This window comes from Colletotrichum siamense, assembly GCF_013390195.1.
Source record: "Colletotrichum siamense strain Cg363 chromosome Unknown KSG_Cg363_contig04, whole genome shotgun sequence".
Taxonomy (NCBI): domain Eukaryota; kingdom Fungi; phylum Ascomycota; class Sordariomycetes; order Glomerellales; family Glomerellaceae; genus Colletotrichum; species Colletotrichum siamense.
Window position 1 is genome coordinate 5,400,799 of NW_023501017.1, and position 55,454 is coordinate 5,456,252.

The 55,454-nt window shown below is 46.8% G+C and overlaps 12 protein-coding genes across 12 annotated transcripts; 7 read left to right on the plus strand and 5 right to left on the minus strand.

Annotated features, from left to right (window-relative positions):
- Positions 1–14,302: 14,302 nt before the first annotated feature.
- On the plus strand, positions 14,303–14,791 carry CGCS363_v007365 (uncharacterized protein; the record flags this gene model as incomplete). Its single annotated transcript, XM_036639214.1, has 1 exon — positions 14,303–14,791. The coding sequence occupies one exon, from the start codon at positions 14,303–14,305 to the stop codon at positions 14,789–14,791; it is 489 nt and encodes a 162-aa protein (XP_036496537.1).
- A 2,845-nt stretch (positions 14,792–17,636) lies between these two features.
- On the plus strand, positions 17,637–18,629 carry eglD-14 (putative endo-beta-1,4-glucanase D; the record flags this gene model as incomplete). Its single annotated transcript, XM_036639215.1, has 1 exon — positions 17,637–18,629. One exon carries the CDS (start codon positions 17,637–17,639, stop codon positions 18,627–18,629), a length of 993 nt encoding a protein of 330 aa, XP_036496148.1.
- A 534-nt stretch (positions 18,630–19,163) lies between these two features.
- Positions 19,164–21,204, minus strand: yciC (putative metal chaperone YciC; the record flags this gene model as incomplete). The annotated part of the gene is made up of 6 exons (XM_036639216.1): positions 19,164–19,943; positions 20,009–20,197; positions 20,257–20,467; positions 20,521–20,817; positions 20,878–20,963; positions 21,016–21,204. The coding sequence occupies 6 exons, from the start codon at positions 21,202–21,204 to the stop codon at positions 19,164–19,166; spliced, it is 1,752 nt and encodes a 583-aa protein (XP_036496535.1).
- A 3,636-nt stretch (positions 21,205–24,840) lies between these two features.
- Positions 24,841–26,662, plus strand: CGCS363_v007368 (uncharacterized protein; the record flags this gene model as incomplete). Its single annotated transcript, XM_036639217.1, has 3 exons — positions 24,841–24,872; positions 24,929–25,794; positions 25,854–26,662. 3 exons carry the CDS (start codon positions 24,841–24,843, stop codon positions 26,660–26,662), a joined length of 1,707 nt encoding a protein of 568 aa, XP_036496542.1.
- Positions 26,663–29,553: 2,891 nt separating this feature from the next.
- CGCS363_v007369 (uncharacterized protein) lies at positions 29,554–29,940 on the plus strand (the record flags this gene model as incomplete). The annotated part of the gene is made up of 1 exon (XM_036639218.1): positions 29,554–29,940. The coding sequence occupies one exon, from the start codon at positions 29,554–29,556 to the stop codon at positions 29,938–29,940; it is 387 nt and encodes a 128-aa protein (XP_036496543.1).
- Positions 29,941–30,135: 195 nt separating this feature from the next.
- CGCS363_v007370 (uncharacterized protein) lies at positions 30,136–30,831 on the minus strand (the record flags this gene model as incomplete). The annotated part of the gene is made up of 1 exon (XM_036639219.1): positions 30,136–30,831. The coding sequence occupies one exon, from the start codon at positions 30,829–30,831 to the stop codon at positions 30,136–30,138; it is 696 nt and encodes a 231-aa protein (XP_036495644.1).
- Positions 30,832–36,684: 5,853 nt separating this feature from the next.
- On the plus strand, positions 36,685–37,533 carry CGCS363_v007371 (uncharacterized protein; the record flags this gene model as incomplete). The annotated part of the gene is made up of 2 exons (XM_036639220.1): positions 36,685–37,063; positions 37,118–37,533. The coding sequence occupies 2 exons, from the start codon at positions 36,685–36,687 to the stop codon at positions 37,531–37,533; spliced, it is 795 nt and encodes a 264-aa protein (XP_036495643.1).
- A 4,479-nt stretch (positions 37,534–42,012) lies between these two features.
- Positions 42,013–42,582, minus strand: CGCS363_v007372 (uncharacterized protein; the record flags this gene model as incomplete). The annotated part of the gene is made up of 1 exon (XM_036639221.1): positions 42,013–42,582. The coding sequence occupies one exon, from the start codon at positions 42,580–42,582 to the stop codon at positions 42,013–42,015; it is 570 nt and encodes a 189-aa protein (XP_036495646.1).
- Positions 42,583–42,918: 336 nt separating this feature from the next.
- CGCS363_v007373 (uncharacterized protein) lies at positions 42,919–43,674 on the plus strand (the record flags this gene model as incomplete). Its single annotated transcript, XM_036639222.1, has 1 exon — positions 42,919–43,674. The coding sequence occupies one exon, from the start codon at positions 42,919–42,921 to the stop codon at positions 43,672–43,674; it is 756 nt and encodes a 251-aa protein (XP_036495645.1).
- Positions 43,675–44,229: 555 nt separating this feature from the next.
- Positions 44,230–45,885, minus strand: CYP52A5 (Cytochrome P450 52A5; the record flags this gene model as incomplete). Its single annotated transcript, XM_036639223.1, has 2 exons — positions 44,230–44,390; positions 44,451–45,885. The coding sequence occupies 2 exons, from the start codon at positions 45,883–45,885 to the stop codon at positions 44,230–44,232; spliced, it is 1,596 nt and encodes a 531-aa protein (XP_036495648.1).
- Positions 45,886–47,172: 1,287 nt separating this feature from the next.
- On the minus strand, positions 47,173–48,501 carry COG5 (Conserved oligomeric Golgi complex subunit 5; the record flags this gene model as incomplete). The annotated part of the gene is made up of 1 exon (XM_036639224.1): positions 47,173–48,501. One exon carries the CDS (start codon positions 48,499–48,501, stop codon positions 47,173–47,175), a length of 1,329 nt encoding a protein of 442 aa, XP_036495647.1.
- A 1,022-nt stretch (positions 48,502–49,523) lies between these two features.
- Positions 49,524–51,280, plus strand: CGCS363_v007376 (Uncharacterized protein; the record flags this gene model as incomplete). Its single annotated transcript, XM_036639225.1, has 2 exons — positions 49,524–50,198; positions 50,249–51,280. 2 exons carry the CDS (start codon positions 49,524–49,526, stop codon positions 51,278–51,280), a joined length of 1,707 nt encoding a protein of 568 aa, XP_036495650.1.
- Between the last annotated feature and the right edge of the window lie 4,174 nt (positions 51,281–55,454).

Sequence of the window (55,454 nt, forward strand, 5' to 3'; positions counted from 1 at the left end):
ATTAGAGTATTATGCTGCGCTTTAATATATATTAGCTTACTATAATAGTTATTTATTAAGTTAGTCTTAGAGTTAGTTATACTAGGATAAATAAGGAGAGTATTATATATATTATAAATAAGATAGGGAATACTATGTTAGACTTTTACCTCTTTATAAAAGTTAGCCTAAGTATTTGCTTATTTATAACCTTTACTAAAGATCTTATCTGCTTTCTTTAAGCGTATATTAAGGCTAAATAAAGACTAAGAGCTCTTAATACTATCTTCTACTTTCTGCTTATAGTATTAAGTTTAGTGCTACTATTTAATAAAAGTAGTATTTATAGTAAATAGAATAACTAAGCTGCTATAAATAAGCTTATATTTAGGGGGGAGGTTTATAGAGAAAAGAGAGGATATATTCTTAAGAGGGTTATTTATAGTATATAAATTTATAGTGCGTTTTGCTTATATAGATAAAGTAGTAAAAGGAAGGAGAAGCTAAATTACAAGGAATTATTATAATAGATTATTATAAGTATAAGGTATTATAATATTTAGTAATAGGTTTAGGTAATTATTAGTTTATTTATATATATAACTAAGCTATAAGTATTTATTATAGTAATAATAGAATATATATTTTCTTAATTCTCTAATAAGTCTTAAAAATAATAATACTACTTTAATTACTAGAGAGTGTTTTATTAATACTAGCTTTATTAAGTTAGCGTTTAAGAGATAGTAAGATTTCTAAAACCCCTATATATCTATAAGTAGAGTTATAGTAGTAATCCTCTAGCTTAAATATAATAGAAGAGGTTATTAATAAACCTAAATTATTACTCCTCTTAGTAATAAAAACTATTATAAAAAGTAGGAATAGTATATTACTATAGCTAATAAAGAGGGATATAAGGAAGAAGCCTATAAGTAATATTTTAGTTCTACTAAGAAAACAGAAAGTATAGAAGGTACTGCGAAAAGATATTATTATTAGTAAAAAGTAGTTATATTAGTATTATCTAGGTAATAAGTTTTAAGAAACCTATAAAGAGAGAGTATATTAATAAGAGTAGTATAAGCACTTTAAGAAATTAAAAAGTAGTAGAAGATAATAGATAATACTATATAAAAGTAATTATTTATAAAGCTTATAAGAGAGATATTATAGTCTATATATTTAGATCTATAATTCTAATTAGAGGTAATAAGGGTGTTATAGATAGTTACTAAATTATATCTTATTACTATATTTAAAAGTATATATTAGTCTCTAGATATAAAAGTTTCTATTAATATAGATAGGTATAAATCTTTATACTATTTATATAAAACGTATTATGCTTTAAAAGAAAGATATAGATTTAGTTAAGTAGCTTACTAGATATATAGGTTCTTAGGAGACTTAGATATAGACTTAAGAGTTAAAGGTTTATATTTATTATCTTAATATATATAATTATAGTGTATAATTATAGCAGATGATTTTCATAGATTTCTATATTAGGGATTATAATAGATTATTATAATAGATTATTATAATAGATTATTATAATAGATTATTATAATAGATTATTATACTAGCTATTTATAATAAACTCTAATAATATGTTATTATAAACAAAAGAATCTTAAGTATACCTAAACTTTATTATTTAATTCTAAGAAGCTTAATTCCTTAATACTATAAGCTAAATCTATTTTATTATATAATAAAGTTCACTTAGATATCTCTATATCCTCTTATTATAGATCTTTCTCCTCTTTATCTCTATTATTAACTTTACTTATAAACTTAATATCTTTTCTACTTAGAGGGAGGAAATTAAAAGTTGCAAATTTATTAAGTATACTAGTATTAAACTTTGCTTATATATTTAGGTATATATCTTAAATAGCTAGTATCTTTATTTAGATTAAGATTAAGGCTAGCTTCTTTTTATAGTATTACTAAACTATATTAAGTATCTCTATACTTTTAGCTAAGATTTAGCTAATATTAAACTAAATTCTAGTAGAACTAGGGAGGTCTATTTAGTTTATTTTTTTATTATACTAAGTTATACTAATAATATCCTAAATCTACTTCTATATTAGGATACTATATAGGTATTAGTAAGTATAAATATTATTAGTTATAATAATTCTTAGAAGTAATTTAGTAATACTATAGATAGTATTATAAATACTTTTATATATTAGCTAGAAACTAATATAGAGTAAAAAGTATCTTACTAAATAGTATAATAAATTAAGGATAAACTCTTAAGGTTTTAAAGCTTAGCTTTTCTAATATCTTTATTCTAAAACTCCTAAAGGATATAAATAAAGAAGATTTCCTTAGTAGTAAGGAAATCTTAAGCCTATAGAAACTTTACTTTAGGCTTTATAATACTTACTTTAGTAAAAACTTTAAGAGTACTCTCTAGAAACTTATAAAATATTAATAGCTTTTAGTATAATACTTTAAAGGTATTAATTTAGTTTAAGTAGAAAACTAAGAAACTTCTAACTATAGTACTTTATAAATAGTAAGTATATATATTTTAAATAAAAAGATAAGGAAATATATATAAAGTATTTATATATTAAAGTTTAGTATCTCTATTAATTTAGCTATTATCTTTATAATATACTTATTAAATAATATTATATTTACTATTATATCTTTTATAGAGTAACTATTTAGATTTATATTAATATTATATATAGATATCTAATTAGTAATATTAAGTATCTAAGAGAGTTAAGGTTTAAGGTTAAAAGTATTAGAAAATAGGACCTAAAGTTAATAAGTTTATATTAATAAGTATTATAGAAGATAAAAGGAGTCTAAGTAAAAGAGAAAATAATACTAAACTAAAGCTACTAAAAGCTAATTATATTATAGATATATCTAGCGTAGTAATTAAGCTAGAGGTTCCTTAAGACTAACCTATAAGTCTAAAAGAGGGAGATAATAAAGTTAGTAGGTATAATTTATATATCTCTATATTAAATTAAGATAGATATCTTCTCTTATCTATTTTAATTCTAGATTAAAATAAATTAAAATAATATAAAGAAAATAACTTACTATTTCTTATAAATTATAACTTTAAATAGTTTAAAAGTAGCTTTCTACTATTCTTTAGTTATAAACTTCTATTTATTAATCTTCTTTAGTATCTTTATATACTCTTAAGTTAATATAGTTTATAGTGCTTTATTCTAGTAAATAAGCTCCTTTTAGGTATCTAATATATTAGTAAGGTGCTTTTATACTTTAATAGTATAAGGATTAGTAGAATAGTTTATAGCTGCTTTTCTTTTCTTATTAGCTTTAGACCTAACTAAGTAACCTATAAAAAAGATTATTATAATAACTTTATAGATTATTATAATAATATTATAGGTATTAACTTAGTGTTTGCTTACTAAAAAATATCTTTAATTAGGTTCTTAAAGGGAAAAGGTTTATTATTAATACTTAGTTATATATAAATAGGTTATACTAATATTAATAATATTATTATTAGTAGGAAGTTTAGATTAAATATAGAGGAAAGATTATATTTAAATAATATAAAGAGGTTTACTAACTAGGAAAGTGTGATATAAAGAGGTAAGAATATTAGATAAAAGGAAGGAGCAAAAATAGATATAGAGTAAGTATAACCTAAAGAATAAAGAGGTTATTATAAAGAGAGAATAAACCTAAATAATAAATACTAAATATATTTTACTTTAACTTCTAATTTAAAATACTTCTAATATATAACTTTTATTTACTATTTTTAATTCTAAATATCTAATATTCTATATTCTTATAGGGTATATAAATATAGATAAATATTTTATAGTATTATCTAATTACTTAAATTAAAATTATTATATTATTAAGCTTTTAGAATAATAGTAATAAGACTGCTTATAAGACTACTTATAAGACTACTTATAAGATTACTAAGAAGAGATTAGCTTATAGAACTAGAAATTAAAAGTAGGCTTAATAATATAAACTAAGTAGTAAATAAGATAATTATAATTTATTTTAGCTATTATAATGCTAATATCTTTTAGCTTAAGCTTTAAAGGAAATTAGAACTTATTAGAAATCTTATAAATTACTAATTTTAAAGGCTCTATTCTAGAGACTTATTTATAAGATTATATAAGATATAAAACACTAATTTAGTATTAAACCTATTTATTTCTAGTTAAGTATAATTAAAGCTTTCTAGGAATCTACTAAGGATCTTTTAGTAATATTATTTTATAGTATGTTTTCTTCTTATTTAAAGATTTACTTCTAATTTCTTTTTAGTAATATAACTTATAGCTATTTATATAGGATAAATTATAATTAAAGATATTAATATTTAGTTTTTAAAAGAGATTATAAAGATATCCCTATTTATAGGAATATTATAGCTTAGCTAGGATTTTAATAGACTTAAATTCTATTTAGATTTTATTATTTTACTCTTTTACTTAGAATAATATATACTAACTTTTAAAATTTTCCTTAATAGAATAAATATTAAAATATATTTAGTTCTCTAAGTATTAAGTAAAAGTAAAAGATATTAACTATATTAAAAATAAAGATAGTAAATATAAGAAGATATAGAAAACTAAATAGAAAAAGTAAAGAGTAAATAAAAAGTAAAGAATAAAGAAGAAAGGATTAAATAAAGATAAAAAATATATTTAATTTATATTATTAAAGAGAATAGTTTTAAATAGAAAATCTTTTATCTAAATATTAGGAGGGGGGGGAAATATTAAAGAAGAAAATATTAAGGTATAAACTATTAGGAAGATAAATATTAAGGAGGATAATCTTAAGGAGGGAAATATTAGGGAGGGAAATACTATAAAGGGAAATATTAAGGAGGGAAATACTATAGAGGGAAATATTAGGGAGGGAAATATTAAGGAGGGAAATATTAAGGAGGGAAATACTAAAGAGGGAAATATTAAGGAGGGAAATATTAGGAAGAGAAATATTAGAGAGGGAAATACTAGAGAGGGAAATATTAGAGAGGGAAATACTAGAGAGGGAAATATTAGAGAGGGAAATATATATAAGGAAAATATTTAGGATATAAATTTAAAGTAGGGAAATATTTATAAGGGATATAAGTTTATATTATATTAGTAATAGAAATATTTAATAATAAAATATAAAAGATTAAAATATTAGCTATAATAGATTTTATATAAAAGATAACTATAGTGTAAGAAGTTATATAATAAAGAGATTTTATAATTTTAATATCTTAAGTTATAAAGAAATAAGAATATTAGTATGAGAACTCTTAAAAAGAAATATAAGATAGATAAGATAATCTAAAGAATATTAAGTATATAAGCATTTATTCTTAATAGGACTCTTATTTAAACTTATATTATAAGAATTTTAATAATAGAGAAATAACCTTTATTAAAGATATATCTACTTAAGTAGAGATAAGTTATAATCTAGCTATTATATTTTATAGTAATTAGGATGTAATAACTAAATTATAATAGTTATACTATAATAATTAGATTATAATAATTAGATTATAATAATTAGATTATAATAATTAGATTATAATAATTAGATTATAATAATCTAATTAGTATATATACTAAGTCTAATATATATTTATTTTTACTATATATAGGCTTTCTTATTAGGGCTAGTAATCTATTCTTAGCTATAAAATAGGTCTTAGTAGGGATTATAATAAGTAGTTAAACTTCTATTTATTTAAGCCTCTCTTTTAAGACTTTTAGGCTACTTTACTCCTCTCACTACTTATTATTAGTTTTCTAGATAGTAAGATTAAATATAAGAGACTATCTTACCTTCTACTACTAAGTAAGTTAATAGTTTATCTAACTATTCTATAAAGATATTATTACTTATATTTAAGAAATATATAATATAATACTTAGCTAGTCTAATATCTCTTAGTATTTAGGTATTTTATTAGTAGAGTCTTATTAGATTAGTAATCCTATATAGTAGTATATTATTAAAGTAGCTCCTACTATTAAAGTAATAGAGATTAATATATATATCTATAATCTTTATTAAGTAATCTAAAATTACTCTCTAGCTACTATATATAATATAGATAAGATTAGTCTTTTCTAGAGGAAGATCTTATTTTCTCTTCTTATTTCTCCTATTATACCTAAAAACTAGAAAGATAACGCCTAAATCTTATTAAAGCTTACTACTAATACTATAAGTAATAACTCTTTCTAAGTCTAAGTTATTAGTAAAAGTATAATACTTTATACTTTATATAGCTTTAATTTCTCTATATTTAACTTAGTATAGAGGAATAATAAGGAAGCTTAGTTTATAACTATAGTTATAATAAACTAACTTAAAGCTTTTTATACTTATATTTAGGTTATAAAACTTAGTAAGCTAATCCTTCTCTTTATAGATAACTTCCCTATATATATTACTATAGTTAAACTTATACTACTACTATTTACCTTCTAGATTAAGTTTCTTTTACTTAATATAATATTAATCTTCTAACTTATAGATTAAGGTATTATTAATAGCTTTAAGAGTTACTATAAATATAATTACTTAGCTTAAATTACTACTATCCTTAAGAGGAATATTTATACTAATCTTATTAAAGAAATAGATCTCTAAATTACTTTTTATTAGGTAATAGACTATTTCTTTTACCTTTTTAGACTAAAGATAATCAGAATATCCTAAGTAAAATTAATACTTATAAATAGAGAACTATTACTTTAGAGCGCTTAGTTAAGTAATCTTAATAATCTAATATAGCTATTCGCTTATATAGTATTACTAATAAAACTTAATAAAATATTAAGTAAGTTTCTATATTTAGAAAGTAAAAACTTCCTACTTAAAGAGCTTAAAGCTATAAAAAAAGAACTTAAAGTTATAAGGATTAGATATTATAAGTCTATTATGCTTAATATACTTAATAAATACCTTAAGAAGTTAAGTATATATATAGATAGTAAATAGGTTACTTTAGCTATTATATATCTTAAGGAAGTAGTTTATAATATTATTAACTTCTTAAACTTTATAAAAGAGAAGGATTATATTTTATAAGAAGATATAAATACCCTTAGAAAGCTTAAGTTAAGGTTACTTTAATATTAAAAAGAGGAAGGTAATTTAAGTATAATTACTAAGTATAAAGAAACTATAATAGATATATAGATATAGAAAGAAGTAAGCTTTTTAGGCCTCTGGCTGTTCACTGTGATTTTTACCTGCTTAGAGCGACAGACCTCCTAACTCTGTGCCTCCTAATAATACACACAGCCTTTGGTCATATGATCCTCTCCTAACCTCAGCCGCACTTATATATGCACATAACTTCACTATCTTTAACTTCACTTTAGTAATAATATAGTTTGTGATTACTTAATTACTTAATTACTGACTACTGAACTGTCGACCTATCCTCTCTCTCACGCATCACCTATACTGCTGTTAAACACTATCCCTATCACTGCTTTACCGTCTGCTATTAGCTGTGCTGTCGTCAGCAACGCTCTCTCTGTTAGTTGGCGTAAGGCGCACTCACTAATGTTCAAGCCCTACTGGGTCTAGGCCTAGGCTGCCTCTGCCTTAGTATTGCGGAGGGCTTGCGCGAAGAAGGGCTACTCCTTAGGATAGCTAGAAATGTATGTAGCCTCTACGTAGAGGCGTCTAGGGCTATTGTTTATCGCCTTAATTACAGTATAGAGAGGGTCCCCTTTAGGGGTATTTATGAGGGCTCTAGCTATAGCTATCCTGATAATATGCTACTAATTAGCGAAAGAGTGCTTACTGAATTTAAGGGCTTTATTTATTATATAGATATTATTCTATATAGTGATACCCTCAGCTGTTCCCTTGTAGAAGGGTATGCTTCGCAGGGGATTAGCGTTCTTATATATCTCTTGTAGTGCAGATATAGTGAAGGATTTGTTGTAGGTTATGATAATAGGTTGTTAATATGGGTTTGAGGATGAGGAAGAGGAAGAGGAAGAGGGATAGGCATAAGGCCTTGCGCTAGAGTTTTTATGCTTCTGGCTGTGAGAACCTCTTCTGATAACCTCTTTGGTTGAGGAGTTATCTCTTATGTGGTAGTATTATAACCTCTTTAGTTAAGGAGTCATCTCTCTTGTAGCGGTGTTGCTAGGCTATAAGAGCCTTAGTAACCCCTTTAGCCCTAATATAATCGGCCCCGCTACGTGCAGCGCCGCCGGCCCCGCGCCGCGCGGCCGGCGCCGTTACTGTTCCGCCGGTCTATTCGGCCAGGGCGCGCGTTCAACTTTATGCGAGGGTTTGCCTGCTAGCAGGAACGTATGGGGTTTCTATACTGTTTTCCTTAATTAGTAGAGGGTACAGGTTAAGGTGCCTATATAGTGTTTCCAGAATTATGCCCGCGTATAGGGTGAATTTTGCCGTAGTCTTTTTGCGGGGGGGCTGCGTCATAACTACAAACTCAAGTAAGCTTTCTATAATAATTATATTATAATAATTATATTATAATAATCTCTTATAATCTTAAAACTACTTAGTATTAGGAATATATTAATTATTATATCTTTCTTTCTATAATATATTAAAAATTCTATTTTATACTTTTCTATAAATATTCCTTCTATTACTATTAAGTTTTATTTATTTACTTTATCTATCTAAGAGAAAAGAGAAACTAAATACTTAAAATATCACTTTATTATTAAATTAATTCTATACTTTAGGGTATTAATTTATAAATACTAATATCTAAAGCTAAAGAGGTATTAAGGCTAGCTTATACCTATAGAAGTATTAGATTATATTTAAAACCTCTATATTAGTAGTATAGATCTAACTAATATTATACTAAATTCTAGTAGGATTAAGAAGTTTAACTTAATTCTTCTTTATACTATTTTTAACCTTACTAAAAATATCTTAGATCTACTTCTATATTAGTATATAGAATAGGAATTACTAGCTATAAGTATAGTTTATAATAAGATAACTTTTTAAAACTTATATATACTTAGTCTTAAGATTCTATTAACTTAAAAATCTCTTATTAGGTTTTATATTCTTATATATTTTCTCCTAAGTATTTTACTATTTCTATTTCTATACTTAGTATACTTTTTATAAAACCTTTTTTTTCCTTCTATTAACTATTATAATACTAAACTTCTAAAGGATTAAAAAAAGGAATATTTCCTTAAATATAAAGAAGTCTTATGCTTATAGAAAAATCCTACTTAGCTTTATAATATTAGCTTCTTTAAAAATCTCCTATATTTTCTCTAAGAATTAATAGAAATATAATAGTTTTAGCTAAAGTAGGTTAAGTATTATAAGCTATATTACTTAGAATTATTAGTAACTAATAACTAAGGTTTACTATAAGACCTTAATAAGAATACTTAGAAGAAAGAATTATAAAATACTTATATACTAAATAACTTTAAGGATAACCTTTATTTTATTCTAAAGATACTTACTTAGTATATCCCTTCTATTTTATTTATTAATCTTAAAGTTAAGATTATTTATAAACTATACTAAGAGGTTTTATTTAAACTCTATTAGTTTATATAGAAGTATATCCTCTTAGCTTAATCTATAATTATCCTTAATAATATATTTAGGTTAACTATTATAGAAGTTAGTCTTTAGACTTTAGATGTTTATATAGTATAAAGTAAAAGAAGATTAATAAAGGTTTATTCTAAGTTAGGTTAATACTTTATATAGGTTATTAAAGGATATTTATATTTTATACTTTAACTTTAGAATAGATCTTCTTAGTATTTTAAGGTTAGCTTAAACTTTAATATTAAGTGAAAATATTAACTATAGTAGTATAATTAAGATAAGTAATATAAAGTGAGGGTTAAATTAAGCTAAATAATAGCTACTTTTTATTCTATATTCTTATAAGTATTTTTAAAATATTTTCTTCTAAGAGAATTTATATATCTTAATAAATTTAGACTTTTATTTATTAGATTATAGCTTCTTACTCTACTTTACTTAGAGAATCTTAATTTTAGTGTTCTTATATTATTATTTTCTTTATATATATTATCTTAGTGTTTAGATATTATTTTAATTAGTAAAACTTAGCTTCTATACTAGTTATATTATAAATTTACTTCTATACCTTTATTATATAGGGATTAATAAAATAATCTTTAGTAGCTTTTTTTTTCTTACTAGTTTTAGATCTAACTAGGTAACCTATAAGAAAGATTATTATAATAACCTTATAGATTATTATAATAATATTATAAGTATAAACTATAAATATATAGTAGTAATAATATTTCTTAGAGTATACTATATAATATAAATTAAAGATATTTTATAATAAGTACTTAGAGAGATATTTATTTTTATTTTAGATATATTTTATTTTAATTATAGTAGGAAGAAAGATTAATTATAAATATAAAATTAATTTTATATAATATAGATATATAGACTATATTAATATATTATATAATTTTTATAAGGTAGGTAGCTATTACTATAGTAATAAAAGTAGGTTAGTTATTCTTACTACTTATTAGATATATATATATAACCCCTCTTTTTAATATCTACTACTTTATATATTCCTCTTTCTTTTTCTTCTATAATATATTATAACTATAATCTTATTTAGTTTATTTTATAAATAGCTATATAAGTCTTACTATTTCTTTTATTTTCACTTATTTAGAATCTAATTTCTTCTAGATATCTTAAATCTATAATACCTTTACTTACTATATTATCTAGCATAAGTACTACTAAAAATACACCTAAGTAGACTGCTTATAAGTATAGCTATAAGACTGCTACTATAGCTGCTAAAAAGACTAATAAGAAGCTTACTTATAAAATCCCTGCTTATATTATAGGAAAGTGTATACTTACTTATTACTATAAGCTTAAATATAAGTTAGATTATTATAATTTATTTTAGTTATTATAATACTAATATCTTTTAAGTTACGCTTTATAGGAAATTTATTAATGCTAAGCCTCCTATAGTACTTTTATCCTTAAAGCGCTCTTTTAGTGCTTTATTAAAGAAATTATATATAATAAAGTTAGTATATTTAGTCTATCTTATTAGTAAGCTATAGCTATAGTAGCTCTTTAAGAAGCTACTAAGGTAACCTTAATAACTATATTTAAAAGTATATTTATCTATTTATTTTCTATTCTTTTACTAACTTATTTCTAATATCTCTATATATAGTAATTTATACTAAGAGAGTTACTATTAAACCTATAGATATTAACTTTATTAAGAAGATTTATATAATATCCTAAAGTATAAGATATTTATAGCTTAATAACACCTAAAAAAATATTAAATTCTATTCTTATTTTATTATTTTATTCTACTTATATTTATTTAGTTTATTATAATAAAATTAAATAGAAATAGAAAGATATTATATATACTTAATTCTACTTTATAATCTATAATACTTTAAAGCTAGATCTTATTATCCTATCTAAGTAAGTAAGTAAGATAATACTTTCTAAAAAAGGTAATAGAAAAGAATAAGATATTATAAAGAAGAGAAAGAAAACTATAATAAGAGAGGTTATAATAAAGCTAAAAAAGAAGAGAAGAACTAATTATAAAAACTTAATTTCTACTATTAGCTTTAATTATAAAAGTAATATAATTTTAAATAATACTCTTATATAGTTACTTTATATTAATAATTAGCTTAAAGATATTAAACTTAGTAATATCTTTATTAGAAATCCTTATATTTCTAATATTACTAAAGAAAATACTTAGTATAATAATATTTTTATAAGAAATACTAAAGCTATTAATAATCTAAAGTAAGATATTATAGTTACTAATAACTATAATAGAAACCTTAAGGCTTCTATTAGCTATAAAGAAAATCTCTTTAGTAGTAATATAATAAGTAATAATAGTAAAAAAGAAGCTACTAAATATAGCTATAATCTTAAGGATTTTAAGTATTTTAAAATCTTTAATAAGAAAAGTTCTAATACTAAGTTAGTAAATACTCTTAAAAAAGTAATAGAGGATACTATATATTAACTTAATATTAATAATTTAATATTTTATAATACTCTTTAAGAGTAGATAGATAACTATTTTTAAATTAATAAAAATAAAATTAAGACTAAGACTTAATTAATAATAGTAGGATAGGATAGTTATAGGACTATATAGTAAAGAATAGCTTAATTTAGATAGATTATCTTAAGAATTTAGTAATAAGAGTGTAATTATATTATATAAAGAGTACTTAAATATAGAAATAATTTTTATAAGATTATTATAATAATTATTATAATATAAACTTATTTATTTTAAGATAGGTAACTTATATTACTAATAAAATAAATTTTATATAATTAATAGAATAGTTAGTATAATACCTTACTATATCTATTAGAAAGTATATACTTTTAACTTATAAGTATAAATAGAATCTCTACCTATACCTATATTAATATCTACTTATATACCTAGTAAACCTATCTACCTATATTCTAGGTATACCTATAACCTAACCTATTTAGATAGGTACCTGTGGGTATCTATAGCATAGGTAATTTGAAGCCTAGTCTAGAGATGCCTGCTTTGTTGAAACTTTGTGCTTGGCAAAAAGCCAGCGCACTCTCTGCTTCAGCACCATATCCTCGGCCTTTCTTGCGAGTACTGGTGCCAGGTGCTCTTTGATATCATCAATAGTCTTTTTGCACTGCGCAACAGTATGGTTGATGGTATTTACGGCGTTGCTTGTGATTTGCTTGGTTTCCTCTAGGTGCTCTTTTAGTTGGCAGAGCGACCACGATATCGCTTCGGTCTCTGCCGCAATCGCCTGAATCTGTGCTCCCGCTGTCCCGAGATCTTCCGCAATGGTAGAAAGTGTCTGCGCAGCCTGAAAGCCTGATGCGATAATGCCGCCAATGGCGGCAACTAGACCGAGAACCTCGGCCATTCTCACCATAAAAGAAAAGGACCGTTGGTTAGGTCATGCCCGCTGAGAGTGCCTGCAGCATGTTTTATAAATGAGTGAACGCTTCAGTGGCAACCTAGTCCACAATCAACGCAAGGTCTAATGGCCGCTGGGTAACCGGATATGATTGCAAGATCCCAGAATATAATGTGCATATGCACAGCCAACACGACCTGCCACCCCCGCTTTCACGCATTCTCAGTTGTAGGCAAAATTGAAGGCCACGCCCAATGAGCTGAAAATGCCGAGCACCATCATAGTTATTGAGCGACCTAAGCCACAAGTAAGCACAGGATGGCTCAGATTACACAACATGTGCAGGGAAAGTCACATCATGGAAATTTACCAAACTGCGGCGGCTGATTCTCCGTACTCCTCTCGGCGATTTAGATAATACGCCTCGCCTTGACAGTCTGACGGTAGGACAGCCCACAACTGTAATGCCAAGTAATAGCACAGCCCAACGCAAGGCGCCATCCTTGTTTGCGAAAGAAGCCTCAACTCGGCATCCAAAGCCTTGGCTTTGGGCATTTAATGACAAGAAATGCATAAATTTGTTTACTTTTGCTTAATACTACATTCCATTAGGGTAGGTACTACAGCACCTTGGTTGAAGCAATCTACCAATCATACTCCTGTGAGATGTTTTGTCTTTCGTATTGTGTCGCAAAACAGGAACGCCAGGCACTCCATACTGAAACCTGAGATTTCAGCACGTACGCAATGAAAGGGCTTGTCGGCTTCTACGCTTTCCACATCTAGTGCAGCAATCAAGCTTCTCATAAATAACGTCAACCAAGGCCTTGGTTCATAGATGTGTGCCGAAGGACCCTGAATTTTTGAGTGATTTTTGGGAGCGAATTGAGGATATCTTTGTATAGGTAAATGATTTGCCGAATTACAATAGATGTTTGTCTGCATTTATGGCCATCTACAACTGTCCACCATCCCCGAGTATGCATGTTTACCTCCGTCTTGACTTGCGTATGGAAATAGTGGACCAGCAGTAACTACATGCAATATAACCATCTATATGCACTTAAAGAGGCGAAACGGCGTCACTGTGTGGCGGATCATAGCCACATCATAGGTGGGCAAGAGACACTAATAAGCGAGTGATGTCAGCGATCAGGTGTCAATGTGGCTAAAACCTTAACGATACCAAAGACTTCTAAAACAACGCGGACTCCTCTTCTGATATTCAGAGAGACAAAGTACTACGAGCTATCCTAATCAGACGAACTTCTAGAATTCCTAGACCCGTCCCAGCAATCCACATTCCAAGTTCAGAGCACCATCCCCCCTCTTGTCCAATGTCCTCCTCGCCACCGCCCGAAGAAAAAAAGCAAAGCCGCAAGGACCAGATCCTTGCACAAGCCACAGAGAAGCTCGAAAAGGCACAACGAGAAGCCGAAGCCGCCAACGAGGCCCGCCAACGCAGCGATGCCGTCGAAGACGCCGACGAGAAGAACAAGATACTAGCGGAGGCATCTGAGCACGACCACAAAGCCAAGGCGCTGTCGCGGGATGCGCAAAGACTGCAGAGCGGCATCTGGCAGGGTGGCTTGGGTGGCGCAGGTATCGGTGCCACAGTGGGCGTTGGGCTGGGTGCCGGTGTGGGAACCGTCGTGACTGGGGTCGTTGGCGGCGTCGCGGCCATTCCAACGACGGCAGTCGGGCTCTTGGTCGGCGTCGGCGCTGGTGCGATTCATGGGCCGTGGTACAAACTGGGAGGAGATAAGAAAGAAGAGGCTGAGAAGGGACAGCCACAGGCCGCCGGGGGAGACAAGGATCACGAGTAGAGCGAGCGGATCGCTCCGTCCGAGCATGAATATTCAATTTCCAGCGGGTATATTACAAGTTAAGGGAAATGCATCCATATCGACACGACCATTATGACGGAGGACCAAGGTGCACATCTGCAGAGGCACGGAAGATTGATGAAGCGTCATAGTTCATTTGGGTATTTGGTTTTGGTTTTTGTCTAGCATACACGATACCCAGACAGCCAGTAGAATAGCATTATTACTATATTGCCCAATTTCTTCCGTGTATTATTCTTCTGCAGAGATTGATCTCGATGGTGGTACGGGTTTGGCAGGCGGTCGAGAGACACACACACGTCACACTAACCACTGCGGGCCAAATAACAGTCTCTGCGTCATTCTCACCATTGGCACCGTCCCGCGTTCCCGAAGTCCAACGCCATCGACATCGGCTCCGCTGCGGATCCGACACTCGCCTGGGTTCCGATTTCCGATTAAGCGTATGCTGTCGACTTCTTCAGGAACTCCAGAGTGAACACGAAGTGGGCTTGACAGATGCTTATTTCTCTAGCCTTTCTCCTTAACATGCACCCCGGTAGAGGAGCGCTGAACTTGTGAAGCAATCTTTCTAGCAATCCTTCTTCAACATCGTTGGTTGATTTTTCCCAAGTCGCCAGTCAAAGAGCGGAGCTTGGCGCAAGGAGAAGACGAGAAGACAAGCGGTGAACTTCTCACCCACAGCTTCATCAACCTGATGATAGCCCTGAAACTGCACCACCTAACCTTTGCGTGAAATGAATCGCATCCTCACGATAAGCATATCATTACTGCCTTCGGGTCGATGATGCGAAGAGCGCGGAGCAGTCAATTACGCAGGATCGGTGGGTTCCGGAAGAGCTTTTAAACACTGGGTCGCTATCGATTGCTGAGCCTGTGACGGTGCGGTTGCGACACCGTCGGAAAGACTGTGATTTTGCTGGACGGAATCTTTCCTCTCACTCGGTCATCCCATCGGCTCTTCCCTGCTTCCATGGAGCCCGATAGTAGCGATGATTGCGGATGGGACCAAAGTTGTCTTTCTCAAACCCCCCCTCCGTGATAGGGGAGGGGGGAAAAGGGGATGGCTGCTTGGGTCCAAGTCTGACTAAGGCCCCTAGCGGCTCCTGAAAGAGCTGCGACAGGCATGTTGCCTATCAACGTGGGATGGGAGCACCGGACAGCTGGCTGACCCAGCTCTTATCAAAGGCTGTTATGATATTTCGGATGGGCGGCACTTAGCATCTGCACTTTGTTTTCTTTATTTTCACTCTAAATGCGAAGCGCCGGATCGTTCTTGGACAGGGCTGACATAATGCCTCCAACCAGGCGCCATGCTGGTTGCATCTCTGGCCGTCACGTCGCTTTCGCGCCACGCAGAATGCCCAATTGCAAGCCATCCAGGTGCAGAAAAGTCTCGGCTGTAACAGCCGAGAGATTCGCAAATGGCAACCTAAGCTGACTGGCACGTTCTGGATGATACCGAACTTTGCACAGATTGCCAAGCGCTGGCGATTGATGGCGGTGGGCAGTGGGCACGGCACAGCTGTGGAACTCCCTTTTTCTTTCTGGTGGGAATTTCGTCCCGTGTAAAGTGATCTGCGGCAGGGAACACACAGCCAGCGCTTTTTTTCACCATCGCAGAGAGGCCCCTGGTTGACCCATGTTTCAGGTGAAATGCCACCACGGGCGCGTCGATCAGGTACCATGACAGAGTTCAGCGCATCACTGCCGCGGTGCGATCTTCCTCTTCAGACGAAAGTTACACATATTGGATCTGGGGAAACATGTCTCTTGGCGTTGATTCTTCGCAAAGAAAGGTTGTCTTTATTGTTCAGATGAACGAAAACCAATATTGACAGGCCTCAAAGCCATATATCGATTTTTTCTTCACGCTTATCCACCGGCAACCGATGACTGGCGCCGGGGATTGACAAGCAAACTCGGCTTGTCGCCCGAAATTGACATTTGCAAACGCTCAAACGCGACAAGCCTTGACGGGCATGCAAGTAGAGAAATCCGCCCAGCGGCTAACTCGAAAGAGGTCGTTGGGTGGATGTACGGCAATCTATGAGCGACCGATTCGGGGCACCGAGGCCAGGCTCACGCAGCCGAGGAGCTGTGGTCTGCAGGGGAGTCCGCTACGCGAGCGTCTCTCCAGGCAACTTTAGATGAACAGGATGATATGGGAATCGGCGCATGAGCCAAGCTTGGCGACCACATCTCGACCGTGATGCCCCCAACGTGGGCGGCACCTCCAGGGGTCGATGTCGTCAACCGTACTTTAGTTGTGACCCGATCAGGGACCCATCCCCGGCGGCGAGGACCGTGTTTGGTGGAATTGGATCCTGCGTATGGGTCGCTCCAATGTTTCAAACGAACCTCGCCCTTTCGATTCTGGTCGTCCAAGTCAGCTTCTTTCGGGGCCCCTGGCTGCAGACAACATGAGCGAAGCGCCCCCTTTCGCGCCAACGACCCACGATGCCCAGAATTAGGAAGCCAAATGAGCAGGGAGCTGGGGCTGGAGAATTCTCGTCAGGTCCGTATGCATGGGATACCATGAGCGGTTGATAGTCAACGGCGGCCAGGGGTGAGTGAGTTGGCTCGAGATATAAGACAACCTCTTCTTCACCGTCCTGTCCGAGTCTCTTTTGCTTCTTCGTTCTCAACCATCCATCGCTGTGTCTTTTGTCATTGTACAAACCACTTTCTTTCTTTGAAACCATTCATTCTTTACCTTCCCTGGTGGAAAATCAAGCTTCATTTTCTTCCCGTCCAATCTTTCTTCACCACCAAACTACCAACAACTCTCTTTACCAACACAACCCCAAACACACCGATCAAAATGCGTACCTACGGATTTCTCGCCGCCGCGGCCCTCGTGTCCCAGGCCACCGCCCACTACGTCTTCCCCACCCTGATCGTCAACGGTGAGGAGACCGAGCGCTACGAGTTCGTCCGCGAGGCCAAGAACTCCAACTCCCCCGTCACCGACGTCGCCTCCGAGGACTTCGTCTGCAACAAGGGCGGCAACGACGACGACGTCCTGGCCAAGACCAAGACCAAGGCCATCAACGCCGGCGACGAGGTCGGCTTCATCGTCGAGAACGACATGGGCCACCCCGGCCCCCTCCAGGTCTACATGTCCAAGGCCCCCTCCTCCGCCGCCGAGTACAAGGGTGACGGCGACTGGTTCAAGGTCTACGAGCTCACCACCTCCGACATCACCGACGCCGGCCTCCAGTGGGCTTCCTACGTCAACAACGCGGGCATCCACAACTTCACCTTCACCGTCCCCAAGGAGACTCCCTCGGGAGACTACCTCATCCGCGCTGAGCACATTGGCCTTCACGGAGCTGGCACCGCCGGAGGTGCTCAGTACTACATTGCTTGCGCCCAGGTTACTGTCACCGGCACTGGCTCTGAGACTCCTGCTCCCACCATCAAGTTCCCCGGCGGCTACACTGGCAATGAGCCCGGTGTCCTGATCAACATCTACTACCCTGCCCCCAAGAACTACACCGCCCCTGGCCCCGTCACCTGGCCCAACGCCTGCGAGGACCACACTGCCAACCTCCTCGGCCAGACCTCCGACGGCGACTGCACCGGCTCTGAGGGTGCCACCACCCCCTCTCCCTCCACCCCCACCTCTCCCTCTTCCTCCGCTGCCCCCTCTGCCGGTATCCCCGACTACAACGGCGGCAACAGCACCACCGTCCCCACCGCCGCCGCTCAGCCCAGCGCCGCGCCCACCGGTGCCTCTGACGACTGCGAGAAGTCCGCTGCTCGCCGCCGTGCGCGCTCCATGCGCCGCCACCTTGCCCGCGCCGCCTACTAAGCGTCTCTTCCCTGAGAGACTGTGGAGGAGGATGTGAATAGACAAAAGTTGGAAGTAGTTGTGTTGATAAGCCGGAGCTTGCGATGCCCACTTGGGTGTCTACTTGCTAACACCATCATTTCTTGTACATAAGTATGACTTTAAGACACTGGATGTAAATGCGATTAGATATCGGACGATCCTTTGTGCCGAGGCGTCCTCATGTTTGATATATGAGATCATTCTATAAGTTTTGTTTGCTTTTGCCACGTGATATTCGAGTCTTGCCTATATTGTCCATCTATTTTGAGTGCGATATTGAAGATGAAAAGAAGATACTTTGAGTGGACAGCAAGTTCTACCTCTCTACAAGGCGGAGACCTTTTTCAAATTCTATGAGAGAAGGATGTGGCATGTCGACTCATACGCAACGTTGAGACAAATGAAATATCTGGCATAATTCGACTTGAACCATACCTTTGTATAGCGCCTGTAGAAAAGTCATGACGTGTTTTGAAATCTTTCTATACTCTTTTGTGAACTTTTGTCTACCCCTTATGCATGGTCATGTCCCTCATGGTCCTCTTCATCATCCGCCCAATCCGGGAAGCCATCATCAAACATATCCTGCAACTTATCCAACTTCTTCTCATCATCCCACTTCTTATTCCTCATCACCTTCTGCCACTTCTTCCACTCCTCGTCATCCAGCAGACACCCGTCCAGCGCCGCCTCCAACCCCTTGATATCAAGATTTTCTCCGATGAACACCAGCTCCTGCCGGCGATCACCCCACTCACCGCCCTTCTTGACGTCGTGCTGCACCAGCGCGTCCACCTCCGGGTCGCCCGTCAGGTAGTCCTCCGGCGCGAGCGTGCAGAACCACGGCCGGCCGCCGGTCATGGTCAGCATCGCGCCGGCCTGCGACCAGTCGCCCGCGCGGTGTGGCCGCGTCGCGAGGAAGAACTCGCCCTTGGAGCGGAAGAGACGGTTGAAGAGCGGGTGGGCGGTTTTGTTGGCGAGGATGACGTCGTTTGATGGGGGTTCGAGGGGGTCTTCCATGTCGGCGTCCTCATCCTCGTCTTCGTCTTTTTCGGACTCGTCGTCTTCCCATTCCTCGTCTTCCTTTTCGACGTCGCACATGTCGGCGTCATCTTCATCCTCATCCATCTCGTCTTCTTCGCCTTCGGGGGCTTCCATCTGGAGGATGAACTTGTCGTAGAGGAGGGACCATAGCCTGCGGGGATTGAAAGGGCGTGTTCTTGTGTAGATGAAGTTGCGGACGTTGTATTCCTCGGTTTCGGGTTTGGGTGTGATTTTCTTGCGGCCGTTGACCTGTCGATGATGTAAGTTAGCAACGTGCTTTCTTGAGGCCCTATTGGATCTGAGTGAAGACTGACTTCGCGGACTGTCATGGCATGCAGATCCTGCAGCCAGCCAACGCCCGACTGGGCGACTTTGAGGTCAAAGGTGTTGGTGTTGACAATCTCCTTGACGTCGATCTTGCCGTAGTTGGCCTCGAGGACCTTCGCTCTCGGGTTGAGCTTCTTGATCAAGTCAAGGACGCGGGCGAGATCAGTCTTCGTAACCTGCATACGTCGTGTCTCATTAGCACCGACCACAACATGAGTTCCGCGGGAATGCTCACCATGTCTACTTTGTTTAGTACAATCACATCGGCAAACTCAATCTGGTCAACCATGAGATCCGACACCGTCCGCTCATCCTCGGGAACAACATCGTCTCGTCTTGAGGAGAGCAGGTCACTCGTGTGGAAGTCGTTGAAGATTGTGAAGGCGTCGATGACGGTGACGGTCGTATCGAGGCGGGCGAACTTGTCAACGCCGCCGGCGTCAGCCCTGCACACACATTGTCAGTGGTCATGCCTTTATCAAGAGAAAGAAGAACTCACAGCCTCTTAAGAAGCTTCAGCGTATCCTCATCAAGGCCCTCGGGCCCCTCGCCCATAGCCTGCATCTGCTCGGCCAGACGGGCATCGAAAGTCTCGGCGACCTGCTCCGGCTCGCTGATGCCGCTGCTCTCGATGACGACATAGTCGAACTCATGAAGCTCGGCGAGGTGCACCAGTTCCTCCAGAAGGTCGCCGCGCAATGTGCAGCAGATGCAGCCGTTCTGCAGGGCGATGACCTTCTCTTCTGTCTTTGTGATCTTGTGGCTCTTCTTGATTAGGGATGCGTCGACGTTCACGCTGGACGGGAAAGACTGTTAATGAGATGCCGGGAAAGGGTGGGGGAAGATGAGGACTTACGCGCCGATGTCGTTGACGATCACGGCAATGCGAAGGCCGTGGTCGCTCTTGAGGAGGTGTTGGAGGAGGGTTGTCTTTCCGCTGCCCTGCTTTGGTGTTAGTCAAGACCACCTGCAGCGAAGCTTTAAAATTGCATACAAGAAAGCCAGAAAGTAGAGTGACGGGTAGTGGCTTGCCCTGGGCTGCTTTCGATACATCGACACCAGAATCGGCACGTGTGAGTTTGGGCGCAACGGCGTCGCCATTGGCTTTCGGGGTAACTGTTCCTGGAACCACGACGCCCCCGGACTTGGGCTTCGTGGAAGATGCAGAAAGTTTCTTGCCCATGTTGACCGTGTAACTTTATTTGTTGGCTGAAGAAAGAGAAGCGTGATTTGATTGTTGCAAACGAAGCCAGTCCCGATTCACCTGAATATACCATATTTATATCATCTCTATTAACAGTTTCTCTGATATCTGATCATCTTTCCAAAGGGATGGCAGCGCCATCAAGGTGTCTCGAGCATGCGTCGTGTAAGTCGGGCCATCCGGGTGCTGACGATATGACCACGGGGGCTGCAACACGGGATTGGCTGGCTTGAGTCCGGGGCGGTCATCAGGAATCGGGGCTTCTGTGATTGGGCGAGGGGACATCCACCGGGGCCGTTCTCCCAGGAACGCCCTCCCCGAATCGGGAAAGTTTCCAGGGAAGCAGGGACTAATGGCAGTAGGACCCTGGGTACCTTGAGGGTTTTGTGAGATACCTGTAAGATTGGAAAACTTGATTGACGAGATGCCGATGATGTGACCGGGAAGAACGTGAGGGTTGTGAGCCCTTGGGACGTGTCCATCGGCACATGTTGTTCATCCAAGATACCAAATCAGCGGTTGGTTATTGATGGCTGTGCCCGAATGGCTGAGCGCTGGCACCCGTAGGTAGGCGGTCATTACTGCGCCTGAGAAGAGAAGTACAGCATTCGCTGAGGAGGGGAGTTCTCCTCCACGGCCAGATTATGCATATGACCTGGCCATCATGAACAATTGACAACTATTTCTCATCAGCTTTCGCTCCAGGCTGCCGGGTCTAATACAATGAGTGGGAGTGCCAGCGGCTTCCCCCGGGGCCGCAAGAAGACTCAGCAGACCCTGTTCAAGAACGAGATCATGCAAGAACGAGATCATGCATATCATGCGGAACTCCTTAGAGTCTTTCAATTGAGACTGATAGAAAGTGAAAATTATTTGGTCACGTTGACCGAATGCCAGTAGTGTTGAAGCCTCTTTATTTGCGTGAGTGGACCGGCGCTGTGGAAGCTGGCTATTGCTGTACGAATGAGTCAAACTAGATGAATTGATCGCACGAAAACTTCGCGCCTGTTGTCCTCGGGTAGTCAAAAACTGGTTCACTGAATAGGAGCAGATTGATCGAAAATGCAATTAGGTATGCAGAGTGGAAGACAATTCGCGAATATGTCTACACAAGGCGGTTGCTCGGCTCTCATTTCGGCATGCGAAGCCAGCCCGCCGCGCACCTAGTGGAGGGAGAATTCGCCTGGTTGAAAAGAAGAATCGCTGAGTAACAGCTCAGCCACCGAAAGGAGCTGCGGCAAGTACACGCCCAGCTACGTTTTCCCGAAAATGGGCATCAAGAACTGGGAATTACTGACTGAGAGAGAATGCGGCGGATTCACAGATTTGCATAATCAGTGGGCGTCGCTGATACCAATGCCAAGAAGCCGTGTCATTCGCTACAGGGCCCGATAGAGGGACGCAGTGTTGCGACCGGCATCCCACTTCCCCCGTAATGACAGAGCCTCAAGTACTGCTGATGCATTGGCTGCGATGATTTGGCGGGTCAATATAAGTAATGTTTGTCACGCAGTAAAGAATTGTCCCGACGCCTGGTCATGGCTTAAACATTGGATGGATGCCGATGTTCCAGCGAAGAAGGGACAGACCGCAGACCGCGCTGTCTGAACATCAGGCGGAGCTTCAACCACCACTTGCGATATCACCAGGCATCGCAGCTATCGACAAGCTCAACTTCAACATAACCACGTTGGCGAAATTTGTATTGATCGGTTGCCATTGTGCAATCAACAGAGCGAGATGATTCTTATGCGCTTGTCATCCACCGTCCAGCCGACGCAGATCATTCAGTCATCACCCGGCTGTGAGAAGGATACCGGCCTTTCGGAGGGTATCGCAGCCGGAAAGGTTAGTCGAACCGAGGACGGCTCGAAGAACACCAGGCGCGCGCCCAGAAGGACATTGAGAGGCAATTCGGCCGTATTAATAGAAATACCAAGACTTCACCAGACACGAGAAGAAAGGCAGAACTCCAACGTCATCGTCAGGAGACAAATCGCAAAAGACAAAAGGGATGCGCGCAGGGCGCCCATGCATTTCCAGTTTCATCGACGACCCCGTGGTGGGCGGCCCACGGCATCCTCCTCACTCTGCGAACCACAAACCGGACGAGAAGACACCCATGGCCCGTTTGTTACCCCAGATACCGACCAAACAGCTGGCAGAGCGCGGCGGCCGGCGACGGAGATTTGGCTGGTCCTCAGACCTGACGAGTCCCGCGACTTGTTGGCGTCGGCAAAAGTTGACCTGATTGATAAGACGGCTGGCGGCGCATCCTGGCGGTGATCGCGACTCGTCTCCGGCCGGGCCGTGTTCGTGGTGACGACGATGAGGGCGTCAATTTCTCGGCACAACCTGCTAAGTTTGCGTTTTTCTTGGTTCCTGTGTTCATGCACGCCATCATGCCCGGTAGACAACACAGTCTGGACGCGGCGGCCTCGATGACCCGATCAAAAGGAGAATGCGGTGATGATCGTGAGAGTCGAGCAGCCCTGGTGCGACGCCGGTCGGGGCGGACAATCAAAAAAAGACGAGCAATGTTTCTAAACCTCCGACAGGGACCCCAAGAGAAAAGTCCCTCTCCCACGCGAGCTCAATTCCTCGCCTCGAGCCCTGTCGACCCCGTTCTCGCGGCGCCCAAGTGGAGATGGATGCCGTCGAGCAACAGAAAAGCCCCGACCCGGCGGCCAAAGATGGTGAAAAAAGCACAGCAAAACCGCCTATTCGTACGTACGGACAGCTCCAGCGCAGTTGCATCTCCCAGGTTTCAGGCGCCGTCAGGCCAAGCGCCAAGGTGCGCGTCAAACACGGCCGAGGGGGGCCTCTCTGGTGCGGCATGCGGGTGACAGCGGCATGGGTCCTCGTCGACAGTTGAAACCCCGGCCCAGCCCCTGGGTGCGACTCTTCGCGGCAGAAGGGCTCCGGCCGCTGCTGAGCAGTGAACACGAACGGCCGCCGGCGCTGCTTGAGGAGGCAAACTGCGCTGAATGTCCGGTTGGTGGTGTTCTGTGATTGGACACATGGCCCCCTGTCATGGCTGAGGTTTACTCGCGTGCACCTGTCGCACCACACACAGCAGACGTGGAGGGAGCCCCATCTCGACAACGCAGGAGGCAGCGAACGTTCATCACTTCGAAGCCCCCCTTGTTCCCCGTTTTCTTGGAAGATGTTTGATGTGAGGCCTGCGATAAGACATGGGGGGTGTTGGAGGGGAGGGAGCTTTGGGGTTTTTTATGTCCGAGTGCCGGGGAGGAGACAGCGGGAGAAGGTAGGTCTACGCGGGCGTCCGTAGGCGACATTTGAATAATAAGCAGCATCCCCCGAGGGCGCCGGTGGTAACTCCCGGGAGGGTTTCTTTCTCTTCCCTTTTTTTTCTCTTTCCTTGGCTTTCTCTGCTGGTTCTTGATTCGGTCTTTTCTGTTCAAGGGCTCGGCGGGTTCGACCAGTTCCATTCTCCATGAAGCGCTTGCGCTTGTTCTTTTCTGTTTAGACTTCCACAGCTGTGCTGTTTTCTATTCCATTCTTGATTACCGCTGGCCGCATTACAGTCTTATTTTGGTCGTTCCGTCAAAGTCTTGGTAATTTTGAGGAAGACGAGGAGGAAGAGGTTTCACGATGGAGGGCACCACGACTTGGTCGACTTTCAGGTGGGTTATACATGACCATCCTCTACCCAAATGGTGAAGCTGATGGTGTTGGGTAGACAACGGAGGAGGAGGACGGAGCCCAAGTTCCCCGGTAGACCGCGTCACAACTTGGTCCGTCGCCAAGGGCCGAAGATAGCTATTCGACAGGACGACGGCGAGGAGGCGGACGAAGAGAAAGAAAAGGAGGGCGAGCAGGAGAAGGAAGAGGAGGAGGAGGAGGAGGAAGAAGAAGGGAAGGAGAGCCCGGCTGGAAACAACAGGAAGGCAGAAGAACAGGAAAAGGAAGAGGAATCCGGAGCGGAAGAGGGCAACGGTGCTCAGCAAGAGGCCGAGTCCAACAGCTCCGCCAGCGATTCCGATGCGCAGCAACAACCAGGAGCCCAATCGAGCGCCAGCAGTGACTCGGAAGAAGAACAACCAAAGCCCTCCGTGTCACCGGCTCCGGGCGCGCCGCCTGCAGCAACGAACCCGCCGATTCTCCCCACTGCGCCGCCCGCCGCCCTGAACCCGGCCGCACCAGCGAGCTTCCCGCCAGCGAGGGGATTCATCACGCTCGTCCCCGGCGCACCGCCCCCGTCAAATCCTCCGGCCGCGCCACCGTCAAATCCGACCCCGTCCGCCGCCCCCAACTCGACACCTCCGCAACCGCCTCCGTCAAGACAGACTTCCCAGACGCCTCCTCCTCCGCCTGCTGTGCAACCATCTACACCACCGCCGCCGCCACCACCGCCTGCAGCAGAAACCCCGTCAGTGATTCCTTCACCACCAACAGTTGGAAATGCCGCTTCAGGAACATCAGACCCGCAGATCGTGCCCTCCAACGCGCAGATGCAAGAAAGCAACGGCGCCGTCTCAGCAACGCCGTCACCTGCCCCGGACTCCAACCGCCCTTTTGCCATCGGGGTCTCCTTCGGTATCGTCGGTATGTCAATCCCCCCCTTTCATCACAATCTCCTCACCAGACCACTGACATATCCACAGCCTTGATCGGCCTCCTCATCGGCGCCTTCATCTTCTTCAAGAAACGCCGCGACCGCAAGAAGAAGGTCGACGCCGTCTCCCAAAACATGCAAAACGCGCCTCCCCCTTCCAACCCGCCCGCCGGTGCAGCCACCTTCCCCCGCGAGTCCGCCATCCTCCGCCAGCCGAAGCGCAGCACCAAGGAGATGGAGCAGACCCTCGTCGCGACCTACCGCCAGACCAAGATCGCCAACCGCACCACCCGCGAGATGGAAGAGCAGATGGTCGCGCAGTTCATGGCCGCCAACGCCGCGATCCCGGCCCCGCCCGCAAAAGACACCCCTCCCGCCGCTGCCGTGCCGAGGAACATGTCCACGACGAGCTTCTACTACGAAAAGTCAATCAACGAGCCCGCCACCATCAACAACGAGCCGCCATTCGTCCCGGAGCCGCTGCGCATCAGCACGATGAAGCGCCCGTCCTCGCAGGCGGTGCAGTACCCCAAGGTGCCGTACCCGCCGTCCACGTACGATATGTACCAGGGCATCGGCCAGGGACCGTACCGCGAGTCGATCAACATCGGGTACCAGCCGTATAACCCGGACTCCTACCAACAGCCACCGCCGGCTCAGCAACCAGTGCAGCCGCAGCCTCAATTCCAGCCGCAAGAATCCCAATTCCAGCCTCAGGAGTCGCAGTTCCAGCCTCAGCAACAGCCGCAGTACCCTGCCCAAGCCATCTCGCGATACTCGCCGCAGTACAACCCGCTACCGGGACAGCTGCCGCGGGCGGAAAGGGGTCCTGATAGGAAGTTCATTGGCCCTGGATGAAGCTGAATCTCTTGTTTTGTCTTCTTTGCTTTTATTACCACCAACGCGAATAATACCCACAGTCCTTACAGCGTGCACACATCAGAAACACGGCGACATTTTTTAAGCTCGTGCCGGGATGGCCCCGTCCAAGGATCGGATGACGGGTCGCCCGAACAATGCGTCAAGCATAAAACCTTCAATTAGAGATGCATTTTACCTGTCAAACCTGCCAACAATCCTTCCTGTGTCCATTTGCTTATCATATTCATCATACCGGACGGGAGTGACAGGGGGGGTCAAAGGAGGGTGGATAGGGCACCATTGTACAATACTCAAATTATCACGGCTAATGATGAACGCTCGCAAATTGCAAGACACAAGCACACTCTCGACCACCTGGATGACATCATCTACGTAATTCCCTAGCTGTCAGAAAACCTGTCACTTTATGTTTCTTTCTTTATCTTCCGATGAGGTGGGCGGGCTTTGGGTCCCGTTCTGTGGGTTTGAGGGGATTTGCGCGTGCTGAAACGGACGACGTGTCTGACCCCTGCATCACCGACCAAAAATAGTCGCTCGTGTAAACATTCCCCTTCACGGGTTGGGATGAATGTTTGGAAGGAGGAGGCGAGTGGGCATTGGTGATCGACGCGTGTTTAGGAAAGTCGTGACGGATTCTGGGTGTCGCGAATCTGTGGATGATGCTGGTGCCTGGCTTGGGATGTGTTATGTATGATGGGAATAGTATGATGGAAGGTGAGAATGGGTGTGCATGAGTGAAGCGACGTGAGGGTAAGTGAGTGGGAATTGGTGTGCCTGGTGTAAGTAACTGGTAGAATCTTAATGGCATGGACATGTCTTCTAGCGCACTTCGTGATCATCAAGATATTCAAGTGGTTGAATTATATGTTTGTGCTACTCGTGACTCTCATTATCGGCGTATCCATATCCCTTCGTAAACTATTCAATCTTCCGAGAAACCTGAAAAACATCAGACTTCTCACATTCGTCTTACATTCGTCTTCCGCTCGCAGGAGTGGAAAGCTTCCCACTTCTGCCCCTCAATGCGATCTTCCGATACCAAGCCTCCCCTCAGAGACTTCCCCTTAGTCTCCTCAATCATGTTCATGAGCATAAAGGGCAACTTCTTGACCCTTTCGCTCTCACCTTCCAACAATCCTTCGCTCGTCTTGAGGAACTGCTCTCTGAAAACAGCCCAAAGCCTCTGATCTGAGAGGTTGTTGCTGCCAGGCCTCGGGTGATACTGATCGTTCCTCCAAAAGCTCTTACAAGCCGTCTTGATCCCCTCCTCGTCCATAGTCATCTCACGACAGCAGTCAAAATCCAGCTCCCACATCGCATGCGTCCCCAGTGCCGCGGACTCGAACTCCTTCTCCCCAAAGTACGGCAGTACTCGTACGCTCCTGCGCAGAGCTATACAGGTTTACTATACAGGTTCTCAAGTCTGTTCTATCTGCAATATTGGATAACTCGACGAGAACTCAAATCTTCCTACCTTACTGATGTAACATGTAACATGTGTCCTTCAAGAACATCACAAAAGGTGTATAACTTTCTGCAAAACCTTGAGAGAATGCCAACAACCGCCGACAGCAACCAATTGGAGTCGCATGCCGGCTATCACAAGCAAGGAAAGGTGGCCTCCCAAGTGTCGCAAGTGAGCTTCCGTAAGCCTTTTCAATCATACCTAAGCCCCGTTCTTTTCCAAAGATGACTCGGAACCATCTTGGTCAGTACTAAGAACGTAACAGCAGATCCGTCAAACATCTTGAAACCGAACCTGTACAGAATGATTATCCCACCAATCTGGAAGAAAATACATACGAAAGTATGAAAAAAAGTGAGAAATAAAATGACGGTGACTATATCCTGAGAAGAAACTAATTGCAAGAATCCCAGTGGTGTCCTCCACGATTGTGACGAATGATAAAGTGCAACCTAGAGACTTTGCCTTTCACTTTAGATAGTCTGGTGCTCAGTGGCTTTCAGTGACCCTCAACCTTGTCCTTTGACAATTCGGTGGAATATTCAAAAGCCTCAATTAACAGGCATTCTCGTGATGTAAGAGAATGTCCACCTAGAATTCGCATCGACACTAGAGACAACACGTCGTCTAGATGTCAAGTGAAACGCAGATCACAGACGCATACTACTCATCGGGCAGCGGCACAGCCAATGGTGGATATGAAGTTACGCGTCCATGAGTTGCTATTTGTTTTTAAACTGCTGCCTGTGTTTCGCTTAATTGAGTTCGTGTTGGTTCTTGTCGCTTAGGTATGTTCGTGTTGGTTCAAGGGCATACACCACGCAATCATTCGTGTTGGAGACCTGCAAAAGGTCTAGTTCAGTGGGAGGCCGGATGCCACGTAACAATTTTGCCAGCCCGGCTAAAGAAATATCTCTGGAAAATTACGACTAACCTGCAAACCAGTTTAGCTTCAACTTATCGTGATCATTTTCAACAGGGTCGTTGGTGTTGACATGACCAAATAGCTGCCCCCAACACTGATGGTCATTGGTGCTGACCCCGGACTTTATGCTTACATCCGACACTGGCTGACCGCGGGGCACTGCATGGGGTATCTGTTGATCGACCCGCCGCCAAGACGGCCTAGTCCCGCGAGGGCTCCTTCGAGGTCAATTACTCATTACTCCCGTCGAACCGGAATCGTAGGAAACGTCTCCCTTGATGTGGTTATCCTGGATGCCTAGAAACTCAAAGCTCGACTGCTCCAGATGCAATTTCTACCCGCAGCAGCTTGCGCAGGGTGGCCATCTACAAATACAACAGTCTCTTTCGCTTCTCTGGGCTGATAGCCACCATCTTTATCAAGCAAACGACCGTGATCTATCAGAACGCCCAGTGCTGTCCATACTGACTGACCACCATGCAAATCTCTCCACTCGTATGTTTCCTGCCCGCATCCTCGGTTTCACTTACACGGAGGTGCGCTAATGATATTGACGCATTGATACAGCTCCTTTTCGCTGCGCACGCAATCTCGGCCTTCGCTGCCGGCGCCGACCGTCCAGCCACGGCCGATGAGATCTGGACTGTCCTCGGAGAGCTGAACCGAGAAGCCCAATTCAGCCCAATCATCGCCCGCTCCAACTTTGGTGCCCGCGCATGCACATACGGCGGATGGAACGAGTGCGTCAAAGCAGAAGGCTGGTCCTGTGTGATGGATTGCGCTTCTGAGAGCCAGAGGTCATATGGGTGTATATCGAAGTGTTCCGAGAGACCACTCGAGGTTTGCCCGAAACTAGGCTGTTAAAGTTGAATGTGACGCGGTAACATTGGCATACTCGATGATCGTAGGGTGGTTGATGATACAAGGCGGCTCACATACTACGATGTCAAAGAATAAATGATAACAATTTCATCGCGTTGGAAACTTGTATGGTGCGACACCCCCAAGGTTGTAATTGCTTCACAGGGCATCATTATTGCTGCTAGATAGGTGGTGATCCTAACCCAAGAAATAGTTCAAACTTCCGTCCGCGTCTGGTCGACTGACCGTGAAGGATACCGTCTCGTCAACCTTGTATTCGATCGGACCAGACCTGCTAGTCGCGTCAGACTGTGTCTTTCGACCGCTCAAGAAGTCTTCTTTAGTCCCGTTCCAGTAGCATGCAATCCTTGCTTCGTCACTGATGCCAACCTCATAGGTTTTGCCATCCTTGAACTGCCGCACGAATTGCCACGTTACAGTGTGTGGTCGATCCCTGCATTCCTCCTCCGTCTCACCCGTCCATTGGGGCGGCGGCCAGTATTGAGGTCCCAAAGTCCCTTCGAGCTTCGGCTCCAAGACATGCGGTTTTCCAGGGTACAGTGTTGTCCAACCTCCCTTGTTTTGTTCGGTTATCTGGTTGTCGCCACTCTCGACACAAATGTCGATATGACCTCGGGGAACAAGTTGGCCAGTCGATGTGTCTCTGAAGGTCAAGCCACCATCGCGGAAGACGGTTGAACCGTGGGTTATGCCCCAGCCATGTGATTCCCACGTGATAGGCTGGGAATGGTGTAAAGTGAGTTCGATGAAGAAGGTCAGGGGGATCCCCTCAGTCATATTCAGCCGGTCAGAAGATGCTGAAATGCGAACCGCGATGTGTGGTGTGGGTTGAAACCAGATTGACCGATAGAAAGATGAAAGATAATTTCCCATGACCGTTCGGAGTGTTTCAAAGAATTTGGGAACCTTGGATTGTTGTCTCGTATTTCAAATTTAGTCAGCAAAGATGAGCTTGAAGATGTTCCTATCCACATTCGTGGTGCACGGCATGTTGTTCAAGTGGGATCAAGATGAAAGGGACAGTAAGGAGATGGTTTAAATGTTTTCGCGCCCCAATACTCTGGGTGATTGTCACAAAGGAGTTACAATCTACAGAACGGCTCGTGCTTCTGCCTGCTGCGGCGTTGATTGTCTGTCGATGGCCTCAGCTGACGCGTTTATTACGTCACAGTAGCATAGACATCATGGTTAGCTACAGCAAAAACCCCGTTGGTCGGATGCAACAGATACAAGATAAAAACAAACTTGGTTGCTCGCAAAGCGTACTGCAGACCCCAATGCCAAGTACCCCGCTCTGTATTTGCAAACGGTAATGCATGGCCCTTGAGTACTGTTGGATCAATCAAAGACCGGTTCGGCTACTAAGGTGATCATAATCAAAGAAACTTGTCGCTCTATGGGGCAATCTGCGGCTACGCTGTGATGGCCAACATGGACCCCGAGTAGCCGCAGCAATCCAATGTTGGCCATCACAGCGTGGCCGCAGCAGCTTTTGGGGGCCGCTGCGAGATTCAACCAACGCAAGGCCCACAAGCAGGACCAAATCACAGAGATGATAACCAACACGAGGTTTTCAGATCATCATTGCACCATGAATTGCATCATCTGGCTTAAGAAGCCGGATAGTCTTTCAGCTAATTAATATGAGCCTCCAAGTGGACTTGGGGGCCGGCCCCACAGCAATCGTAGATGTACTCAGGGAGATCATAGTCATGTGGTTGAACGGGGTAATGGAGGTGAATGAATGTGAAAGAAGGGCGCCTGCATCTGTGAGAAACATGATTGGGCACTTTTAGCTTTTGGGGTCGTCGAGGACAAAAGCTCATCCAACCGCCACCTGCCCGGGATAACCAACAGGAGCGGGCTCACCATTTTTAGCCAGTCTTCAGTCACGATCCTAGCAAGATGCGACATCAAGGGGCCCAGAGGTCAACGCCGGCGGTTATTGACATGAGTGCTCACCTGATGGCTGAGAGGCTGGGCTTTGGGGGCAAGGCGCATCATCTACGCGCTCGAAAGGTATTGACGACTACATCTCAAGCCTTATAATGCTGTGGTTTCAGAGTCCTTTAGACTTACTTATTACCAAGAATGGACCCCAAGCCGTGGCAGAATAGGACTCGCTTGAAGGTTGGGGGTTGATGAAAATCTTAGCAATGACGCGACCCACAGCCGGGGAGGAAATAAGTGCCCAGTACATCGTGAATGCTTGCAAAGTTGGGAGTATAAAATACCGCATCTTGCGTCTACGCTGATAGAAGTACAAGCTCCAGAAACACAGTCTAGCAAACCAGACCTACTCCATCATTAGACCGCCCAGTCGCTAATGTCATCTAGCTTGTACACTGCTTTACATCCAGACTCACACGCTTTCTTCAACATGATCTCCCGAGCCTCTCTTCTCTGTATTATGACCATGGCTACCTTTTTGGAGTCAGCCGTTGCGATGCCTACTGCGAACATGACTTTAGATGCAGTGTAAGTAAAAGGCTGTGCATGAGAATGCGCTGATTGATTCAGTCTCCTTATTCTGTCAATTGCCTTAGCCTGTAATTGTCTTGCTGACTCTTTGAAACCGAAAAAGTGAAAAACGAGGCATCCCCGTGCCATACTTCGACAACGATCTGCCTCATGCCGATGAAAGGCACAAGCGATTCCTAACCGCATGGCCACAAGTCATTGTTTTGGCCAAGTTAGTCGAGCAGAAGCCAGACCGCGAGAAATGGAATCGAGTATTCGCAAACTACTTCGACACACAAGACCGTGACTATGTGGAGAGAGTCTTTCGCCTGATTGTTGGAGCTGATGCCCAGGACTTGGGGAACGAAGTGTTTGGGAAGGTGTTCCTTTACAACCAAGATGATATCGAGAATGATGACTGCAAAAGCAACAGAGATGTCACCCTGGCTTGGATTGATTTTGTGAAGGAACGAGGCACTTGGGCAATGAAAATCTGTGACGGAAGCTGGGACTACCCTCTTCTCAATGACATCGATTGCGATGATCTTGGGGACAGAGTGAGCGGCAAAATGGCTTCTCTTCCGGGAATCATCTTGCACGAATTGATGTGAGTGTCTATCCCACAGCTGCGCAACTCCATTGCTATCCAGTACTGATCATCTCTCAAAGGCACATGGATCCGATCGGGAAAGAAGGCACTGGACTTCACGTTCGAGACTATACTAAAAAGCATGACAAATTCAGCGGCTATGGTCCCCTTCAGACAAGGAAGCTGAAGGATAACAAGATGATTGTGACCAGAACAAACGCGGATCAATTCAGGTGGTTTGCGCAAGAATATTACCACAGCGTGGTGTGCAACAAGGACTTCGGCCCTCCCCGCAATAACGACTAGGCTTCATGACTCCGAAATCCAGGGAGAACAAGTTAACGAGATCAGTGGCTTTAGGAATGAAAGGATATTTTGACAATTGTTTCGGTCGTTTTTCTGTATGTTGGCAGAGCAGGGAAAGCATATTGCTGTCAATTGTCATTGCTTAGGCCAAGGGATTTTAGGTGTCACTCATTTAAGGTAACCAACTAATGCCATTCGTTTTTCACAAGACATTTCCTCGCATGAGTGTATCTAAAGGAGAAGAACTCACGATCGTTTTCGAATTTACTAACACCTGGCGCCAATTAACATGACCAGTCAACATTCTTCAGTCAGCTTGGCCACGTAACATCAAATTTGTTTGCCATTCACTTGAGCCATTTCCAACGTCAGTGCTTGAATATTTCCTCAATGTTCCAAATAACTCAATGACCAGCAAATAACACAATGGCCAGTGGAAAGGCAACGAGATAGAGGTAGCGAGCCATGTCACATCGGTCGTCCCACAGCCAAAGCGGAATCACTTAAACATCTTCTACCAGTGTCAATCATCAGGGCTGAAGACATTAATCAGCGAATCTCGTGGCGGACTCAATTGAGCCAACCAAAGTAGCGGTGTTACTACTTTTCGTGGCGGATGAATATGGTCACGGCGTCATTTCGACCGATTGGGAAATTAGATGCCGAGAGAGGAGTCCGGATGAACTCCACTACATCTGGTACAACTCTCTTCGCAATGGTTTCCAGTTGTCAAAACCGGTAGAAAGGTTTAGGCTTTCGGGAGCATTTGTCGCCGATTGTGGTTTTCACGAGGCCCGACCGGACCGCAATCCCCTGGCGCACACCGACCGGTCGTCTCCAATCCTTTAGTATAAAGAAGGAGGAAGGTTTCCAGATGCATAGAGAATTACTCTGTTAATCAAGCAAGCAAATCAAACCAATTACTTACCTCAATCAACACCCAAACTCAACCATGGCAACCTTTATCAAAGCTGTCCCTTCCACGATCCTCATTTTCGGGGCTTCTGGGCACATCGGAGGACCGCTTGCGCAGTTCTTAGCCCGCGAAGCGCCTGCGACTAAACTGCGCCTGGCCACCAGCAATGACTCGAAGAAAGCGCAACTTCAATCTGCCTTCCCAAATGCCGAGGTTGTTGTTGCCAACTACGCCGATGCTGCATCTCTGTCAGCTGCTGTGGCCGGTGCGGAGGGCGTCTTCGTGATAACGCCTCCGGGACTCCACGAGGAAAAGCCCATGGCAGACTTGGTCTCTGCGCTGAAGCAAGCGGGCAGTGCAACTCACATAATCCGCTTCCTGGGCTTGTTCCCGGAATTCCCATCGTCGAAGATCCCCCCTGAGCTTGGCCCTGGCTCCCTACCCGTCGAGCACCGGATAGCGCAGAAGATCTTCGACGACAGCGGGCTTCCTGTTACGTATGTCAACTGCGGAGCCACTTTTATGGATAACCTTGCAATCCAGATGCGAGCCGTCTTAGCGAAGAAGACAGTCATCTGGCCTGAGCATCGTGTGCCGTGGATGGATCCGAGGGACATTGCTGAGGTTATTGGGAGGCTTTTCCTCTCTACGAATGCTAAGCACATTGGCGCCTTTCACACCATGAACAACGGACACGATTTGATGACTTTCAAGGAGCTGTCAGGGATCATGTCGGAAATCTTTGATGAGCCTATTGGATACGACGGAAGCTATGAAGCGTTTGCTGGATTTTACGGCAAAATTATGGGCCCTCAATTGTCGCAAAACCTGTGGAATTTCTTCAAATACGAAGAGGCGCACGAGGAAGTCTGGGCCCTGAACAATTTCGTTGAGAGAACGATTGGAAGGAAGCCTCTGACTGTGAGACAGTGGCTTTTGGAACACAAAGATGGTCTGAAGCGTGGGGAGGGAGATCTCGGATGGGCCGCGCGGGGATGACAACCAAGACCCTCGAAAATCTAGGACGAGGAGGATTACTCTAACATCCCTCACCGTAACATGCAATTCCGAGACTCGATCCTCTTCAAAATCAAATCTGAAAAACTCACAACTTTTGAACATTCCTCGCCGGGCCTGCTTACCCACCGAAAACCAAGGTTCCCCGCGAGCGGGCCCTTCCGAGCCCCGGACCGGCTCCGCCAGCTGCACCGCCCCGCGTTCCGTGCCATGTCTCGGACAGGTGCGGGTCACATCCGGTATGGGAGTGCCACCGGGCCTCCCGCCAGCATCTTCGCCGGTCACCCCGCTGTCTGAGACTGTTCACTGCCTCTCAAGTGAGACACAATGAGGTGTCATGTCTCACTCCTTGTGAACAACTGCGTGCTGTGGTGCCTTTCTTGGCAGGGCAAACCTCTGCAACGGCCAAGACATTCATGTCTTCCACGCGGGGAAAACAAACAGCAACATGTCTGCCATTGTGTTATCCAGGGGCAGAAGAAATTTTCACGGCAAGTGGGAAGGGGAAAAAATCATGGCTCCCGTCTTCTTCTTTCAAGATGTCTTGCCGAAAAGCTGGCCCTGAGCTTTTGGGACTGCTTTCGGCCGCTTGACGAATGCGGCCATGGGCCACAGCTCCCGAATCGGCGAGACGGACAGGACCCCTCTCATCGTCTAAGAGCTAAGAGCCCTCGGTAAAGAGTGACAGCGGAGCTATGGCTTTGGTTCGGTGGCGCTAAGGGTCCGATGGACCCGTTGATGACGTGAGGTTCCCAGGCCGGGGACACGGATTCAAGTGCCGTTGACCGCAAACGTACATGCACACTCAGCCACGTTTTTGGGGCTACGAGTCCAGCCTCACGGCCCTTCAGCAAAGTGATCAAGCTAACGTCCAGGGACAAGCCAGATCCCCTGAAGATCATTGGTGGTCTTACCCCCACAGGCCGTTGACTACAGAACCGAGCTCTTGGGTAAGGCCGCTTTTGGTGTTAGACTGGGCGCTTAGCCCTCCGCCAAAAGCTCGCCTACCATCAATCAGCAATTGCCCATCGAGCGTGTAAGTTCTGCATTCAGATACTCTACCTGTCGTGGTCTCGGCCGAGATTGTGACTTGAGCCTTAGACGATGAAGCCATCCCAATTCAAGACGTGACCCCGAGAATCCGGCATACACTTATTTTATGCTTGGGCTTCGGTTCCATAGCCATGGGCCCAGCCACTAGCCACTGCCGCGTACACATGGTAGATCTGGCCCGCGCGTCTTCACGGAGGCTTCCGCAAGCTCGCTTTCTGAAGATGGGCAATGAGAATGGCAACAACAAGAGTGCGAAATTTGAATCTTATAAGTAACGTCTTCCATTCCTCGGGATAAGACATAACGGCACTCCAAGCAGCAACGATCTTCATCACAGACAACAACTCAAAGATCAGACAACTTCAACCCTAGACACTCAGTCAAGATGCGCTTCTCAGTCTTCACCGTTCTCCTCGCCGGCGCTGCCGTTGCTCAACGCTCTACCAAGCCCACGGCGGCCAATGGAGTCTACACCATTGACGGCGCGACCTACAAGAACAGAGCCTACTTCGACTTCAGTGCTCTGAAGGACAACACCTCAGTTCCCAAGGGTCTCATTGTCAGTGGCTACAAGGTCGCCAACACTCACAAGTACGACGCGACCAACACCTACATCCAGGGTGGCTACCTCAACTTGAGAGTCAACGGCGGCCAGAAGGTGAAGCCCTACAAGTGCGCCGAGGTCGTCACATCGGTCCAGAACATCAAGTACGCTTCTGTCCGAACCGTTGGTGTTCTTGCCGAGGCTCCTGGTGTTTGCAATGGTAAGTCTCTTCAGATTTCTCCACAATATGATTTGGTGCTAACATAATGCGCAGGAATGTTCTTCTACAAGAACGACAACCAGGAGAGTGACATTGAGTGGCTCTCCGACCCCGCTACCCAGAGCAACACCGGCCGCGGCTCTACCCGCAAGATCTGGTTCGCCAACCAGGACAACGATGGCGATGGCCAGAAGACCTGGACCGCAGTCGGAGCCCCTGCCAACCCCACCACCACCGAGCACGAGTACCGCATCGACTGGGTCGCCGCTGCCGGTGGACAGCCTGCCATGGTCAAGTTCTTCATTGACGGTGTCGAGTCCTGGCGCACCAGCAAGGATGTCCCTACCGTTGCCGGACCTTGGGTCTTCAACAACTGGGCCAACGGCGACAAGGGCTGGAGCTGCGGACCCCCTGCCGTCGACGCCATCTTCAAGATCAAGGAGATCGACATCTACTACAACACCGCCTAAGAAGTCTGCGGACGCATCTTCAGACCACGAGTATCGAGAGACTGCAAATATTGGTCACGATTCACGCAACATAATTACCCGCCAAAACATACGATCCACATAATGTCGATAACAAAAACGTAATGACATAATAATGAAGAGAAGGACATAATATGAAAGAAAATAATGGTTGATTGGAGGAAATAATAATTGGAACCAACATAATAATCTTAATGTATCATGATAGGCCTTCGGGCATGGCACATACTTTTGCCACAATCATAATCACGGCCCGGCAACTCTTACCGGTTTTACATATCAATAATTGTCTTTCCATGCCAAACGTGAATGTCATCAATTGTGTAGCCAAACCTCACCAGCTCGAGATTAAATCCCTTGTTTCACCCGTCTTATTTCCCCCAAAAAGAAAAAATTCAAATCTTGTAGCTTGTTCATGAGAAATGTCCAGTCACAAAGCACGCGCGTATGCCACACGACCTTCAACTGACTTTAGCGCAGAGACCAGTGTTTGGATCGGATCTGAAGTGATGAGATTATCAGTATTCACAAATTCATGGCCATTCAAATTCCGCGCATCAGGCAAGGAGTTATGGATACTCACGTAAAGCTCCATTCGTCGGTGACCTTTGAGCCTCCTAAATCGCAGCCAATCTCATCATTGAGTCTCTGGATGCATTGATCCACCTCGAGGACCGATTCATCTTGGCCAAGCCATTGCACTGTGATATCCAGTCTTTTTCTACGCAAGTTAAGCGACCCATTGGAAACAAAATGCAAAAGACTTACCCAATTGTCTGTCCTTTCAGCAAGAGGTTGCTGCATCGGCCCTTGCTATCTCCAGAGTGGCTGTGGCAGAATTAGCGTGCCGATCTGAAGATGAACAAAGGAACACTCCTCTACGTACAACACGCCGGTCAGTCGAGCCGAATCGGAGGCATCACGGCACCAGTATTCAACGGCACCACGAGCGGAGTCCTGGGCGTTGTCCCAATTTATGCCTGACCAGAAGCATGTGGCGTATGCCCCATGCGATAAGGTTGCGAATAGGATGAGACGATTTTGAAGACGCATTGGAAGGCAGAAGCAGCGAGGTTGAGTACAATTAAATTGAGATTGACTGTGTTTGAATTGACAGATATTGAGACGATCAATGCACCTTTTTATACCTGATTCTCAGTTTGCAGTACGCTCCCATTGTTGCCCGAATCGGTCACCGTTTTTGTGTTCGCTCTGTGTTCAACTACGCTGTGTAGCTGTCCATGAGAAATCGAGGACATTCGAATCACAAAAAGGTCTTAGCGAGAAGTGTCATACGGAGCATGCAATGTCTGACTTTATGCGCAACCCATGAGTTCTAGAGCAGCTATCGCTCGTCGACATTGGCGTGCCGTTTCGCGGTCTATGGTGTTCAGGCCTGTTGGAGGCAGCGTAGCAAGCTCACAAATGCATTCGGTGTGGAATACAAGATTGTGTGTTTGAACTGACGCGTAATTGTTAGCTTCCCTGGCCAAGTTTCTCTCCATTTTGTCTTCTGATTCCTTACTTCATAAATCTTGTTTTCCCGCTTCCGACTGACGCACCGGATCGTAATAGTAACCCCAAAAGAATGACCGACCCGAAGTTAAGTCTGCGATTCGAAAAGTCTCATGTGTCCCAAGAGAAGTCGTGCAATACCCCCTCCGGGTTGCTGACATGATGGAAAATTAGGAGGCTTCTGCCTACATGTATTTGTAGATTCGGCGGCCGCCTACGGATGATGATCCATCGCCGGTAGGCTCACTGTCGCTTTTAATCTTCTCAGCGCCCTGGGAAGACTCTTTTGCGTGGCATGGGCAGTTGATGGAGATTGTGATGGGAAACAAGTCCCTGAATAAAGCGATGGCAGTGTTCGTGATAAGATAGCATACGCCGTATAGTAAAAGAAGAAGAAGAAACAGGAAGAAGAGGAAGCATTCAAAGAAGAATATCCACATGAGGAAGCCTCCAAGTACGGCAGCGTCCTCCTCTATGTCTTTATGCCACTTCCACATAAGCTGTTTAGTTGCGCATGAGAAGAGCATGTCGATTTTGAGAGGAAATTGCCGTTCCCGATAGTTAGTCAAGTCGGAGTTGAAAATGGTTAGAGATGTTGTGTTGGCAAACCTCTGCGATGAGACTTGTATTATGCACGAAGGTGTGTGCCTTTTGCGACGGTGCTATCAAGGAGTCCCCATTTGTTTGGGACTCAGCCCTAACGTGTTGCTGCCTCAGTAAATGATGTTATACTATCAAGGTGTTTTTCTGGATCGCAGGAAACCCGAAAGGTAAGCCCCATTTCCTATGCAGAAAAAGTAGGAAAGTCTCCGATCTAGTGCGAGGTGACAATAGTTCATCGAGGAGTCGATTGTTTACGGTAGAAGAAGGGTCTCTATCGTGACCTTGGCTTTTGGAAGGGAATTAAGGATGTCGACGTTCCTTTACCAGGCTTCTCCGAGTTCTAGATATTTAAATCATTAGAGTTTTAGCCCTTTTCAATTCTTCAGTGGGCTGTGAAGGATCATTGGCACGGTTCATCCAACTGGATGGCCTAATTCAGCAGCCTTCGCAGGATTTCGGCAAGCATACCTACAAACCAACAGGCCTTTGCGTCTACTTAATGGACTTCATCAGATTGTTCATCAATGATCAATATAAGACAGACGGACGGCCGGTGTCCAAGATTTGATGTGCATGCTGCCTGGTAGTGATCAAAACAACAGGCACCCTTAAGGTTTTGCATACGACTTCAACTGTTTATCACTGCACGAAGCCGGCGGTCGTCAGATGTTTTCTGCGCCACTATGCTTTAATTCAGGTTCATATAAATCTCACTTCACGAGTCGGACTACGTGATACCTCAGCATAAATCCTGAAACGCACTTTAAGCATGAAAAATTATCTCTCCAAGGACCACTCTGAGTGTTCAACAATTTCCCGCGGTCTCTTTCTGACGCCGCCGCGTTTCGCTATTTGGTGTCGGAATTTCTTGCTCCATCCCGACCTCCTCTTCTGTATTATCGCCATGTCAAGATGTTTTCTAAAGATTATCATGAATTGATCACCGGTGCACGCACCGAGATGGTTGCCACATCCCACACAGGTTGACCACCATTGGTAGTGACGTCAGGAACAGCCGCGGTTGCCTCCGCGTCCTACGTCTTTGCTTTCCTTTCTTTCACTTCGTTTGAAAGATATCTAAAGCCCTTGATGAGACCAAATGTCCTGTAGAACCCAACGTAAAACAGAGCGCTGAGGGCAAGGATGATGACTAAGATGACAATGAAGGCTAGGGCTGTGCAGAACATGCAGTGCGAGACGATCCCCGGGCTCCTCCATGATGTTCTAGCCGGACTGAGTAATCTTTCCGAGGAATCGGAGCGCTTCTGCTAGTTTGGAAGGAACGGCGGCGTTGGCCGGAGCTTGGTTGCATAGAATGGGTCCTGCAGACGTCGTTTTGGAAACGGTATGTATCTGCCGTATCCGAGAAGCGAAACGCCATGTAAGTGTAAGACGTTAAGAGAGACCCACGGATTCGATCGAATGCGTCCGGGGTAGCAGAGGCAGCTGAAAGTTGGTCGCCGATGTGTTCATCTGCCGTAGCTCACTTCTCGGCACTGGCGCAGTGGGGGGCTAGGTCTCGCCGTCATCCCACCCGTATGGACGCAGAACGGGCCGTAGGAGTCCGCCTAAGAGGCTGAGTCCAGCTAGCCACCGGCAGTTGTAAAGATGTTGGCTAGGCGTTCGAGACGTTCTCTTGCTAGATCGTAGAGGCGTCTGATACGGCATTCAACATTTGCCTGAGTTCGTCATGACATGCGGTCTGGTCGGCAAGTAGGCTGCTTTCGACAGGATCGATGATGGTGGCCACTATCTTTGGTTCTTCCTTTGGTTCTTCTTGGGAAAGCAGCTTGACACTCAGCCACATAAGATCTACAAGTCTACTCATTGACTGAATCTGCATGGATCCAGCGCCCTTTCGATGATCAGCCTCCGGCTGTACTACTATGGGCAGAAATATGACAACCCTCAGAATATTAGCGGCTTCCGGTAAGGTTCACGTCACCCGAGTTGAGAACTTCCGTCAGTTTCGATGATCGCAACCACCAGGCGAAGGATTCTGTTACGGAAATGCGGCAGTCATCATCATGAAATTCATTGACCCAAGCCCACTAAGTCGCAGGGTGGAAATTTTCCTTCCATGAGCGATCTACAAGAACCCGGGAAGGGCGAAATGGCGGGAGCATAGTTCAGCCCCCATGATGACAGTATCCTCATCCACACCTCTGGGCCCGACCGCGACGCAAAGAGGCAGCCCTTCGAGCCCATCTCATGATTTCTGCTTTCGGCGCAATGCTTTCAAGTGTTTTAAACCAAGGCCTTCATCGTTGAGTAAGTTGGTGGTTTGCCGATGACGAAACCAAAGTTTCTGATGGCGAGGCTCTTATCGAAGTTCCAACTTTGTCAATGTTGCTCTTCCGTCCTGTACAGTCCATCTTCAGCTCCGCCTCTTACGCTGTCCAGATATATCCTGCGTTCCCTATCCAATGAGGCCCCATATTCCATTGTATGTGTCTCGCTGGGTCTTGTCTGCGTCGCCTTCTGCTTCTTCTTTTTCTTCTTCGTCTCTTGCTTTTTGGGACCGTCCTTATTTTGAGTGTCGTCTCCCTTCTCCATAATGTCGTCGTCTTTCTTTTGAGCGTCGTCATAGTTCTTTTGAACGCCATCCTGCTCCGTGGCACCTTCCTGCTTTATGGTACCTTTCTGTTTCATCGTTTCTTTTGTCTGTGCCTGACTCTGTTGTCCTGGGGCGACTTTGCTGACCTTCTCGCTCATCATATCCGCCGCGCAAAACAATATGACGCCCGCGACGAGTAGGCCTCCGACGACCAAGCTGAGAGCGATGATGAAAGCGCCCAAGGCGACGAAAGATATGGCGGCAGTCGCGAAGAAGGCTATTTCGAAGCATAGATCTCCTTTCCTGTTAAGCCAGCGGGCGAGTTGCCCGTTGTTGTTTGGTGTTGTGATCGTCATTTAATGGTCTGTGTGTGTTTGACTGCCTTGTCGAGAGGTTCCGAAGGCCTGTATGGCATTGGATGAGAATAGCCTTGACAGAACGAGCCCTCTGGCAGGGTGCTCGCAAAGGTGGGCGATGCTTTGTATAAAGAGGGTCACGTGGCGAAATAAAACTCCAGATTGAGCACACAGAACCCTAATGAACTCCAAGGAAAGACTGATGGTCTGCAAGGTTCGACATGGCTTCGATCGGAGAAAGAGGCGGTCGCCATGTTAAGAGTTATTGGCCTCGTCGAGAAGTGGGCTTGAGCCTCCTCATCATCGATATCATCATTTCCCAACATAGACGCAATCATGGACGTGCTCGCAACCTTGATGCTGCCCCGCCGCGTCACCAACGACACCAACGTCATCAACAGCCTCGTCAGCGAGGCGGCACTCGAATCGGCGCTCCCCTTTGAAGCAGCTCTACGAGAAATCCGATCCAATCCACAGCAGCCTCTCCCCTATCCCTTCGGCTTCTTCATCGTCCACACAGGACTCGACGACAAGGACAAGCCCCTCTGGGACCGCTATGTGAACAACATTAGGGATGGCATGGCCGACACATGGGCGCTCGAGCCAGACGAGAAGACCAAACTGTTACAGCCGTATCTTTACAAAATGAAGTTACCGCCTCAGTATGCGTCGGTTGACAGGATGCGACGTAAGTTTGCACGGGCACAGTTTTTCAACGACGATGGCGAGCGACTTCAGGGACCTCGCGACCCGACGATGCTCAAGTACCTGCTGTACGTCGACGAGGAGTGCCTCGAGTCGTTTCAGAAATACGAGACGGCGATGGCTGCGGAGGGGGAAGGCCAGGTGCCTGTGGCGTTTGTCAAGGCCATTAAGTGTTTCGAAGACGACGACGTCAACGGCGTGGTTATTAACGCCCAGGAGATGGAGGAGGGCGAGATTCGAGAGGACAAGGGGTGGATGCCGGTGGACTGCAAACACGTGCTGATGTTTTGGGATCGTGTGTCCAAAGGTCAGTGGAACAAGGAGTATGCACGCTTTGCGAGACCAAAAAGGTCTCCCTGGTGGGACCGCCCTGCCTGGTTCTATTGATAGGGGATTGGTCATTGTGACAGGACAACTCCGGAAAAGCTGGACACCAGCAGCACATCTTCATAGGCCGTCCTCGACTTGTCGTCATCGATACCTCTGAACTTCAAGGAACGGACTCAATGTTACGGCACAACGAGCTCACTGAATACCTAAATATATATACGGCATTTTGGCAAGGGTCATCTCAGACGGAGAACGCTGAGGATGAAAGTTTCAACATTGAAGCCAGAAGAACTTCATTCTGCTGAGTCTGGCCCGTACAGTATCTCTTCAAACTATTCAATCAATGTGGGCCGCAATGATGCGCGTGGAGACCCAACGAGACGTTTTGATCTGGACCTCAAACGAGGCCGCATGTAGCGATACGTCATGAACATCGTAGCTGAGGCCGGACGGCGGGCAGGTGTAAAGCCCAAGACGTAGATAGAACACGAGTAAACCGTAAATCGTACCTCTACGAAACCTTTCTATTGCATCACAAACTCCAAACCGAGATCCGTATCCCAGAACCTGACTTACCCAAACCTCAACAACCATCATCTACAAGTTCACCCATCAATCCGCATACACCAACCTAACCGGTACACCATCCTTCGGCGCCATCGTAAAATGGATATCCTTCCGCGGCTTGCCCACCGGCCCAACCCACTCCATGGCCTTAAACCTCTGTAACAACCTAACAACCAGGAACCCAGCCTCCGTAAGCGCGAATTGCTCTGTCATCAACACGTTAGCAAACCACACACACACACACCATGAGAACTCGTTCAACTCACGTCCAAGACAAATCCTCGGCCCGCCGCTGAACGGCACATAATTCCAATCCAGCCTCGTCCCCTCCCACCGCTCCGGCCGGAACGCCAACGGCTCCGCCCACACGTCCGCCCGCCGGTGCAGCACATACGGCGAGAAATTCACCGTCTGCCCCTTCCGCACCACCGCCGGCTGGCTCCCATCCGGCCCACCCCCGCGCGGCAGCACCGTGTCCCGCGCCGCGATGCGCAGATTCAGCGGCACCGCATTATACACCCGCAGCGTCTCCCGCAGCACGAACTGCAGATACTGCGCCCCCTTCAACGTCCCAAAGTCGATTCCCTCCGCGTCCTCGCTGTACTCCCCAAACTCCTTCAGCACCTCCCCGCGCAGCTTCTCGAACACGGCCGGGTGCTGCGCCAGCAGTAGCAGCACCCACGACAGCAGCGTCGCCGTCGTATCCCGCCCCGCCAGCAGGATTCCCAGGATCTGGTCCCGCAGCTCGTTCTCATCCCGCGTCGCCTCCGCCAGCGTGTCCAGCAGCGAGTACTTCTCCCGACTCGGCTTCGCCGCGGAAAGCGCGAGCTTGACGTAGTGGTCGACGTACCGCCGCATGTACCCCGCCGCGCGCTTCCCCGTGCCGCTCGGCGCGAGCCAGTACAGGCCCTGCAGCCGCACGCGCATCGTGATCCACATCTGGGCTTCATGGAACGCCTCCGCAAAGCTCATGTCGTCCTTCCCGCCGGTGCGTTGCAGGTCCGCCGCCATCGCCGCCGCGGCGCTCGTGCTCGCTACACGCCCCGTGGCCGCCGCCGTCTGGCTGTCCACGCTCTCGCCGAACAGGAACCCCGTCGCCGTGTCGAGCGTGAAGCGGAATAGCAGCGGCATGATGTCCACCGTCACGCTGCCATCGCCCGGCTTGCCCACCATCGGCAGCGCCGCGAACAGCGCCTTGACCGCGTCCTCCGTCTTGCCTAAATCGTTGATGTTCTCGCGCGAGAACTGCGGCCGGAACAGCGCGCGCGAGTGCTCCCAGAACGGGCCGTCCGCAGTAAAAATGCTGCGCCCCAGCAGCGGGCTGAACTGCGCGATGCGCCGCTCGCCCAGATCGAAATCCTGGAACTTTGTCGCGAGGAGTGCCTGGATGTTGACCGGGTCGACGGTGTACACCTCGCGCGGGCCGAAGAAGCCCGGCTGCGTGAAGGTTGCGCCGTGGGCGGCGTAGGACTTTTCGACGATGTCGTCGAGGATGTCGCCGCCGCGGCGGGCGGTGGTGATGGTGCGCCAGACGTACTGGATGCCGAAGGGGAGGCGGGAGGGGATGTGTTTTGGGAAGGTTGCGTTGTGGGCTTTGGCGAAGCGGAGGAGGCGACGGTGGGCGAGGTAGCGTGCGAGGGCGTAGTAGAGGAGGGTGAAGGGGATGGCGTAGGCCAGGGCTGTGATGGAGAGGAGCGCCATTGTAGGCGGCTGTTGGGTGCTGGTATGTCCTTTGGTACTGGGAATTTCTGAGATATCGAGGTGCGTGGCTTGGGGGTTTTATCCTGCGATGAGGCCTTCACGATGTGGGTAAGTTCGAGGACGATCGTCAAGGGGTTGGCCCCGTCGCCCCGGTTTGATGCGACAGTTACGCGATTTAGGGCCTTTTCAAGTCCATATTCCAGCCATAGGATAGCATGTATTTTGTCAGCAGCGTGATTAGTATACAGATGTGTAGAGAGTTGACCGTCGTCGTCGTCTTTACGTTGCCCTCGCATTCGTTATCGGCATTAGGGCGTCGCACCTAGGGCGGCGCCAAGGACTTTACAAGAAGCAACGCCAGAGCATGATTGCTTAGAGTTGGAATACAACTTTTGACGGGGACCTCCTCCCCCTCTACCGCCCGCCGGTACGAGTTGCTGCCCACGGGAAGGGAGATCATGGTTCGGCCGAGGCAACCTAACAGCGCCGTGGTTTCGGCAGTGCCAGTCAATAGGAAGCAAAGGGAGGGGCACGGACAACGTGGGGGAGGGAGGGTTTACTGCCGTACGTGCAACGGCAGTTGAGTTTGCGAGAACGAGTCGGTGGGCTGGGGGAAAAGTGGTTTCCCCTGACTCGGGGCTTGTGTCCGTCTCAACGACAAGACGGAGAGGACGGACTTGGTTGTCCGGTGATGTGCGTTCAAGACATCGACAATGTTGAAACTCCATCACGACTTGGCGTTCAGGAGATTATCCATTCTCATGGCTCTCTCTACCTGTTGATGCGAATGTCTCTTGTCCCGATGTCCCTCACACTGCTCCGATTTCGAGGAAGAGTCGTTGACAGTTGCAAATGTTACACAGAGCCACAGAAAACCCACAAAATTGGAGCTGGAAGTGGGCATGGGGGTTTCGTCGACGGCGCCGGCGCTGCATGAGCCCGCCCACGTGGAAGTTCTTCAACGTCCGCTGGAAGGGTGGCCGAGTTGGTTATGGCGCCAGGTTAAGGTCAGCTTAACATCTGTTTCCTGGTGGGGCAACCCGCGCGAGTTCGAGTCTCGTCCCTTTCAATGATTTCCTTTTTGCCCCTTCCGATAAATGCGACAAATGTCTTTTTGCGCTCCAATGATGGTGAAAAGTCGATGATGCGAACTGAGAGTGTTTGAACTGCGACCCTTCACTGTAACCAGACCTGATATTTTGCGAAACATGCAGACTTTTCCTCGTGACCGCTTATGCATTCGTAGCATTTCATCATCATAAAGACCCAACTCCAGAGGAGTTTCCCTCACCTCCCAAGGTTGTTCACAACGCTGCCGACCATGACAGCAACCTCTCTCTCCCAATTGCCCTCGCCCCTCCCCTTCCCCTTCAGCGCGCTCGGCATCTCGCAGCCTTTGACAACGCACTCCCTCACAGCCTCCCCGACACTCGCCCGGTTCGTCCTCAGCGTCCGCGCCGACACGCCTCCCCGGTTCACAATCTCCTGTACCCGCGTGCCCAGACTGCCAGCCATCGTCCTCCAAAAGTAGCTCGCCAGGCTGCCCGTCTCGAGGTAGGCCAGCAGCGGCTGCAGCATGTTCGTCTGCTTCTGCGGCGTCGTGACCAGCGGATGCGTCGGCAGCTTCGTCGACTCCAACACGACCTCCAGCGCGACAATGTTCTGGCACCGCGCCGAGATCTCCGCCAGCGTCCGGTCGAGTGATGGCAGCTGGCCCAGCGCCCGCGACAGCGACGCGATGGACGACTGCAGCGCCGAGCGGAAGTACACCTCAAGCGCCTGCAGCAGCAGCGTCGGCGTCCACCGCTCGCCCTTCATCGCGGGCTGCGGCGACAGCAGGAACAGCGTGACCATGGCCGAGACGGTCCGCGCCTTGGTCTCCTCGCCCTGCGCAAAGGTGGCCGAGTTGGGGATCGCAAAGTCGCGGATGATCTTCTCCGCCGTCTCCCTGACGGACCGTTCGATTGGCGCGATCACGCCCTCCCGCAGCGTGCGGATCGCGTCTACCTTGCCCAACCCGTAGCCCTCCTCCCCGGGCGCCGACCGATCCAGCACCTCCCGCAGAGAGAGTAGCGTGTGCGAGCAGCGCACCAGCGCCCTGTGATCCTCCTTCTTCCCGGCAGCAGCGGCCGCGGCGCTCACACTCCCACTCGCAATCTCGGCGTGCTGGACCTCGAGCTGCCTGCCGAGCTGGAGACAGCGTCCGACGGAGCGGCCGAGCTTCAGCGTCTCCCAGAGGCGGGTAGCGACCTGGCGCACCTCCTCGGCCTCGGCGTGCTTGTCGATGACCTCCTTCTCGAGCTGGCGGTAGCTGTCGTTCAGGCTCTTGATCTGGGCGTCGAGCTCGCCGATGATGCGCTTGCTGGCGGCGTTCTGCTCGTCGGTGTACTGCAGCAGCGGGGCGGCGGACTTTGTGGTCAGGACGTCGATGTGGGAGTCAATCTCCTGGGTGTCGAAAAGGACGCGGGAGAGCGGGGTGGAGAGGTCGAGGGGCGCATCGTTGGGGTTGTTGGTCGCGAGGACGAGGGTGTTTGCGAAAGAGGCGGGGTTGAAGTCGGGGGAGAGGAAGGTCTCGTAGTCGATGTAGGAGGGTTCCTGTTCGTCTTGGGTCGTCATGATGGGCGGATTGGGGCCATTGGCTGTGTGGTGTCGGCGCAATGGGTGGTGTCTGTCGAGGGAGGTGGTGGTGTTGCGTGAGTGTGAGCTTGAGCTGGTGGCAGCTCTGGAGGGAAACCAAGCTCCAAGTGTCCTGTCTCTCTCTGCTTGAAGCATTGAGTACGTACCGTCAAGCTCCGCTGACATAAGAGATCGTGGCTGACGAGATGTGGCTAGTGAATTGATCCAATTGTGGCTCGTGTGCCAGCCACCCACCAGCCCAAGCGCACGGTCTCCGCAGCGCCCATGACGCCAAGCGGCACTAAAACCAACAAAAAACAGTCAGCAAATGAGGAATGAGATCAAACTGCGCGATATTCCCGGGGTCCCGTCCCAGCCTGCCAACCCGCTTCATTGTTTGTCACTCTTCTCTCCTCCCCCCCGGTCTTTGTTTCTCTGTGTTTTCCTCCCGGACCTTCGGCATCTCCACAATTCGACGCAAAAGAAAAAAGGCAAGCTGCCCATCCGCCCATTCCGCATGGGGCCGTCACCCGCGTCCACTCCCAACCGACCTTGTTGATCATCAGCGCATTCCCTCCTCCGGACTCGAAAGCTGCGAATGGGATTGGCACCGGCGAATTCTCGCTGACTACGCACTCGCGCGATTAGTCGAGAAAAAAAAACATTGGATACGCCGCTAAAGAGTTGCGCTACTACGCCGTCTTTCCGAAGCTTCCATATACCTTGTCATCCATCCTCTTTAGTACCTAATAATCATAATTCCACCACCACCACCACCACCTCGTCATCCAACATCTCTCAACCTCCAACCTTCTTGCTCTCTCGCCGCCGTCGTCGTCGTCCGCTTCAATCGCTCCAAATCCGCCAGCAATGTCATAATCTCTCAACCAACTCCTCTGCCCCCGACGGCCCTTCAATTCCCCCCTCACGGATCACCATCGCGCACCGCCGCCCGAACGAACGCCTCATCCGAACCCTCCGAAGACCCCGAAACGACGACAACCTCCTCCGAACCGTCCAAAATGCATCTCCTCCACTTCCGCGACCTCCTCCCCCTCCCCGACGGCGCAAACGCCTCCGACACAGTCCTCGGCGGCGTCCACTTCAACCGCACCGTCCTCGACTTCTGGAACTACACCCTCTACTCCAACAACACGCTCTCCAACGGCTCAAACTGCTTCCTCACCCAGCAGCCCTACACCCCCGTCGCCCTCCTCCCCAACGGCTCCTTCGTCAACTCCACATGGTGCTACGACCCCATCCGCTCCATCGGGCCCCGCGCAAAGGCCGGCGTCGCCATCGGCGTCGTCTACGCCGTCGCCCTCATGCTCATCCTCGCCTGCCTCAAGAAGCACGGCCGCCAGTACCTGCCCACGACAAAGCGCTTCTACCCCGTCGGCAAGCGCTGGCAGTGGTACTACGCCATCCTCGTCTGCGTCGCCGCCTTCATCAGCCTGTTCATGACCATCGACGTCGATCGCTTCTGGGTCGTCGGCCTGCCCATCATCATCAACAGCTTCTTCTGGTACCTCCTGCAGCAGTTCACCATGGCGCTCGTATGGGAGGCCGTCCGCCACTGGGGCAGCTGGAGCGAGAGGCAGTACATCGACCCGGACCCGTTCATCCTGCGCGAGGGCGACAAGCGAGACAAGTTTGAGTTTTGGCTGCCGTTGTGGTACTACCTCTGGTTATGGCTGGTAAGTTCCCTCCTCCCCATTCCAAGCTTCTTTAAACTAACAACCCCCAGAACTTCTTCCTCATCATCCCCCGCAACTGGGGCGAAATCGAAAAGCAGCGCTCCCCAGACCAAACCGCCGCCCGCGCCGAGCCAAACGCAACAGACGTCCGCTTCAAAGTCGCAACCTTCTGCCTCGTAATCTGCTGGCTCACCATCGTCGCCTCCCTCCGCCACTCCATCCTGCACTACTACCCCCGCAACCGCGGCGTCCTCAACAAAGCCCGTGGCTTCATCCGCTACACCCCGCTGCGCTTCAAGCTCGTCATCCCCCTCGCCGCCTGCCTCATCGCCTACCAGGGCCTCGTCTCCTTCCGCTGGGACTACTCCGTGCTCAACACCCAGGCGAACCTCGCCGCCGTCTACGCCGGCGGCTACGGCCCCGCCCTGCTCATCCTCTTCATCCAGATCGCCTACGGCTTCATGTCGCCCAACGAGGACAAGGAGCTCATGCGCCAGCGCCGCGTCCGCGAGGCAGAGATCGACCACGACCTCGGTATCGTCGCCAAGCCCGCCTGGTGGAAGCGCGTCACCCGCGACGACCACCTCATCGGCAAGATGTCCATGCGCGACCGCATCGCCCGCAACGTCCGCGAAGTAGGCGGCGTCCGCGCCCCCGCCACCCAGCAGCCGCAGCAAGCTTACAACGATGCGCCGCCAGAGGAGCAGCCGCGCGAGATCGAGATGGGCAACATGGGCGGCAGCAGCTCCAACACCTCCACCCCGGTACGGCCGGGCTTCGACGCCGCAAAGGGCTCCACCTTCTCCTCGTACGCCGGCAAGTCCGACCGGCGCCGGCAGGAGCGGACGATGAACGCGGCCGCGGAGCTGCTCTTCCCCAACTCTGGGGCGGGCCGGCCGGACCGCGCGTCGGAGCTGATGCAAGACGGCCCGCCGCCCTCGTACACCGACGCCCAGACCCGTGGCAGGTCGGACAACGTCTCGCTCAACTCCCTCACCCCCGGGGAGCGGAGTAACAGCACCAGCACAGCCGTCTCTGTCTCGGGGCAGCCGCAGCAGGTGAAGAGTATGCTTGATGTGTAAAAAGTGAAGCGATCAACCCGCCGGATGAGCGGGAGTGTGTAAGAGATGGAAATGGTCCAAACGTTTAAAGCTCATGAGCAATGACGACAGATATAGTGTATGGAACGGCGTTCCGGGCACTGTAGGCCGGACTTTGAATCCGGAGTAGGCAGACTGTATTGTATGCATAATGGTATAATTAAACCTCTATTGCTCACATATCGCCACATGAGACTTCTCGATTGCCCGTAAGCCGTAGAAACAACCCAAGTGTCGTGGGACAAATAGTAAACGCTAATGGCGAATCTCCGTGACGAGCCATCAGCGAGGTTACCACAAGATGCCTAGCCATTGCTGCCGCTGTACACACACGGTCGACTCCATCACCTGTACCATGCAGCTGGAGGAGGACCACGACGGAGGTTCCTCAGCAGCCTCCTGCCGTGCTCCCACTCCGCGGCCCGGCCGTCTGCGTATCAGGACATGGCAGCTCATGTGTCCAGGAAGCTCGTAAGCAACCACGTACTTCCACAAACGAGGGGAAGTGAGTTTTGCTAGCCGGGCAGTTTCAGTTGGCTATCCGTGCAGTGTAGTACTCTTTCCCGCGTATTTGCTTTCGTCGTCGTTTATCGTTATCATTATACTCATCACTACCTCTTTGGTTTTCTCTACTGCTATTGTCCTCATAGAAGCATTAGACATGTTGATTAAAGCTGTAGGAAACGTTGCCCGGCGAGCTAACCGTCGCTCACTGCCTGGCTGGCAAAAAGTCAAAGAAATAGTCTCGACGGAGAGACCACCCGGCGCCAGCAAAACAGATCGCCCGTCGTCTGCGGCCTCTACCGAGTACATGCCGTGGACGCTCGGGGCATCCACCGGTTGCAATAACCGGCCGCCCGACTCAGCATCCCGACTCGGGTTGGATGTCCAATCCGCTCGTCAGCTCCTGAGCCGCAGAATCTGATGCGTCCAGACGAGGCTTATTAGTCACGGCGTCGTATTGTTCCCAACGGGCAAGCCGTCATCTTCCATGGACGATTCCCTTCCGCGCAGGCACCTCACATGGGAAAATGCATCAGCGATATTGCAACGTCGTGGGATCCGTCATCCGCCTGTCGCGGCACTTGACTCTCCCTCTCCCTCTGCCGCACCGTCGCCGCAACAACATGTGAATACCCGCAAGCCCAAGCACCAACACGCAAAGTTGCGAGCCAATGACTCGCCTGCGGCCATCTCATCGCACCCGCAAATGCCACCAGCAGAGTCAAAGCACCGGGACGTGTCGTTCATCCAATGGCAGCGGGCAGATAACCCAGGAACAGATCTGAGTCCATGCGGAGAAAAAGCAACGCTGGCGTGAGACTTGGGCGAGGTACGTCTATGGCGACCGGCAGGGCGGCGGGAGAGGCAGGCCACAGGTGCGGTAAAAAAGCTAGGCACGGCTTTGGACCCGTCCAGGTGACTGAGAGCCTTTGAAATGGCTGACAAAAATGCCCGTCTCTAAAGATGCAGGCCAATGGCTTCGGTCCCGATCTAGACCTCCTCTATTTCGGCCGGCCCATTCAGCCACCGGGGAGGTGTCTTCGCCTGGGTTATCGACAGGTCGGCCATCCGGTGTGTCAGCCCGACAGCTGAGAAAATGCCCGTCTCCCACTGGCAGACGAGTGCCTTGCTGGCATCTGCGTTGGAACGAAACATTGGCGTCGAGCGCAGCCACGGCCGCCTCTATGCGTTGTCTGCATGGCACGACAGGGAGTCGCCCAGGAGAAGAGCCTCTCGCCGAATAAGATGGCCTGATGGGAGACTTGTGCAAACGGCAATCCGACCAACAAGGCCTGTTTGCGTGCGGCTCCCGCTGCAGCGAAGAGCCATGGAGCGATCAGATAGTTCACGTTAGTCCCTCGGATGCGAGCCCACGCACATCTATGCTGTGCGCTGCGACGGAGAAAGCTCGCAGCTACTGCGTGCCATGCATGGCGCTATTCATGCGTCTTGATGCGCTCTTGCTCCCACCTCCCTGTCCCTCCGCCCCGACGAACGATACGGAGAGGATACGGTGCGTAGCGCAGACTGTTCGGCCGTAGGTGGCTCGAAAAATGTTGCGATTCAGGTCCCAGGGGATCCGTGTTGCGAGCGGGAATCATAGTTCGCTGGAAGGCTGCGCGGGTGAGGTTGGATGACACCGAGGTAAAGCCCGTCGAAAGAGCGGTGAAGAACGCCGATGACAGAGACAGGTGTTTAGGACGGGGCGTAGGGCGAGGCCCGCCGGCTTGGAGAACAAAAGCCTCAGGGATAGGCCTAGCTGAGGACTGGAACCAAGTCAAAGAGCTCAAATCGTAGTTGCTCGCAAGCTGGTCGGATGGCCTTGACGTCTAGGACGTTGGTGACCGCTGTCGTTATCGTTCCCTCGGGTGGCTTGTCACTCTGCCTGCAGATGGCTTCTGATGGTGTGGAAATCTCAACGCTAGCGAACTCGGTGCCTTGACCAAGCGTGAACGGTAAAGATTGATAGCGTTCTGAGAGTAGCTTCGCCCATCGTCAGTTGAGCCATCAATCCGGGCTGTCTGTCTGCTGTCCCAACTGACGCTAAGATTTTGAGGTGTCGTTAAAGCGGCGAGGAATGAGGGGCAAAGATTGGTCAACACCAACAGTTATTCCCTCACCTTGCAGTTGGCACCGCTCAAGTTCGTTGTCTGCTGAGTCGGGAGTAACATTTGACAAAGTTTGTTAGCGATCAAATGAGAGAGAGTACAGACATACGCTCCAACGCCAAGAACAGAGCAGATCTTGGGGTGCCCTCGTTCCATGCGCAATGTGCAACGAAGTGAAGGCGATGGGCACTAGGTATTGCTGGACCATGGGCCCTTGTCCTCAGTTGCAATCATCCAGTCTTGAAGGGTGTGGAGTTGCTGTCTGCACCGTACCTTGCATCGTGCAGCTTCACTTTTGGGAAGCCGCGGAAGATCTGGAGGTTGGCTGCCAGGTACAGAGACGGTGCCGTCACGATGGCCGTTGATGGAGCTTCACACAGCCAGCGGTCAACAGGGACCACCCCAGATAAGATCTAGGGCCAACTTCAAGCTATCGCCCCCGCCATGTAGCATCATCTGGCGCAACACTACCACCAGCAAAGTTGGCAGGTTGCGGATCGTTTCACTTCACTCCATCAATGGTATGAGATCGCCTATTTTTCCCGTGCTAGAGCGACTACTTTTCCTGTGTGCTCTCTATGGTCGTTGCTGTTGTAGTCGCTACTGTTATTGTTACTGTCATCGTCGTCTATCGTCTGCGTTCTTCGTCTTCGTTCCCTATTATCATCGTCTATCGCCGTCGTCCCCCGTCATCGTCCTTATCAAAGTCACCAAGTACACAGGAAAAGTAGTCGCATTATCATAGGAAAAATAGGCGATCTCAATGGTATTAGTGGTTGCTGTATTAGCATCAACTGGTGGAAGCGAATCGAGCGGTGCGGTGCCGAGGCGGATATGTGCCTGCTCATACATATGTTCGAACGGGTCTCGATTTAATCTGTCGTTGGCTCAAGGCCGTGAATTTGTCTCTAAGCTTGACTGGCCAGCCGGCGCTTATGCGATTGGGGATACCCCAGAGGCTGTGTCATTCTCGATCATGTCTCAGTCTTGTAGCGGTGAGATCAGGGCGCCGTCACTTGAACCACTTCAAGTCAGATCTCGGGACCCTCATGAGCAACAAAAACGAGCGTGGCTGGCCGTGTCTCAGGCCCGAGAAAGGTACCCGTGAGCCACGACCTGTCGCGTTCAGAACAGGGCTCAAGAACCCCTCTAAGGGAGCAACATTGAATGACTCAGAAGGTATTCGATCGCATATCAAGCGACATTGTGTGCGTTGATGAATGTATGCCGTTTCGTGGTCGCGTCGGCCTTTTTCAAGGCCGCTGGCGTTCACATCGTCAGTGACTTGGCGGGGAGTCGTGAAATGTCCAATCTGCAGAACGACCGAGTCAAGGTCTACCGCTAACCTTCATCCCGAACTGCATTCACAGGGTCGCAATCAAGACGGATATGCAGATTATCCCAAGAAAATCGACCAGGGCCCATGCAGCTGTATGCGGGTGCCGCCAACCGCGCCGCTTCAGTCCAAGTAACCTGCATATTGCTGCAGCCTCCCACGCGCGTCCCCCAAAAGGGCATCCCGTTTGTTGGCAACAATGGCTTCT